General features: G+C 37.8%; 1 protein-coding gene across 1 annotated transcript; it reads left to right on the top strand.

Annotated features, from left to right (window-relative positions):
* Nucleotides 1-7387: 7387 nt before the first annotated feature.
* On the top strand, nt 7388-21197 carry LOC139723133 (leishmanolysin-like peptidase). The gene is made up of 12 exons (XM_071634398.1): nt 7388-7570; nt 9566-9700; nt 10416-10495; nt 13002-13107; nt 13882-14075; nt 14765-14873; nt 15651-15748; nt 16392-16506; nt 17022-17135; nt 18111-18298; nt 19594-19714; nt 21099-21197. Exons 1-12 carry the CDS (start codon nt 7388-7390, stop codon nt 21195-21197), a joined length of 1542 nt encoding a protein of 513 aa, XP_071490499.1.
* Nucleotides 21198-72089: the final 50892 nt, after the last annotated feature.

Consider the following 72089-nt stretch of genomic DNA (forward strand, 5'->3'; position numbering starts at 1 on the left):
GACACACCTAATCACACTATTCTACCAAAAATGTTCGAGATAAACTGCTAAAAAAACACACGTTCCTGCCCGTTTTATGATACCAGATTTTAGTATAATGTAAAAGAAGACCCGCTCTTTCAGAAAATAGGAAAAAGTCAAGTTCGGCTAGGTTGACCCATTTCAATTATTTTCAGTCCTCACGCAAAATCAGTGTGTGCGACTTTATGTTCGTTTTGAGGTGCACGGTCACATATGCCCTTGTGCACTTTCAAGCACTTGCACGCACATTCACCACCATCAGAGGTTATTTTCACCTGCTATCTTCGCAGCAGAATTTGTATTGTTACTTATCTAGCACGTCCCTACTTTTTCCTCGAGCCGGCCATCTTTTCAAGCAATGCTTACAATGGAAAAATCGCTTCTTAACTACAATTGTTATTGTAATCCCTGCTGCATAGACATGCATACTGTATTATATCATTGATTTCCTTTTATATCGTGGTTTATGCAAGTTAACCGACTCTGTATTAAATTTACTTTGTATGTTTCCCACATGTTCATGATTATGTAACTTATGTATATTGGTTTGCAGAAAATAAAGTATCTCTCAAACAAATATATGCAAATAAGGCATTGATCCACCAATCGAATTTTAGGGAATTTTTAATATGTTATTTTGATAGCTCTTCCAGATCAAAAGCAATTGGAATGGTTTCTGTTGGAATTTGTTTTGGGTTGACCTCCTTTTTTATGCTTTGACTGGACTATAAAATATAGCGGTATGCCAAATCAATGTCTTATCGTAAAATACGTAATATCAGTATGTAATATACAATAAAAGTTACCAGAAATTTTAAAGGATCCCATTATGTCCATTGTCTTCACTTGCAAACTCTTATACTGTTAGCTTTGGGTAAAAGGCTCACCAAAGGCAGAAACGCAAAACATGCAGTGGAAACAGTAAAGCATTAATGATTCTATAGTTAACGTTATTAGTGTTTTTTTTTTTCCGGGAGGGTGTTATCATGATTTCATTTGAGTAAAGAACAAAGACATAATAAGAATGATTACAAGCAAGATCAAGTGAAATGTTATAGAAGTATTGAGATAAGTACATCATTTGTGTTCTTGTGCGTGCGTTGTACTTTTGTTCTTGTTTATATCGGGGTTTTTTGTGTGTGTCTTTCTTTTGTACTCATCGATGCGAAAACGACAAAAAAAAAAAAAAATGGAGGGCAGTAATGAAGTAAAGAGGCGTACGAAGGCCATTCATAGAGGGATAGACTATACATGCAGGGAGGATTGCGATGAATCAAGAAACATTTACTTTCCGTAAGAAACGTGTAAGATGAACTGTATTGTCGAAACAAGATGTAAGGAAGATAATGTAAGTTGTGCGGATGTATATATTTTTTTGTATCTACTTGGTCGCAGAAGTTCTAGTATGGTCGCATAGTATGAACAGTGGTAGAGACGACCTCATCCTAACAATTCATATTTCAAGTGAGTTGTCCTTACATTCAGATAGCGTTAGATTATACAAATCAAAACTCTGATATCATTTAACTACCTGTTTTAAAAAACAAACAAACAGTGTTTTGCCGATTCTAAAGTCTCTTTACTGTCTCTTAGTAGACAAACACACACACACACACGCGCACACACACACACACACACACACACACACACACACACACAAATCTCCTTAAATATCGTTTTGCCGATTAATCATGTCTAATCTTCTTCTCCTGATAATGAATGTAAATCTTTAACATTGTACAAACAATCCGACATCTACAATGTCACGCAGGTTCACCGTATTTCATGCGCCAAAACTCAAACTCTTTTGGGTCTTCGAGTATTTTCAATCACAAGTCCAAAACTTAGCAACAATCAGAACAAGACTCTTTGCCATATTTTCGCAACAGGCTAATGTATATAAAAACTAATAACGCAGATAACTTTTAATTATTCATCTGTTCTTGTTGTTGGATTGCTCCTCAGTTCCTGTGTATCATGTCATTTGTAGTTTATTGCCTGCATCAAAGGGGCATGAGCGTCGAAAAGTCGACCTGTTCCCTATACTGTTAACCATCATTGTTATAGCTTGTCCCTTTTTATTTCCATCACATTTCCATTCGTAATTAAGAAAAGACGTTCAAGTTCAATCAATTTTTATCAACACTCTACATGGTTCATTTTCGATCTTTAAGTATTCAATTCATTTCATGTCAATGGGTTCATCATGTCTAAAGCTTGTTAATCGAAAACAAAATATGGCTTGCTTTCTGTACTTTCTTTTTGCAATTTCGGAGTATATACCAAACTTTTTCCACGTTTTCGGATAAACGTTTTATCGGAAAAACAAACCTTCACAAAAACGAAAATGTTACCATATTTACAAACCTTGAGAATAACGAATCTTATTTCATTTTCGATTAAATGAGCCTTAGAAATACAAATTGTAATCATCATTCCTAATGAACTCTATTTAATACAATTAAAAAAGAAATTCATTCAATTTAGCAACGAGAAGTTGTTATTCAGCTTCCCTAACAATATAGATATAACACTTAACACTAACGATGGAAAGTCATAACCCATAATTTTATCTCCACATATCCACGTCAATGTTTACATTTTGGGTCCCATAGCTAGCTTTTGAAAACTCCCTGTGTCAGATATAAACGTTGTCACAATCGACCCTACCATAGATCCATTTTTTTTTTCTTTTGTTTTTCTAAGAATGTCTTGTTAGTCACAAAGTGCCCCAGCCAACCTATGCCGGACGTAGTTGAGATACTTTCGTACTTTCTCTGAGCCGCCGTCAAAGCCTTGTATGACTGAATGTCTGTGTATTATTACTGTCATTATTATAATCATTAGTAGTAGTAGTAGTAGTAGTAGTAGTAGTAGTAGTAGTATCATTGTCATCATCATCATTCTCATCATCATTATTATGGCGTAGACAGGATCAACTGTATATAATTATGACTATCCATGCTATTTGACCATTGAAAACCACAGAATTACTTTGGGATGCAAATCATTTACATGCAGAACATGTCAAAGCAAATGTCGATTGTTGGTGACTATTAAGATACAATTATTATTTTTTTTTAATGAAACAATTATTTTGTTAGATATAAAAATAAAGTCAAATCAAGCCAACGCCCATTAGAGACCGGATCATTTTTGTATAGCTCTCTCGTTTACAGGCGCTGGTATCCTAAACATTTACCTTTGATGGTCGGATGCCAGTACATGAAATCAAAAATGCATTACCTATTAAGTAATATAGGCCTCTCAAAACTGTTTACGAATGAGGAAATAATTTAGATTTTTGGCCTCACCTGTGAAAGCGACATTATTGATGGGTCATCCTTAACGTGTTGCATTAATAACTTTGTTATACAGATAGAATTTTATAGCAAGTCATCTGACGTTTATGATTAATGTTTGAATGTCAATACTATATCATGCAAGATAAATACTATCAAATATGGTGATCGAGAAAGGAAATGCGAAATCTTCCTAAGAATAATAATGAAAGGTTATTTTTTTTTTACATCCTGTCCTCGCTTTTTGTATACTGTTTCTTATGTTAACCTTTACTTCAGCCATGACAGGTGGATTTCAGTATACTTAACAGTACATGATTTATTCACTTGCATAGCAATTTGAATCATTATTTTTTTTTAGAAGCCCCGCCCCTACACTTATGGACAACATTACTTAGAGTGCTTTATAACCGAAAAGGTTTATACTGAACTGCCAAGGGAAACTTTACCACAGTGTTAGCAGGTGTTAAGTGCATATGAACAAACCGAGGACCGATATAATTTCAAGAACTATCACTTCGTGTATCCGTATTATGTTGCTTATTTTTCTCTTCTTCCCCCTTTTTTTTTTTTTGGGGGGGGGGGGGTGGGGAATCATTTTTTCCATCTGATAAAATGGCTGGATAGTCCATATTCAGCTGCTCTGGATGGTCCTTCGTGGGTTTACCTGTGAGTGCTTGGGGTGGACCAGTTTAACGAGTTATGCACTCTGCTCTTTACAATAAATGAACGAAGCGGGATTTTTTTTAATGCATACTTTGTGATTATCGCACACACGGGACCTGTATTTATCAGAGATACTTGCTGTTTAACATCTTCTAGAGAGGACGGAATGGCAACACACAACATTGCTCGGTTAAACTGGGATTGGAATCCGAGCCCAAACTCGAGCCTTTCGATTCAAAGGCATGCAGAAACTCTACCTACTGGGCTCACACCCGTAAATACAAGGGAATGCCCCAGGCCCCTTCACAAATTCGTACCAAAGATACCAAAATAAATGAAGAAAAAAATTGATTAAAAATCAATGATGTAGTTTGGCAAAAAACTGAATAGCTGTAGATATTGAGTATGAATTCCTCTACAAATTGCATTTTGGTTGGAAGATGAAAGCTTTTCTGGTGGAATTTGAGGGGACTATATTTCATTGGGTACGTGTACGGAAAATGGGTGATTTTTTGAGTGATAAGAACTCGTAGTCTGGCTTTGCGGACCCCTGGACAGAATTTGAACTGAATTATCCACCCTGATCATTTGATGGATGAAAGGGTATATCTGACTTATCCAGGTTAGTGAAGCTGAAACACCTCATTTCTCCCAGCTGTTTTACAGAATTTTTTGAAATTTGATTTTTAACACACATCCCTATGGGGAAATATTTATGGGTGTGAGCCCTACTGAGCCTCCCCGCCGCCTGTGTGACGATAAGAGGTAGCGCCCTCTTCCGAAACTTCTCAACAAGTCTGCACATTTTTTATATGCATCTGTTGTATCTATTTCCCCAAGACGTAACGTATATTCGGTGGACCTAACTCAACATGTGTCAAAGAGAAACGATATTGGTCACGAGGCCCTTAATACAGAAATCCAACTTGAGAGCAGAGGAGCCACCAGTAAACTAAAGACCTTCCAACACTTTCAGATTCATCCTCTGCAAGTCACCGCTGACTGCATGATTGTCTTAAATTTACAACAACCATAACAACAACAATGGGGATGCGGTGCGAGTTTTCTTCGATTTGTCTCCCTCTACAGATGAATTTTGTAAGATCGCGGCTGCTTATCATAGTTGGGCCACTCACCGCAGTCTAACTGATCATAGACATAATTAGCAATTATATATCAATGCATTATGTGCGCGAGTGAGGCATCACTTTGGAACAGCACACGCAATGTGGTATAAGAAACATGAAATGCATTACTTGCTGAATCTCTATTTCTCAATAAAGCATTTTAAGCTAGTTTGCACTATCATGATAATATTGCATTAAAAAGAATGTTGAGTGTAAAATTCTAAAAAAAAAAAGACCGATGACGAGGTATAATGTTTATGGGTTTGGTGGTACGTGGCCCTGTCTTCCCATGTTTTTATGAAAATCGTGCGTTACCTTCGACTTGTTACCGGTATATTATGTTTAGGATAATTTGATTCCCCCCTACTTTCTAAAAGGAATGAGAAGAAAAAGTATTAATGGGCAGAGTTGAGGTACGGATGCCATGCAAGAAGCGAACAAAAAACAAAACAAAAAAAAACTGACACGAGCACACTTAAGAAACACGTTCATATTATTAACATTCGCACATGTGCTCATATTATGAGAACACAATTTTATGTATGACACTCTTCACAATCTTAAGTAATATAATGTGCAGTTTAAATTGTGAACGTATACTTGTATTATATTAAAATTATAAAAGGAAATATAGTAAACAAACGCATATTTGCAAAGACTGGCATCGTATGTTGTTTTGTGTAAGTGTTTAGTAGGGGATTACATCGCTCATATGAACGTGTTGAAAGCATAACATATACATTGTAGGTCAGCGCTAAAACTTCAAAGCATCTTTTTTTGTATGATTGGTATGTTTGTTTTTTGTTTTGATTTTTACTGGTGTGTAAATCGTTTTCAAGTCTAGATCATCTTAAAAGACACCCTATTAGTTCATTCTAGATTATACCAAATGCACCTCTCCATCTCTTTATAGTTTTGTTCTGTCTGCTGTACTCGTTTGTTTAATGCAGTAGCATATGTTTCATAGATTTCACTTGTTTGTGTATTCCATCTGTTACTTTCATTAGGTATTCTGGATTCGACTCTAAATCGATGTTTGTTTATATTGGACTCTACAAGGGGGATCATATCTGTCTCAAGCCTTTGCATTTCTCTGTGAACTTCCAGTCAGATTTTACACAGTACTTATTACTGCTGTTATGATTATCAATGAAATTGATTTTAATAAAATCTCTTTCTCGCTGTATCAAATTCAAAAAATTACTAATCTTTCTTCTTTCTTCGTTGTTCATGTATATGAAATTAAGTTGTTTGTGAGAGTTATTCCCTTACAGCCGATTTCGTTGTTTAAGAGTAGCTTGATTTTTTGACTCTTGAAAAGTCAGATTAGCAGTAACGTCTTCATGACACCCGATAATTCGTTATAATCAGTGTTTGTTAGAAGTTTGCCTTGTTTTGAATAGTAATGTAGTGTCTTAAAAAATGAATGTGTACACGAGTAACCTCCTTAGATGGGGTTGATATAAAGGAGGCATTCCTCATAGGCAACCACAAGTAATCATTTCCTACCATGCTGACATTCCTTAACCCGTTGAGGACGAGTCCCGAGTATACTCGGGCAAGCGTCTATGGGAAATGCGTGTTGTAGCAATATCAAACCGTCCTCAACGGGTTAATCAATGCTAATCTGTTTATGCGAATGATCTTTTCCCCCGTATTACTTTGGTGATTTTGGTACGACGGAAAAAGAAGACTCAAAAGGGGCCCTTGAGAGTGAGACCAATAAGGTCCAACAGACCGTGGAGAGTGTCAGGCAGGGCTGTCAATAGGGCGTCTTTAAAGGTGAATCCAACATAGGGATTTCATTGACCAAATCACTGAACTGAAGGATATCGAGCAATTGATCCGGAACGAACTACTAGGCATGGCTCACGCAACCATTTTGGGGTAGACTGTATAGAAACGCACTTAAATGAGTGCATCGGAATAATGAATGTACCACAACATTGAGTCGGCAGCTCCCTCTTGTCATGGGTCTATAGCCGGGGTGAAACTTGCAGTTGCTGTTATAATCGAAATAGGGGTAGATCTTGCGGCGTCCAGTGGCAATGACCCCAAGAAGTGAACAGTGGCGCCAACCACGGACAAGCTGATTCGAGAACCATTCGTACAGGACAGATGCTTCATTTACACGCTTTTCAATTGCGCTTTACAAACGTAGGACTGAAGTAATGGATGATCATTAGTAAATCGGGAGGCAAAGGAAAACTTTTGTAGATCACACTGATCCAGAAACGATTCTTCGACCAGCTGAGCGTGGATCTCGGTACAATGGGTACTACTACTGGGTACAAACACAAAAATCGCGGGCAGGTGGAAACGTCAGCGTACTCGTGTGACCTCGGGGACATGCGAGCTATTCTGTTGTTAACCCTCCTTCATCAATGCATGGGATTATCACATGAAGGCCTTCTCGAAGGGAAGTGTTTTACTCCGCCTGTAGATTATGACCAGGTGAGTGTATGGACTATAACCGTGGTCCTTGTGTGACAGTTTTCGACGTCATCTTCTAGCTTTATTTTCCCGTCATTTTTCAAGACTCAAGACTTATCAACTCTCCTTTGTTAGAATATCAAAGCAAATATTTAGCAATTTAGAGCCATGTTAATACAACAAAGTGATACTGCAATCGCTTTTATATAATATATATATATATATATATATATATATATATATATATATATATATATATATAGTCGAGACAATGTAGATGACAAAAGATGTCGCATGAAGCCGGCTGTTACGAAGCTTTCGACCTTGGTCTTCCTCAGCTTTATTATCTGTTTATGAAATGAAATATATGTTTTTGAGCATAGCAAATCTGGAGTCATGAACACAATATAATTATCAAATACAAGTTCGGCATGAGTTAATAGCTTCATAGCATACTTGGCAACATTTTAGGCAATTTGCAACACATTCAACAATGTATAACTGTAAATGAATATAAAATTATAGTGAGTATATGTGGCATACAAACATATCATACAATAAATATAAAACTTACATCATAAATAAACTAAGAAATATAATTACCTGCTAAGCAGACGTGTGAGTTACTTGGGTGTCTTGTGGCTGTCTTGTGGCGGGATGTGAGTGATTATGTGATATTGGGGGAAGGTTTGTGTGCGGTGTTGCATGTCAGGCAGGAGTGGGGTAGTATAAAGAATTAGGTTCAGTGTTACAAGTTTGTCAGTGCAGATGGAGGGTTGTTAACAATTACGATACAATGAGCATTCTCGTGGTCATTAACCCCTACAGCTGGTTTACAACAATCAAAAGAGCAGGCATGGAACCCGGGTACAGACAAAGAGTGGATGGTGTGTTGCTACTTGTCCCTAACATAACACAGAAATATACAATGTACACACATATGTTGTATATACCAAAATTATTACTGACAAAATTTTCATGCTCTTATCACACAGTATAACAAATATATATATATGTAAATATATATATACATATATATATACATATATAAACATATATATATATACATATATATAGGAAGTGATGATTATAGATAAATAGACAGATGGATAGAGATGGATAGAGATGTACCCAGGAAAAACAATCATACTGTGCGATACAGTTTTGTTATACTATATATATATATATATATATATATATATATATATATATATATATATATTCATATTACCATAATGATACCTTTGAATATATATGAATATTCAAAAAAATCTAAACAAAATAATTCATTCATCATTCTATCCATCTGTCAGGAGCTTATTACAAGTATTAGGAATATTGTTCAGTCATGAACTCCCTTCTAAAGTGTAAAAGGAACAATTTAGAATCCAATACATATAAGAGATACTCCATTTTTAAAGCCACAATTGACAATGATTGATGAAGATGCGGGTTGCTTTAGTAGTTTGTTTGTTTTGTTTTGCTTTGTCTTGTTGTTGTTGTTGTCGTCGTCGTTGTTGTTGTTGTTGTCGTCGTCGTCGTCGTCGTTGTTTTTGGGGTCTTCCTTTACTCGAGAGATACCACAGTGTATTGCAAATATGATGGCTTTGTCTGGCGCTTACTGCATGAACCCACGTGAGATGTCTTACTGACTGTGTTATGATTCGATGTTAATTGATCTCCTTCTATAGCCTGCAGTTTTTACAGCTCTATATTTACTTAGTTTCTCCGAGAACGATGTTTCCTCTTCAGAAATCGAAATTAGGTTTCTGTATAACTAAGCTACTCAAACAAGTTTTCCAGGCCAAATATAGTTAGTAGAATATGCTACGGTACCTGAAGAAATTACATTTTTATCCATATATACTACACATCTCTGAGATCATAATATGCGCACAAAATGTACACTGTACAGAATTGCCTGTATTCATACATCCCTTGGACCTAAACTGATAACATTGCGTAGTATATAACGAGTGTCTTTGACTTTGCCGTAATTTCGTTTCGCCTGCACAGCTCATCGACCACGCGCACACCCACCCCTCCGCCTCGCCTCGCGTGTCCCGTCGCAGCGTCGATGCTGAGAGGATGGCTATACACGTCGAGTACCACCAGAGTGTACTGGAAAGCACATACAATGAAACCATACAGGTAAAGTCAAAGGGCCATGTTGGACCAGATAAAAGTTGGTTTAAAAACGAAAGAGTAAAAAGACTAAAATATTTCAAAGAGGAAAGTGTAATAAAATTCAAAAAGAAAATTTGTAATAGAAAGTTATGACACTGGAAGTTTCCCCTAATTCGGTTAGACAGCTCTTTTATTTCTATATTTATATGAAAAACTGTTTTGAGAAAATTGGCAGTACTTCACAATATTGCAAATCTCCCAAATTGTATTGTTTTTCTTTTAATTTCGCTCTTTCTTTTCAGACTATTCCATTTAGCAAGCGATTCGCCAGTGCATGACACATAAATGTGTGGGTGTGTGTCTGCTCATACATGTTTTCTCAGGTGTGTATGAGTGTGAGTTTGTTATTTTGATGTGCCGTTTTAAAGGCCCACTTGCTTTGGGAAACAGATATTGACAGCAACCCCATTACACCAAAGTTGTACACGGGTTCGCAATTTGAGGAGGCCATAACATCACCTAATGGAAATCTTTTTGAACCTGAACCCTTATCTGGCAACGGGTATTTCTTACATCTTCTTAAAGTTCTTATGTAGGATTCCAATAAAGCATTCGACATTATTTGTAAGTGTCATTTTCAAACTGTTTACTGAAGGGGAATTGAACATGAGGTGTGATGGCATTAGACGTCCAGCTAACTACATATTAATTCTTGTTCTTGCTTTTGCATATTACACAGAGGATTACCACTGAAACACTAAATCGGATAGCCAACCTTCTTCAAGTAAAGGGAGAGAGAGCAGATATTGCTGTCGACTGGTATGTCACACTCTGAATAATAATTCTGGTATCAATATTCACATGATTCACATGAATAATCGACCTTGCCTCGCCAGCAATGGAACACTGTCATTCACTATCGAGCTTTGTCAAACGTGTTAGTTGGGTTTTTTTTTCAATTGCAACTCAAATTTTTACTGTCACAGTAGCTGAGCACAAATCAATTGCGTGAACTGACATTCGTTTCCGTCGAAGTTTTACTGAAATTGTCCTCGGATGAACAATGCTGGAACTATTTCCCTGATCGAATCGTTTACTCATCAAATCTACGGCCTTTAATCCTACGTAAAACATAGTTTCTGTTCACAAGACTCACTTTAGTATCATACCTACATGACCTATTCCCTTCGATGACACAGACAAAGTTTTTTTTATAAACTTGTTACACCACACATACATTACATGATGCAACGTGGTTAACCCTCGATATATAAAGGCCCATTAATGTATAACATTTGTGACCCTGCATCACAAAACGAACACAAAGTCGCCGGACATGAAATTTGAGTTAAGAGCATATTCTGCAAGAGCAGACTTTAAACTTTAAAATGATGTATAACTCAAATCAAATGGACTCTCCTAACCTAGCAGTGTATCTAAATATTAGAAGAAAGCACACACTCGGGAAAAGTGTGAAGCGAGAAACCATTCTACCAAAAACTGTTCGAGATAAACTGCTAAAAACACACTTTCCTGCAGGTTTTATGATCCCAAATGTTACCATAATGTAGAAGAAGACTTGCTCTTTCAGAAAATATGAAAAAGTCAAGATCGGCTAGGTTGACCCATTTCACCTATATTCAGTCCTCACACAAAATCAGTGTGTGCGATTTCTTGTTTGTTTTGTGATGCGCGGTCACATTTGATCAATTTGATCGACAGGAAAATGAATTTGTTTGACAATAAAATGATAAATTTTATCATGACATTCCGAACTCGTTAAACACGCTGTGCGAAAATGCAAAGATCTAGCTACTGTCCCGAAGCTACCTTCTCATTCATGACGTTATGCCAGAATTCCAAATGAGATATCTTTCCAGACATTGTTCAGTAAATTTATTTCGGGTTCTGCAGTCGACACACATATCGAACAATGTCAGAGAAATAGGACGGGGTAACGGTGCTGTTGTTGCTGCTTTCTTAATCTGAACGTAAGTTGAATTGAAGTGAATTTATTTCCACGTCACGGGGTAAAACATCCTGATCAGCAGAGCTATTTTTCAGAGGGGTCCACATATTAATGAGCGTAACGTGTGTAAACTTGTATTGACGAATGTGTTTACTTGTGCGCGCATTGTAATGCTTTCGAAACCTTGACTCTGTCGGATCATGGGGCTACGTAGCTCCATGGTCGGATGGAACTATAGTGACGTCTGGTATTAATGGAGAACACAAACGATATCAATCTTTTCTTTATGGTCTGCTTCATTCATTTATATAGCCTTGGATTCATATGAATAGCTTTTGAAATCAGATCAACACAAAAGAACAAGAGCGACACATCTCATGGGTGTTATCTTTGCAACTCCATAAGTTTTTCTTTTTCTTTTTCAGGGAATCGACCTCCCTGTAGCTCGTAAATCGCAAACCCTTTCTTGGTTTTCTTGACGAGAAACTCGATGACTTATTCTTGCAACAACAACAAAAAAAAAAACGCAACCAACAAACAAAATGATATGCACACACACTCACGTTATACAATAAATTCGTCGTGGTCGTAGGGCCCTAGGCACATAGCTGAAAGAAAAGTACGATTTCCTCTGTTAGGTAAGTAAGAACAAGATTGAATATTAGTTTTAAAATAAAGCGTCAAATTTTGTGAGCACAGCAGGGCAAACGTAATCTAAATCGGATAAGAATGAAGAAAGTTATAACCTGAATGTTTGTAGTTATTAAACATTAATTATGTTATGACCATACAAGAGGCAATGAGTGAATTCAGGTTTTCTGGTACTTAGTATGAAAGTACGGTATTACTCCCCGGCTGAATAATTTCGAAATAATGAGAAGTTAGATATAGATATTAGTATCTGAGGCTTAGGTACAATTGCGTTTTAGCAAATCAAAAATGGAAATTTTATGATTTCTTGTGGACATGATACAGAATGCAATACAAGTATGTCATTAGGTGCCTGTATGGGCAACTGCCTATTTCATTCTCGCCGGAATCGGTTCAGAAAGTTGTCATTCCTTACATAAATATTGGGTCCCGTTTTATACTTAAACTTGTTATCAGTACCAACTGCCACATTCCTATAACAAATTTCGTCTCAGCCAATCAGATGCAAGAATTCCAATAGGTTATAACAACTATCGTAACTTGTTGATGATAAAGAACTTTTATGAAACGGGGCCATGATCGTATCTTTATTCTGCTGCCGTTGATGGCGTTGTTGTTGGTGGTGTTGTTGTGTAGGGAAATGGGGATTTTTAACTCTACCCTCGTTAATTCTTAAACACAGCCTTGATGATTCCCACCATGCAGGGCTTGTCCCCAAGGCACTGCTAAGATCGAAAACGGAACTAGATACTGCATCCACGAATGCGCTCGTCCGTATTGTCTGATTGAACTGCCTGAAAGTCACCTTGAGGTGAGTTTGGTGACGCCGATCTCTCTTGAATTGTTTAGTTTGTTTAATTGTTAATTGTATCAAGAATTGTATTTGTGAAATTATCGAATGAGACAAATCAAAGAAAGAGGATCATTGTGAAATATTATTAATCGACAATGACGCATTGCTTGCATTTATAAAAGTTGACGTAGCACCTATGGAAGTTACTTCGATTCTGTACTAAAAAGAATCGTACAACTGTTTGTAGGTTCCGTCTATTAACATTTTAAAAACGAATGTGTTCAGCCTTACCTCAGCTATATGAATATATAACAATATGAATGTAAAATTATATCTATATATAATGTATAACATTATATATACATATATTTTTATATAATGTATAACATTATATACAGTAGATATTATAGCAATAACCATTAAAAAAATGCATATGACAGTTCAATAATCATTTACCAAAATTATAAATTTTGTCAGCCTTAATGAGCGATTTTATGAAGGGGCATCATAACTTCATGATACCCAATCCACTGGTATCATTGCTTCATGAAAACAGGTGAAAAAATACAATGTTTATAGTAACAATGAAGTATAACAATCACCATTCATTTGAAGATTGAGAGAGGTTTTCATTAATTACGCTCGAGGCCTATATACCCCGGAATTTACGGTAGTCAGTTATTCATTTAGTCTTGTAATTCTTTATCAACTTTGTCGTTTGTTACGCTGTGTATTCATTTTACTTGTTTTTCATCATTAATTTACACTACCCTTCTGTCCTGCCCTTCATAGAAATGTTACACTTGTGAAGTGGAGAATGGAACGGGGAGGTTGTACGACTGCCGAGGACCTCAGGCAAACGACACGACCAGCTACGGGGTCCAAGACGTTCACTATGTACTACACGTGGCTGCCTTGTCGGATTCCTGTGTCGGAGGCATCTTGGCCTTTGCTAGTCCGTGTTATTTGAGATCCGGTGATTACAGGTGTGTTGCAGTATTGTTGGCCACTTGAAGACTAGTCAAATAAAAGCAACGACCTACATCAACAATGTCTTATGAGTCAGATCGGTGCGGATATTGTCACTTTACCATGAATGGTTAACCCCTAACAATTACTTTACATGTCAAAATTTGAATACGATTTATTTTCTGTCAGCGAAATATCCAGAATTTGTTCTCGAATTTTCGCTACGTGTTATCCTATTCTACTGCAGCTTGTCGCTTTCTTCATGGAGGCCTGCATTTATTTTGTCATCAACAGTTTCCCCCCTCCCCCCCCCAAAAAAAAAAATTAAACAAATTCGTGTCAGCTGGTTAAGAAAAGTGATTGCTATTTGAATGAGAGAAGCACAATCCCTTAATTAATATAATCATATAATTATATATGTATTATCATATTATAATCATGTATATATTTATATATGTACATTATGTGTTTGTGTAAATACGAAATACATTGTGCATACATCAGGTTCAGCAGATTCATCACTTCTATAACATTTATTGACTTGTATACTACTATATCAATGTCCTATTTATAGTTTTTTAAGTTCATTAAATATGGCATGAGAAGAAAAATGAATATCTATCTATTCTTATTCCATTTCATTTCATTCTTCAATCTAGTTGTTTTCATTGCACCTGATTATCTGTTTTCATCATACAATCTCTAGACCATTGATTGGCTTCATCAATATGTGTCCTCGATGGATAGACATTTTTGCCCAGTTTGATGAGGAGATTTTCGACATCATCATTCAGCATGAAATATTTCATGCACTCGTAAGTACTCGCAAGTCATTTCCTCCCCCCCCCCCCTTATCTCACATGCCAGGTATTCAATAAACCGAAACTTGGGGAATTTTGTTGAGTTTTTATAGATTTTCTCCGGCATGTGGTCCATGACCATGACCTAATCACCTTATGTTAGCATACAAGAAGTCATGCTCGGGCAATCTGTCAATCATATTGAGAAAAAAGTAGACCTTCGTGATTATTATCACTTTCAAAAATCATCATGAGGCTAAATCTTACATCCGGGACATTAGTCGTCAGGCTAAGTTACATTGCACTCATTCCTTGTAGAGAAGTTACTACAATAGAGGGTTACTACAGGTGAAATGCATTTTACCAAAATCGTTTAACAACAATAGACAGTGGGCGCCTCAAGCAATTTAAAGAAACAACAGTCATGTGGTTCGGTTACTTTCTACACTCATGCAAAATGCCGAGATAAAAAAAAAAAAAAACACACACACACACACACACCAGCAAAATGGCTATTGATATGGCCCCAGATTTTAAAACTTCCTTTTCAAAAACCACGACAAGCTAGCCTGGGATCTAGTGACTCCAAGCAGTCTCTTGGTTTAACACCTTAACAGTGCCATAGAGCTGTATAATATGAGCACACTAGGTGGGCTCAGAGACATCATGCTATACAAAAACCTTAGCCGTTGACTAGTGTTCACACTTTCAGTCATTTTTATTTTGTTAGCTGTCAATACGCATAAATAATGGTACTGTATTTCATGCCATTGCCTATTTTCTCTCTTCCAGGGCTTCAGCCCCGCACTATATGCATTCTTTAGAGATGAAAACGGTGATCCGAGGACTCCCGTCAACGAAACAACAGGTCTACCCGAAATCAATTACGAGTAAGTTGTGTCCAGCATGTGGGCAGTCATTCCACTGTAAAAGGAGCATGGAATCATTGGAGAAAGTGATGCCTTAATTGACCCTCTTAAACTGGAAACCTTTCACGAATATCGTATAATAATTGAGAGTGTGTCTAATGAGCAATTCAGTAGGATTCAACGTGTGCTATAAAGATAACACGAGGTACAGTGAGTTGCAACTTCCACCTGAAGAAAGTCAGCTGTACTGGATGACATATCATAGTCAACGAAAGATCCTAAGCTTCACGTGGAAGATTAACTTAATTCATGAGTGTTCAGTCGGTTGTCCGCCAAGTTTGTTTTACGAAGTGCAGGTGAGAATGATTAGTCCACGACATATGCCTTAAGGAATAGACAATAGACATTATGGACTGCATGATTCAAGACATTTACTTTCTTTAGACGTCTACTTCTAGCATTAAGCAGATGATGGATTTTAGCAACGCTTCTTACCCTAAGAGTTGAAGAGTGCCAAAAGGTGTGAAAAAGGAGCTCGACAAGTGACAAATTTTCGGCACTTTGACGTGGTTATGGGGCTGGTTGGAGTATAAACAATATTTCTTATCTTCTGTGTCTTTTTTTTTTTTCATCATCAACATACTGCTTTCTACTATTATTCAAGGCTTGGTGTATACCAGTGGAGTGATACTGTGATTAAGGAGGTGACGCTGGACTGGGATGTCAGAGACGGCGTGTTCAATCGTACCGTCCGACTCTTTGTCACGCCCAATCTAGTGGTGGGTTAAATCAGAATAAACTACTTCTCCTTTATAGGATGATATCATTGTAGACCTATTGATATTCATCAATGATTCCATTGTAAAGTTCATTTGGACATGGGCTGCATACATATGTCATTATTCGGATGATTATTAATATCATTATTGTTGTTATTATATTCTACAACAGAATATCCAACTCCTATTATCGTTCCATAACTGCATATCTCTAAATAAGTTCAAACGTCAAAAGAGGAGAACCGAAACTCCCCCATTCTTTGATTATATCAAAGTCTACTCGGTTAGTGTCGGTTATCTTAAACTTGGCTCAGCTTGAAGAGTTCTGTTTGGAAAACGGAGGACGTTTGATTATCATAGTGCATTATTTCTCTCATGTGTATTTTGAGAGAGAAAGAGAGAGAGAGAGAGAGAGAGAGAGAGAGAGAGAGACTAAGAGTTTAATATTCGAAAGTGGAGTTGCATGTATACACAAAATCCTGATAGCCCTTTGCCATGTTTGCATCTTTTTACAGAGGGAGGCGCGGGAACATTTCGGCTGTCCGACACTCGAAGGAGTGGAGATAGAAGATAACATGGGACAAACAGGAGGAACCGGTCTCGCGCACTTCGAGCAACGAATCATGGGAGTAAGTTTACTATTCTCTCTTCTCACTATGTTTATTTTCTTTTCTCTTTCTCTCTTTCATGTCTTTCGTCGCGTATAGAAATAAAACGGTTGCCATGTTTTAACATTAAGGAGAAACCACGGCAGAAAAATGGCCTTTGATTTTTCGCCTCCACATTTTGCACTGTATAGAAGGTCAAAATTTGCTCTAGAAGTGTATATTTTTTTACTCTTCTCCGCATTATGAACTTTGGAGATGTCTCGTTTATATCTTTAATTCAATGTGTGGAAGTAATGAACATGAAATAAAACAAATTGACATGAACTATAGAATTATATGTATATAAAAATATATTATATATATATATATATATATATATATATATATATATGTATGTATAAGACACTAAGTTGACACCCATCTAGCTAAATAGATTGTTTAACGGTTAACGACAATTATATACATATATATATATAAATATTCTTGAGAAGACAATTTCTCTTTTATGTGTCTTCGAATGTATCACTCAATTTCAGACCTGCCAGCACTGCTGATAATCCTGGTTAATTACGTTTTCCTCGTCCATTCTACAATAATAAACCTGAATATCGCAAAATACTAAGATCTCCATCGGGCGTATGAACCTAAAATATTCGGTAACATACTTTTCATCGGTTGCAACTGATTGACAAATTGCCCTACATCGACGTAAATAAGCACTGAATTGATCAGTGTTTTAGTAGTAGCCATGATAAAAAAAAAATCATGGGCGTACATACTCGAGCAGGATTCGAACCTACGACCTCCTGATCACCGGACAGGCGTCATCTCCACTAGACCACCGAGCTTTCGCCCGAAAGCAAGTGTTGGTTCTAATCCTTATAGCATCAGTTGTTGGATCTTTTGTCAATGCTATCGTCCTCTTTCTTTCTCTCTCTCTCTCTCTCTCTCTCTCCCTCCCTCTCTCTCTCTCCCTCTCCCTCTGACTCACTGTAGGGAGAGAGTATGACGGGTTTTATCAGCTTCCTTCGGATTTTCTCTCGCTTCTCCCTCGCCTTCTTCGAAGACACGGGCTGGTACAGCGCCAACTACGACCAGGCTGATCCTTTCAATTACGGCAAGAATCTTGGCTGTGATTTCGTCACAAAGAGCTGCAAATGGTGGATGGACACTAAGAGATCTAGGTGAGTTTCTTCATGTTTAACCTTCGGATTTTAATACTGATATTATTGGAAAGTGTATATCCTTCATTAGTGCACCTGAAAATACTGTACTGTATGCTTAGACCAAGCTCACATTTTTCTTAAAGAAATCCTTTCGAACCAAGAAAAGTATAGCATTCGACCTTGTGATTAAAAAAATACATTATCAAGCCTACAAGCAGGCTTACGTAAATGATATGACGTATTCAAGTGCTGACGAAATGCATTATAAAAAGTATTAAACTGTATGATTTTTTTTGAAGGAAGGCGTTTGCATGGTGTAGTACATAAGATATACTCGGTTTGCGGTTCACCATGTGTAGTCCTTAGAAGGACTGTTGGAATGACAGGAGAAAAGAAAGAGAGAAAGTCCGATAAGAGAAAAGAATTGAGTGATAGTATTCGAATACTATCACTCAATAACTTACCTCTTATCCGACTTTCTCTCTTTCTTTTCTCATGTCATTCCAACAGTCCTTCTAAGGACTAAACATGGTTAACCGCAAACCGAGTATATCTTGTTACACTGTATCTGATAAATAGGAATGAAATTGATCCCTCTGCAGAGAAAAGAATGATTCCATTCGAATTGATCATTGCGTAATTATTGTTTTCCCTATTCTACAATTCCCCAATTTAGCTATCAAAAAATCTAAGACAGGTGGAAATGTTGATCATTTTACTTTTCAGATTAACTTTGAAGTCTGCGTCTTTAAATGCTTTTTAATTCTTTATGTGCCATGTTCGCAAGCCCAACTCGGTCGACGACGTGCCAAGTTTGCATAATTCTTCTCAAACGCAGAAACCCATCCAAATCGATCGATAAATCGCTAAATTTCACAGTAAATTAAAAGCGATTCTTGCGACTTCATTCTTGTCACATGTAGCTTGCATTTTATGTGGTGATTGAATATCAGGCGATGTTTCCTGTTGGATAAAGTTTCAGTCACTATTTTGTGTACAAAAGTCATGACTCTACACAGCTACCGGTCATTTGGAAGAAAAACAATCATAGATTGTCATATAATTTACATCAAAGCAAAGCTCGGCATTTTCTCTCCAACTTCGGTTGGTACATGTTCAAAATAACAACAACCTATAAAAGTTACACAGATTTGAAAAACAGAATGTTTTCTGAACGCATGACTACGTTGCTGTCTCAGAATTGCGTGGGACACAGGGAGTTTACACCATGGCACATAAAGAGTTAAACAGATGATGACACCATAAATGCATCCTCATCAAAATTGGTTTTCTTTTTCCTTTCCCGTGCAAAGGGGAGATTCTATAGAGCCCTTCTGTGACCAAATAAACGCTCCCCAGTGTGACGCAGAAAGAGGGTTCTCTGGCAGGTGTAACCTAATGCGATTTGATCAACCTCTTCCAAGTCTTTATCAGGTAAATCTGTAGTACTATCCAACCGTCTCCAGATTGCTCTCATAAAAATATTCCGTATCATCTACAGCATGCATATCAGTATAATGTGATTGAACCAAATTCATGGTAAAGTCCAGTAACCGTCAGCTAATGTCCATTTTCAATTCCGTTTCTGCAAAGTATCGGCCCCTTCTCCATTATCAATAAGAACTCTTTCATGAAAGGGATATAGACCCCATATCACCCAAATATTTTTCAAAGAGATTTGTGATTTGTTGTACTATTGAGTGCAGCTAGAGTTTGTAAATACATTTACATGTAAATAAGCGTAAATAAAGATCGAGGACCTTTCACTATTTTCTCAAAGTCGATTATGAAATAATTGCATTCAATTTTCAAAAATCTTCGAATCATTCTGAAATTCTTATCGCGAGTGCATCCTTGTCACCTTAAAGATAGCTTCCGAGACGGCATGCAAAAAAGGGGTAAAATCTCTTCTCTTCAAATGATAAAGGTAGCTATAGTAGAATGTTATACGTTTCTTCAGATTCTTCTGCATAAATATTCAGTCGATATCAATGTAGATAATTGCCGTATCATCTACAGATACGTTATTTTCAGCCACTTACAATTATCAATTCCCAGTAACTGAGGCGTCGTATTTGTACGGGAAATAAAAATTCGAAATGGAAAACAAAGTGAGAGTTTCCTTATCAAACGTAAGAAGCGGTCGAGAATCTTAGGGATATGACTGCGGAACCAATAACTTGTATGAAGCTACCATCAATGGGTATAGTGGAGAGGCATTTCACTTTTTCCGGCATTGTATTTGATGAGACGCAATGCACGGCTGTACGAGTAATACTTGAAGTGACCACGAATGATATAATTTATTCAGCATTTCTTGAGGCATACGACAATGTCAGAATGGATGAATCAATACAAAATTACGTCAAAGAGAAAAAGAAAAAAATCAGCCAAATCAGGTAATGAAAAGAAAAGTACTAGGCCTAGTAGGAAAAGAAAAACTGAAAAGAAGCAAAGCTTTGTGTACTTAGGAATGAAATGAGCCAGTCCAACTTAATTGAGGTAGGGTTTGTTTTCAATACCAACGAAACAGAGTTTACTTTACCCTATTCATATACATACCGTTTCGTGATAACCCCGTAAATTTTTTGCTTTGAGTATACTGACTGGCACAGAAAAGCATACAGTAATGCCTGTCCACAGACCCAGTACAGAAATAATGAATGGAGAAATGATGTGATATAGCCTACCTGTTTAATCCAAAATGAAAATATAGATACATACTGCTATAAGAAGTGAAACTATAACAAGGAACAATCTATTCTAAATCAAAAAGACATTTCTCCAAACATTCCTCCAAACACACTTTTTGTTGCAGTACTTTGACTCCTTAACGGACGTAAACGAAACGGAGATCGCCTACTATGGCGGGCAGTATGGAACGGCTGACCACTGTCCATATGTCACTGTAAGTTGAAGTAATATGAGTATGATAGCTTAAACCCGCATTTGCTTACTTCTGATTATCATTAATAATTAGTTTATTGATCGATACGAATTGTTTTACGATTAAGTTTCGAGTATATCTTCATTATGTTTTTCATTTTGAATGACCCTTTACATTTTGACTAAAATTCTGCATGTGCAATCACATACATTTCACAATCAAAAGTCGTCAAACAATTTCTTTGACATTACACTAATACCGATGAAGTTGTTTTTTTTTTGTAGTGAATACATAAAGGTATACCGCTATCCTTTATTTCTGAGTTCAGACGTGTCAGTGCGATATTATTCTTTCGTTGTAAGATTAGATCCCGTCAGAGCAGCTGCCATCAACAATACGTACCTTACCTCTAGGTGTTGAAAGAATTAATCTCATTGTTAATATGTCAATCATTATATCTTTCACCCATCTAAAAAGCTGGGACTTTTTAGCATCACTTTGCTGGTCTTCGCAGACTAAATTGAAACCATGGTATCAATTCCTTCGGTCCAAGAGTAACATGTTTATATCTAATACCAATAGGATTGTCAGACGGTTCTGTTAGGGCTAATGTGGCATATTGCAGCAGAGATTATCATCTTTCACTGTCCCTTGGTAGTGATTTTTTTTTCTGTCTTCAATAAGATTTTTCAATTTATTCTCCTTTGTTTTATACGCATATTTTATGTATATAACCTTTAAACAGGGGAGTTTATATGAGTTGGGAAACGACTACAGGAGGACAACGTTTTAAGCAGGTAAATATGCGTTAAATTATTCTTTTTATTTGAAACTTGTTTGTTGGCCTCCGATGAAAAAAAAAAAGAATAATAAGGAGCACGGCCGTCCTCCTTTGTGAAATGACGGTGGTCATATTGAGATGTGATAATTCTCGTATCACTGATTTGGAATCTAATAATGCGATTCTGTGTCTATTGGAACCTACTCATGTGTATTTTCTGCCACAATAAACAGTGCATATTTACTCGTATATGCTCGTATACAAGGGCGTACCGAGGGGGGGGGGGGGTGTTTTGGGTGTTCAAACACCCCCCCCCTTTGCCAAAAGGGGGGGGGGGTGTTTGAGGTGTTCAAACACCTCCCTTGGGCAAAAGGGAGGTGTTTGTGCTATTCAACACCCCTCTTCAGCAATGTTTAGATGTTGACAAATGAAACAAAAGCTGTCTTTACCGCTTTTATTTCCGTTTCGAATTCCGTCTTTCCTTTCTTTTGCGTTCATTTTCTCTCTCTCTCTCTCTTCCTTGTTTTATCTTAATGTTTGTGTGGATGATGATACATTATGGAGTTACATAATATTATACGCACTAAAGAATTCGTGTACAGTACGTGTTAATATACAATGATGCACAGGATAGAGTGCGTTAGTGGAGGCGTATAGTGCACTCGAGTGTATTTACAATTGTGAAACATGCACGAGGCGAAGCCGAGTGCATGTTGCACTACATTGTAAATACCCGAGAGTGAGCTATACGCCTCCACTAACGCCACGAAATAATCTTGTGCATCATTTGTTTTATAAAATGGGTCGAAAATTCGAAAACTAACAGCATTTTTCAGCGTTTTTCACGTACCTTTGTGGGTCAAGACGTCCGAACAAGATGTTCGTCCCAAACATTTACGCACGTCGCACTCGGAAATCCCGCACATACTGTATAAGTATGATGGGGGGTTGGGTTTCCGGACACTTAAGTTCCCGCATGAAAACTTACTTATTTTACATAGAATATGCACCCTTTACCTTAAAGACTTGATATAGACTCCTCATATAGGCCTACTAGCATGGGCGTAAATCCCGGGGGGGGGGGATGGGGGGATATATCCCCCCCTGAAATGGAGGAGGGGGGGGGGATGGCCTGTACAATCATCCCCCCCCCCCCCTGAAATTTGAGGGAAAAAATGGAGGAAGCAGAAATGTGATTGTATAAATTTTGGCATATTGCATGACGTTCGTACGCCCGCCTCCAGACAGGTAACAGAGCTGAACAGTCTTGTAGGATAATGTATACATAATTTCCTCAAGCGCTCGCTCGCTTCGCTCGCTAGCAAAGACAGTAATATCGACATAAGGTATGGCCCAGACGTTGACAACGTCAAATAGTATAGGCCTACATGTAAACATGTAAATCCAAAATTTCACCAAAAGTGTGCACCAGATCGCTTAATTTCAGGTCTGAAAATGCAAAATCTTCCTCGTCTGAGAGGGGGGTATCCCCCCTCCCACACCCTCCCCCCACTCGGTCGCTCCGCTCCCTCGCACAGATATTCCAACTCCAAGTCCCTCCCCACCATCATTAAAACAGAACGATGCCCCCGGGATGATTGCTTTATTGACTTAAATCAAGAAAATAGAAAAATACAATACCTACAGGAAGATGATACCGGTACGTTATTACATACAAAGATATGGAGATCCATATTACCATTTTATTGAATATATTTTGGCATTATTCAGGGCTATGCTACGTTTTAAAAAGGGGGGGGGTCAAAATCACCTGTCAGTCAAGAAGAAAGAAAATCAAAAGATAAGAGAAACAACAACAAAAATCTTCGTTCTTACAAGGTCTGATTTTTCGCCAAAAGTCGGCTGACAAGCAAAAGAAAAACAAAAAACAAACAAAAAACCCAACAAAAAAAAAGTCTTCATATTTTTGCTGCCACTTCCCTCATACTTTATATTTCATGCAAAAGAGTGGTACATTCGATCCCTGTTAAGTGTGTGGGGGGGGGAGGGGGGCGCCAAGCTTCCCTCTCCCCCCCCCCCCCCCCATCCGCTGGTAAAAAAAGAATAAAAAAATTACCAAAATGGTAATTCAAGGGTTAGTAAACTGCTTTTGAAATCGACATGAAAGGGGGATCAAGAAATAAGATATTTTTCTAAGATTTCTTTTAACCATAATAAAGAGGAATTATAGCGTGAAACATTGTTCAAAAAGCCCGGAGACGACAAAATATTGCGATTCAGCGTGATTCCTGGTTGGCATTCTGAATATGAGTAGGATGTGCGCAGTGTACTCAGAACATCCGAACGGCAAAAAGAGTCGCTGCAATGTTGCGCAATGTGATGTAGAATGTACACCTTTGTACCTTACGCTTCGTTATATCAAAGCTAGATCATTAATGATCTTGCAGTGTTGCTTTAAATACTAGTCTATATCAAAATGCCATGCATTGCCAATAATAAGACTTGACCTGGGCTATTTCCTAACTTTTTCATGTATATAAAACACACTCACACACACAAACACAAACAATAATATTAGAGGATGTTCTAAAGTGCAGATTTTGGATATCCTTCCCCCCTTTCCCCATGGCGGATCCCTACAATGCGAAAAAAATATAAATGTAGCAACAAACGACAGTTTTTTGACGGTAAAATGTCAAAATTTTCAAGCTCGCTCGCTTCGCTCGCTCGCATTTAACCGTTATATGCCATTCTCCTGATGTTACTACCAGTAATTGCCAGCAGTTGCGCCCGGTGCGCCCCCCCCCCCCCCGAATTTCCAAAGCGAAAAAATATAGCTACAAACGGCAGTTTTGGGACTGTAAAATGTCAAAATTTTCAAGCTCGCTCGCTTCGCTCGCCCGCATTTAATCGTTATGCAATTCTCCTGATGTTGCTGTCAGTAATTGCCAGCAGTTGCGCCCGGTGCGCCCCTCCCCTTAATTTCTAAAGCGAAAAAAAAAAAGCTACAATCGACAGTTTGGGGACTGTAAAATGTCAAAATGTTTAAGCTCGCTCGCATTTAATCGTTATGCAATTCCCCTGATGTTGCTGTCAGTAATTGCCAGCAGTAGCGCCCGGTGCGCCCCCTCCCCTTAATTTCTAAAGCGAAAAAATATAGCTACAAACGGCAGTTTTGGGACTGTAAAATGTCAAAATTTTCAAGCTCGCTCGCTTCGCTCGCTCGCATTTAATCGTTATGCAATTCTCCTGATGTTGCTGTCAGTAATTCCCAGCAGTTGCGCCCGGTGCGCCCCCTCCCCTTAATTTCTAAAGCGAAAACATATAGCTACAAACGGCAGTTTTGGGACTGTAAAATGTCAAAATTTTCAAGCTCGCTCGCATTTAATCGTTATGCCATTCTCCCATGTTACTGCCAGCAACTGCCAGCAGTTGCACCCGGTGCAACCCCTTTAATTTCCAAAGCAAATATATATATATATATATATATATATACACATATATTATTATATATAGCTACAAACGGCAGTTTGGGGACTGTAAAATGTCAAAATTTTCAAGCTCGCTCGCTCCGCTCGCTCACATTTAATTGTACAGTTATGCAATTCTGATGTTGTTTCCATGAGGTGCCCCCCCCCCCCATGTCTTGACCCACGGTACGCCACTGAACACCCCCCTCTAAAAAAATCCTGGGTACGCCTATGCTCGTATAGTACACATTTTGAGTTTGCTATGTCTAAATAAATTGCGGTTTTATTCAGACATATGCATACTTGCATGAAACCGTGTTGATACAGTACACGAGCAGGAGAGAAACTTTTTGATTGCTTTTTAGTGAAGATTATTCAAACGCAAACTTTACCAGACCTATGCACCTTTCATGAAATAGTTTCGAAAAAATTCCTTTGTATGTGTGTATGTTACAGATGTGAACGAATGCAGCAGTCCCCCCTGCCACAATGGAGGGACCTATCATGATCTCATAACCGGCTACTCGTGCAGCTGCTCTTCGGGATACACCGGGACTCATTGTGAATACGGTACAAAGACCGAGAATATAATGTTACGATCAAGTGTTTACGTAATTGCTGAAAACTTATGTATTTACTCCATCCTAATTGTTTGTTGTTGCTGTTATAATGTACATAATGCTGTGTTTAAATTTAATGTTTTTCCGTATTGATGCGCTTAGAAACATAAATATAAAGCGCTTTATAACTGTTACCATAATAATCATTATTATTAATAATATTAATATTAGTAGTAGTAGTAGTAGTAGTAGTAGTACTGTAAACACCACTTCCCAATATAAAGTCAGATCTTACTGATACACGGTATCCTATTTTCCGTCATGAGTAATTATTGTTATTACCAATCTCAGATAAAAGTACATCACATCCTGGATAACACGGTGATTTCAGCTTAGTTTATTTCCACAAGTTCAGTTTAAAATATGTATAGATAAACAATCAATCAAATCAAACATAATTTATACATATACAAACCAAAAATTATTTTGGGTAAATACATAATCATAGTTAAAAGTTAACTATGATTATTAGCGCTATATAAGTTAACAATTATCAACAACATCCTGGTCTTGTCATTGACCTCTGATTCTATTGACAAAATCAGTTTTGTGAAGTCGAATTTCAGCCACTAAAAGAAGGGAAGAATGTATTTTTTGTCAAAAGGCAAGCAGTGTATCTACAATTTTTGCTAGATTCTTGATTCGAGTTGGCATTTTTTTCACAGCCACAGAATAGACACTTTAACTGGCATTCTTTAATCGTCTGCATTTCATTTGCCCTTAGAGAAGGCCATCTGCGTCTCATCAGAGAATTGCAGCACCTATGAGCAATGTCTCGACGGTTATTGTGGGTGCGCCAACGGACGAGTTAGGATCAACGAAACGTGTCAAGGTAAAGTTACCTCGTGGAAGGAAAGCTAACTTACAACTAATTAATGGCTTCTACTTTATCAACGGGTCTAGATGATATTTTGTTGGACGACGAAAGTTGTTCTCAGAGCAAATAAAGTAATGTGAAAGCTAGGGAAGGGGCAACATAGTAGGCCTATCTGTTGATTTCCAATCCTCAAGGAAACGAAGGATATTTGTAAATAAATTCTAATTGATGTTAAGAGCTTTCGAAATCACTTCATCATTGCGCAATGTACTCCTAATGCAAAATTTCTGTGAAAGCTGCTACGTGCACACTAAAAAGTGTCAGTGAGCTGGCAGTTGAGAACTTGCCTGAACTGTGACAAATATCTTCAAAGTTAGCTTTACTGTCCCTGTTCATTTTCATCTGAATATCGTGTTGCAGAAGTACCTATTGTGTCAAGATGATCATCTGTATGATTAGAAATAATAGGCCTACTTTTATTGTGAATGTAGATATATTTGGTACTTTCTCCCCCCCCCCCCCCACCTCGTGCAGTACCGAGAAGATTCAACATGTGGCTGACTGTTACCCAGATCGATGGATCTCCTGCAGATATCTCGGAGCCATCAAGAAACGAGGACCTTGAAATCGCAGTACGTTCCAAATAAAATAAAATCTGAATGAGAGGAAGTTCTTTTGAGAAGGGTGCAAAGGGTTGGTGTAAGGACAGTGGGGCTGAAGACCCAGGGCACTGATATACACATATGTATGCATATGTATAGATGTGTATATAAAGAAAACTACAACAAAAGGGAGATAAGGTATCCATGAACTTATATTTCGAAAGGATTCCTAATTTCAAAAGGCATGTACTCTTCTAAGAGACTTGACCATGCATAATCATTGTGATCTTTCAAATTTTGTCATTTTTAAAGCAAACGAAAAGGAAATCAATATATATTATAAAAAAATAAAGGTTTGTATCTAATATAACTGGAATCGTATTCATATTATATATTTGGACTGTATTGTAGCTGTCTGTCAAATTGTGAAAGTTATACTATGTATAATGTAGAGTGACATTTATTTTGTACCTGAATGTTTATGTGAATGAAAGTTCTTATTGAAGACAAGACAAAAAAAAAATCATCATTGTGATTAGTGACGGCTGGATTGTGGCAAGGTTTTGACCTTTCATGACACCTAAATAGAGCTAAAGATTCCATGGTCTACAATTTTGCAGATTTCGGAATCGATGGCAGACAATTGTACTTGCTTAAACACATATTATTGTTTAACTCTATAGGTACTAAATCGATTGTCAAGAGTAGAGAAATTACTTACATCAGTGCTCGATGTCAGAATCGAGTCGGTCTCCAACGAAAACCACGTGGTGGAACTGGCGCTGACTCTTTCGCCATCCAGCACAGCTGATGACGTCACTATTTTAGGTCCAATGACCGACGACCAAATCTACCCTGCTGAGGACCTGTCCTACGATAACTACACTTTCATCATCACTGTATCTTTGGTAGAAGTACAAGGTAAGAATCCCTATCATACGTAAATTCATTCAGCTGCCTTATTGTTGAAAGGACTAGATTTTATTTCTTTCCAGCTGGATATTTGAATGGGCAAATAATGTGATATAGATAGCATCAAGAAGCAATAATTATAGTTTATAATGTTTACAGTAATGTTTATGTAGGCCTACTTGCCCATTTACCGTTGATACGTAGCATGGCAGATAATAAATATGCGTAATACATACATCAAATCATTTTTTTTCACATGACAATATAAGTTATTTGGGGGTATTTCTGTTTCCAATGCAGTTAAACTAATCAGCAAGTTTCTAGTTCGAATTCCTTTCTTTCATGTACCTTACACTTTCAGAGATACCTTGACTTTTATTGTTTCCACTCGATGACAGATCGAACATATTCCTCTTATTTTCAGTGTAGTTTTGTAAGGAGCTTGTGTATTGTTGGAAAAGAAAACTCCATTGGGGTCACTAACTTGTCATGAGTAATAGTCCGTATAAGCTCCATTAAGTGATTGATGATGAATCGATGGCTCATTCAAATGAAAACACACAGGAAGATTGTTCCAGGGAAAGACCTATTGAGTCATCGTCAAAGTCATCATGTTTTACCTAGTTAACACATTTTCCCCCATTTATCTCTTTTTCCTGTGTCCACCTTGCAGACGTCGACGAATGCAATGTAACTGGGTTGTCTGACTGTGCGTCTTCAGCAGTCTGCAATAACTCCATCGGTGGTTACGAGTGTTCTTGTCTCCATGGTTACAGTGACCAAGGAGACAGCCTCGACGAAGTTGGAAGGGTGTGCGTCGGTACGAATACATAGCTATCATAGAGTTTACAACCTTCTTAGCATAAAAGTCGTTAAAATGTATGGGTATTATTCTAATCCGTCGAAGCTCAGGGTCAAACGTCTTATTCATCTAATTATTTGAGAATTATTTTGTCTTAGGGTTTAATCAGCACGCTCAGAAATGAATTGTCAATGTATCGCATGATTCACTAAAACTCTAGTATTGTAAATCAATCAAAATCTACCTATTTTTGTGTTCATAGAATGTTGTAATACATCACGTGTTCATTCGTATGCTAATACACTCAATGGAAAAACACAGAATAACCGAATTTTACTTATGGTTGGTACAGACGATCAGACACTATACAGATAGTTGATACAATCAGATTTTTTTAATACTATTCACAAGACCCAGTGATATATCAGTGTTGTTAACAATAAATAATTTCTCACGGACATTTCAAAAGAACTCAATGTATTCAATTAATTCGTCAATTGCCAAAGATGACTTTGTCTTTCCATTCTATACGTTTTTTTAAATGGAAACAATTGTTAAAATATTTCATAATTAGTATGAACCAAGAAAGAGATCGTTATTCGCATTGTTATTTGCAGGGCTACTAGGATATTGAGAACGTACGCATATATGACCGATAGATGTGGCGTTCCTAAAAAGTCACTCACAGTTGGCAAGTAGTACGTGACATTTTATTGTATTTTGTTTAGATATCGATGAATGCGCGAGCGAAGATGGGAATGACTGCTCGCCTTTCGCTGAGTGTACTAACAGTATGGGCAGCTACCAGTGCGACTGCCTGTCTGGATATAATGACGTCAGCTCTTCAGTGGAACGATCAGGACGGACATGTGTCGGTGAGAATATCATACACGTCACATGTTTACGTTTTTCTTGTGTACCCTTTCTCCTCTTGGTTGATGTTACAAAGGTCATGAATTCATATAGTGCACTTTTGAGCTGTTGCACACAAAAAGCAAACAAAAGGTCCAAATGAATGTCAATTAATACATACAAGAATATCTAATCACATTTGAAGCCATAAGCCTTGCACGATGTTTTAGAATAGTAATATTTCAGCTTAATTTTTCTCATTATTGTGTATTACACAAACGTTTAAGATTTCACAAGCTCACGGAACTCCCTGTCCCTTGCTCTTGTATTGCGTGACGTTGAACATGTTTGTTGCAGTAAATTACAATGTACAAGGAAAATGCAGTGAGGCTCCCGTGACGCAGGTGTAGAATATGTTTATTTTCAAAACGAGGCGCTGGAGTAATAATCATTATTGATGATGACGAAGATAAACATAATATTGTCTCTTCGAAAGAAGTCGCTTACGCGTATTGGGTGACGGGTATTGAATTACAAAAGAAATCAATTTGCCTTCCTTACCATTGACATGAAATTTTCTTTCAACGAGTAATCAACGTTTCTCGAGTTAAGAGAGTAAGGTTCATTCCACAGCCTCGGATAAAGGGGAAGTTTAGTGCGTCCTTGTTTTTCACTTTGATCTCTTCATGAGTAGTATATTAACTTTAATGAAAGGTTTATTTCTCTTGCAAACGGCAAAAACAATGAATATTCGTATCTTCTCACACTCCAGTGTTTAACATTGATGCAGGTTAACATGTTAAGCAGCTGAAATAATGACTTGTTCTAAACCTTCCACACAGATATCGACGAATGCTCATCTTCACCGTGTCGTCATGGAGGATTATGTCGTCACTTCCGGGAGAGGTACACGTGTGAATGTCCCCGAGGTTACATCGGACCAAACTGTGAGACAGGTGTGTCGAGTCTTTTACAAACTCCATGATCAAACTTGAAATTAAATTTTGAACGGAGACAAACATTATGCCGTCAAACACAAATCATCTCGCAAGGATACTAGGGAAGCTATTGATTCTCTGTTTTATAACAACAACATGAAAGCAAACCTTGCGGAGTAAATACTTTCATATATGAATCGCATATCAATATTCATGTATTCATATCACAAGGTCATTGTATGTGACTGACAATGGTAACTACTTTATTGCAACCAATGTGAACTAGCAGTGATAAAACAACTCTTTAAGGAAGAATTTTAACCCATGTTAGTACTATGATAGCTTTAGCAGAAAGTGCCGGCCTCAGAACTCTGATGCAATATCTACATGATTATTGTTGTTGCTTTTTGTAGAGTTATGTGGAGGCTTGAGGGTTTAAACTCCCATTGACAATTCTGCATCAGGAAAATAAAACCAGTACTCTTTCGCAACCTATGTCCCCTTTCTCTAGGCTTGACGTCTTGCGTTTCCAACGCCTCGCTCTGTTCGGCGTCTAGGCACGAGATCTGTGGGTACCTGTTCACATGCGTGTGCCGGCCTGGCTATCTCTGGTTTAACGGAACATGTCAAGGTAACAGCGTTGATTCTCATGATAGGAAATGCAAAAATATAATGGTGCTAAAACAGGTTGATCACCACAAACACGATTATTTCTTTATCGAGGTGAAAACAAGTATGGAATGAGCATCCTTTCTATATGAATGAACTTTCGTAGTTCTAACCACATTTTTAGTTCAGTTCCTCGAAATATTCAAATTCATTCTGTTTTCCCAGATAGATATTGTGCAGTTATGTGCCTGCGTAATATTGATCGTACTTTTGTGCATTAAAGGTTTTGTTTACCATTGGGAGCAGTGATTAAAAAAAAAATGTTCGAGATATCACATTGATGCATATTATGTGTGCTTTAGTTGTATCACACACACACACACACAAAATATCCTACCTCTACAACTTTTGCAACAAAGCCTAAAATATGAGGAGATGTCACTATTTTTCTGACTATTAAAGCTATAAATGTAGACAGTTTAATATGGAAACAACTTTATCATAACTATTTCACATTTTGTATATTTCAGTACTTACATTGATTACGCTGATTAACTTTTACACTGGTTGTTTCTTTCCCTATATAACTAACTCCCATTTTAGAAGTATGTTGAAACACTAAAGCTGGGATTTTGTTTCATCTGCAAATGGTAAATAATGCCTTTAATCTGACTAACTGTGGTATTTAAACCTAAAAAGTCTCTCTCTCCCTCTCTCTCTCTCTCTCCAGAAATAGTCACATACTCCGCATCTGCAAACTTCACGTCTATTCGTGGTACACCTATTGAGTATGAAGACGGATTAGCATATCCTATGGGTCTCCAGTTCGGACAATTTGCCCAGTTTTTACGAGGAGCGGTAAGATTTGTTAGAAGCTTTCGATTTTTTTTTGAAAAATAATACACACGATCTAACGCGCATGTTAAATACAACTCTGTATTAGTATGTTTGTGTGTGTGGGCGTATGTCTCTGTATTTTCGTTTGTTTGCTTGTGTATTTTTTTTCATGCAATCATCAGTAAATAAATGAGAGAAGTACAGCCAACGTCTGTCTGTTGCAATCAATGGACGTGCGCCCGTTTAAGATAGATAATGTTGTTGTTGTTGTTGTTGTTGTTGTATGGTGTGTTTCTGCTGTGAAGGCTCGGAACGATCAGGGATGATTTTTGGAATTCGAAGATTATGACGAGAAATACTTTCCAATTCCAGCACCATTCCCAAAGATTCCATGCTACTGTTCATCCTTGACACTTCGTACTTTTTTGTCGAGCGCACCGGAGGTGCGGGGAGACTAAGGGATCGCCTGCGGCGTCTGTCCGTCCGTCGTCCGTCCATAACGCTACAAAACCTTGAATAACTCTCTACTGAGGACTTTACTTTAATTTCAATCAAACCTCGAGGGAAGAGTGGTTATACAAACTTACACAATTTACAGAAAATGAAGGTCACCTCAATTTCAAAGGTTACAGGCAGGGGTCAATGAACTTCAGGGCCCAATGTTAAGGTTGTACGGCGCGTTTTGATTATGGCTCATAACTTTTGATCCCTATATCCGTTTGTGACCAAACTTTGATGGTAGATGTCTTTTTGGGAGTATAAAGTCATCAAAAGGTCAAAGGTCTCAGACAGGGGTCAACAAACTTGTAGGGTCCAACATTAAGTTTTAGGTCTCAGACAGGGGTCAACAAACGTTTAGGGTCCAACATTAAGTTTTTACGGCACATTTCAATCATGGCACATAACTTTTGATCCCTATCCGTTTATGACCAAACTAGGCTGGTAAATGTCCCTTTGGAAGATGAAGTTCATCACAAGGTCAATGATCACCGATAGGGGCCAACGAACTTTTAGGGCCCAATGTTCAATTTCTACGGCGCGTTTTGATTATGGCTCATAACTTTTGATCTAAATGTCCGTATGTGACCAACTTGGCTGGTAAATGCCCTGTGGGGAGTTGAAGGTCACCACAAGGTCAAAGTTTATAGGTTGGTAATGAACTTTTGGGATTTAGAAAAACATTAATTTCTTCTATGCGAATGGACGAGACACATTTTGGCACTTGTCTTGTCTTTCTTTGTGTGCTTGGTGTTTTTTTTATGGCATCGACGAAATAAATGCAATGATGTCGATGTTACTAATTCTTTTTCATTAATCATGCAGCTGCTTACATCTTTACCTGAGACGATTTTGGACGTCAAGTTTACATCTTTCATGAGGGGTAGTGTCATCGGTAACTTCAATTTAATCGTCCCCATGGGCACCCCGATAGCTGCAGTCGAAGCTTCGGTGAGATCAAGTCTTGCTTCGGGCCAAATCGCTTCTGGTGAAACTATAATTGGAATTGATACAAGCGGCATTCTAATTTCTGGTAATGTAACTGATATATCAATTAGCTTTTTACATCTGAGGATCAGTGGTAAATGCAATTTGTGATATTTATCATTTGAAATCCTGCCTTTATTCCAGTTAGATATGCATAAGTCAAAATTGCTTATCCATTCATGTGTAAAAAAACAAACACACACACACACACACTTTGTATTGATGTAATGATATCAATCCGCACATATATACACATACAAACACACAATATTGCCAAGCAACAACACCAAAGTCATGCCTTGATTTCATTTAACCTGTCTCCGCACACACATTCTATTATTCTTCAAATGATTTGCCCTATCCCGGCAGCTACAGCTGGAAAGGTTTTATCATTTTGCGCTCGCGTGTTTTTAAGATGTGAATGGCATTGTTCATAATCGGCCTGATTTTAAGATGTCCAGTAGTAATTGTCAATTGAAGTACATTTTATTGATGTGGTTTGTGTAAACTGCGATAAAGTGCTCTTTTTGGTATAGTATTATAATCATTTATTTGATCATGAAACAATGCTGTATCAGTACAAATACAATATAACATTGTGACCAAAATCATACGAAAGTGCTACACTGTAAGTCATCATAGTATGGATGCATTAGACGTGTGAATAACTTCTTGCGTATATTTGCGGATTAGCTGACCTGTGGCATTCAACCAAATCTAAAGTAATGTAATCATTATTGTATCCATCAAATTTCCTAATGTCCCAGATTTTGACGAATGTTCGGACAGTAGCTTGAACGACTGTTCACCCAATGCACTGTGCACGAACGTAGAGGGCTCTTTCAATTGCTCTTGTCTTGACGGTTACAGTGATGCAGCTAGCTCTGGCAGCGAGCGAGGACGTACGTGCCAAAAAGGTGTGTGTTGGAGCTATTATATGGACGTGTTAGTGAGCATGGTGCTTTTTTCCCCATTTTCATTTTTGTTTTTACTGTTTACCTTTTGACATGCTACGCATGTTGAGTACTGCGTACAGCAATTAACAGACACAACTTTGACTCTAAAGAAAAGAGAAGTACCCATTCGTCGTATCCTGCAAGACCAACATTATTTGTTTATGACAATCTTCTCGAACAATGAGAGATCGGTTAGATTTGAATCATTTAACTTCGGCAGTGCAAGCGTTGAAAACCCTATATTTTCATTCATGGCATGGTATGATAATTTGCAAACGTATTATTTGCATTATATTCAGAGTGCATAACATTTAATATGAATAGATAATGACTGCATTATCATCTCCACTTTCAGACGCGGTTTCTGATTCCTCAGAGACCGTAATCATCCTCGGTGGCATTCTGGGTATCTTCGTTATCTCCGTCATCATCGTCCTTCTTGTCACAGCGGGCTATGCAAAATGGCGACAAAACCAGAACGTTGAACGCAAACCCGCGCCATTTTACCTCAATCGGGCAATCGGTAACAGTCGTTATGGTTACCCATACTATTATGAAGACGATTTCCCGGGCATCGAAAACACAGGCTTTCAGTACACGCCGAGACCATACGATAATGACAAGGCCTACGCTGTGGATCCTGCCTACCCGACAAGATACGCCTTGTGGCGAGATGTGCAGATCGGCACTGGGTCTAGACAAGTTGCCCAGGGAGAAGGCGGCAACCTTCGTCTTGAGGATACCCAGAGGGGCCAGTGGTACCTCCAAGAAGACATGGGAGTGGGATCCAATCTACCACCATATGTGAGTTTGAATAGAGATAAAGTCATTCACTCTCTGTGATAGTGACTCACGTATGTCATCACAGTCAGGTGATACAAAACTCAAAATAAAAGCGACAAGGTGTTGTTTTCAAGAAAGACTACCACACAGGAAAACCACAGGAAAAATTGATGCGTTGTATCATTATAGGCCTGAAAGGAAGAGAGCAATTTATCGTATGTCCATATCTTACAATTTGAGGGGAAACTGCTTCGTTATCAAAAACAAAAGTGGGTTTTTTGTTTCATTGCAAAAATGTCGCAACTGTTGAATTTAGCCCTTAAAAACATCACGCGACTACTGGGGAATAACTTGATGCGAACGATTATGAAATTGTTTTTTTTATTAAAGAGATTCTGTAATGGTATTCATATTAATTATTAATGTCCATAATTCAAACAAAAACTTGTTAGGGGAAGAGATTATCTTTCCGTCTGATTTGTTTATGTGAATGTCAATGATTATTCATTGTTTCATGACAACGATTACCTTTAGCGTATTATACTACTGAACATTATGTACATGGACGTGTTTCGTTACTGTCCAGACTCTGATGCGCACGCACATCTCTTTCCTCACTCCTACATTTACAATGTAGCTCCCGCGGTACAGGCAGCAATACGCCCAACAACTGGCGCAAAATAGCCGAGCGTTCCGCGCCCATCAACTCCCACAGTACTCTGGGGCTATTCCCCCATCAACCGCATGGGATTATGGGAGGAGGGATGACGTCATCGATGGAGGATTATTCTAGTATTTTTTGTCGGCTTTATCATTTTGTGATGTGTCATTATCTTGACAGTCACGTGACAGTGAAGATTTGAACAATGACCGGACACCGGTCTGGATGACCACTGACGCCAATCCCTTTGCAGTCGCAATGTCTGTAGGTCTTGTGGCAAAAGTGTGTAACTGTTAATGTGCAGTGGGTCTACGTCCAGCGGATCTCTACCGACTGACGACGTATTGTTTTTACTTCATGGATATGTAAAATCTTTGGATGTAAATCGTAGATGTCTTAAATATGTTTAAATTATTTAGATTATTTAAATTATTTGAATGGAATGAAACGGTTTCAGAGAAACTCGCTGAAAAGGTTCATCTGATTGGAAAATCAACTGGATGAGCGTTCGTTTTATCACAATCAATGGAAATTACCTTTACTTGATAAGACTTTCGCTACATTGGAGCTACATTGGAGAAACAGCTAAAAAATTGGGCACCAGAAAAAATGAACACAAACTAGAGGTAGACACAGTTAGTGCGTCCTACTACACAAGAGGGAAAAAGAAGGAATCCACCTCCCACATGCACAAGTCGGCCATCAGCGACCATGTGGCCAGTGAAAACCACCACATCAACTGGAAGAAGTGTTCCATCCTAGCCAGAGACTCTGGAAAAACCTCACGCTGGATAAGGGAAGCAATTCACATTCGGAAACAACAAGGGAGAATCTTCAACCGAGACCTCGGACAATACATGTATTCACTTTCCTCAATATACGATCCCATTCTCTCAGATTGGCGTGCGCCAGCTACGTCGGCTCGTGGGAAGTCCTTCTCACAACGCTCGACCTGAAGAAGCCTGCAGAGCCAGCAGGCGAAAGTCTTATCAAGTAAAGGTAATTGCCATTTTTTTTTCATTCATTCATTTATTTTTCATTTCCAACAAAAACATATAAATATATTACAAAAATTGAATACAGTGCATAAATTTCATCATACAAAGTAAAGGATAAATTTACAGAAAACTTGTAGGTATAGGAAAATGTTGGAAATGGGGAGGAATGCTAAAAAGCTGAGCTTGTAGGCTGCATTCCCCCCACACGTAATACAAGAAATTATATGATCGATAGACTGATAAGCATTGAAAATGGATGAAACAAAGAAACTAAGACAAAAAGACCTATAACCTAACTTATCCGAAACAAAAACCCTGAACAAATCCCTACACTAAGTCGCTGTCATGCCGGAAAAGAGAGGAGAGAAACAAAATAGTATGTGTGTGTGTGTGTGTGTGTGTGTGAGTGTGTGTGTGTGTGTATGAGAGAGAGGGGGGGGGGGGAGAAAGCAGCTTAATGCGTGGTGTGAAGATAAGAGACAAAAAAATAGAAGGACACGAGAGGTAGTGGATGGATGGAGCCGCTTAGCTGTAATTCCAATAGAATATAAGGTTGGATTTTACACTTCTTTGCAACCAATAAAGAATCAACAATTCTTATAACTGTTCAAAATATTTTTCTTCAGATTACTCTTAAAGGAACTTAAACTTGGAGATGTCCTCAAACTGTTAGAAAGGTTGTTCCAATATTTAGGTCCAGCAAATGTAAATATAGATTGTGTAAACATTGTTCTAGTTAAAGGCAGATGGAACTCATCTGAGTGACGAGTTGGATATTTATGGAACGAGCGGTTTCTCGCAAACATGCTTGTGAAGACAGACGGCAACAAATTATTAGAAAGTTTATACATAAATTGGCCAAGACAATAATAATAAATATCAGTTATCTTTAAAATTTTGTTTTCAGAAAATAAAACATCGGTGTGGGCTCTCCAAGAAACATGACAAATTATTCGAAGAGCTTTTTTCTGGAGACGGGACAGTCTGTCGAGATATGATGGATGTGTGTTCCCCCAAGCTATGATGCCATAATTCAAATAAGGTAAAATCAAAGCTGAATATAACATTAAAAGGGTGGAAATAGAAAAATAATATTTAACTCTATTAATAACACCAATATTTCGAGATATTGTGTGACAAATACTATCAATATGTGACTTCCATGAAAGTTTATTGTCAATAACCAAACCTAAAAACTTCATTGATGCAACTTCATCTATAACTATATCATCTATTTTTATATTATTAGGAAGATTATTCAAAGTATTACTAAATAATATACATTTAGTTTTAAGAAGATTTATAGACAACTTATTTGACCTTATCCAACATAACAATCTCTTTAATTCAGAATTTAACAAATCCACCAAAATATGAGGATCTGAATGAGAAAGAAAAACATTAGAGTCATCAGCAAAAAGTACAAAAGATAAAATATTAGAAGCATTTATTATATCATTTATATACAAAATGAATAAAAGAGGTCCCAGTAAACTACCCTGAGGTACACCACAGGTGACAGATTGGTTGCAGGAGTTTTGACCAGATAGAAAAACATACTGTTTACGATCAGAGAGGTAACTCCTGAACCACTCCAAGGCCTTGCCACGTATACCATAGTGACATAATTTATGAAGTAATATTTTATGATCAATGGTATCGAAGGCCTTGGAGAGGTCCAGGAAGACACCCACTGTGTGATGAGCCCTATCTACTGCTTTGGCTACTTTTTCAATAAAGGAGAGAATTGCTTGAGAAGTGCTATGTCCTTTGCGGAAACCAAATTGTGAATCAGAAATGATATCATAAAAATCAAGAAATTTAAGGAGTCTAGAATAAACAACTTTTTCTAACAGTTTTGAAAACGATGACAACAATGAAATTGGTCTATAATTACTAATATCTTCCTTATTACCTTTCTTATAAATTGGGATTACTTTAGCAATTTTCATTCGTAGCGGAACAACACCACTGCTTAATGACAAATTAAAAATGTAAGTTAAAGGTTCAACAATATTCTCAGCTATATTTTTCAAAATAACGTTATCAATACAATCAGGTCCCGAGCTTCTTTTACTTTCCAAACTCATAATGATATCTTTTACTTCATAACTAATAATCGGATCAAAAAAGAATGAATTTGAGTTGGGTAATTTAAGAAATTCATAGAAATCTTTTTGACAAGCAGGAGTTTTATTAGCAAGATCATGTCCAATCTGCGAAAAGTAAAGGTTAAATGCATCTGCAATCATCACAGGGTCTGTTATTTCCTTGTCACCAGAAACAACTCTTGTAACACAAAACTTATCATTTTCTTTATTTATAGCACTGTTTATTATTTTCCAAGTTTTACTCATGTCATGCTTACAAAAGGATATCTGATCCGCGTAATACTTCTTTTTTTCATAACGCAATATTCTTGTAAGAGTGTTTTTATACATAATATATTTACGATGAGATTGTTCAGTACGTTTGATTTTATCTGCATAATACAAATTGTTTTTCCGGTTTATGGATCGTAGAAGAGATTTTGTTATCCATGGTGATCTAGGATACTTTTTGTAATCACGTTTAACTTCTACCAAAGGAACATATTTCTCTAAATGAGAATTCAAAATATTCATAATAACATCAAATGATAAATCCGTATCATGAGTGCTATATACTTCTCTCCAAGTTTCTTCATTCAGACTATTCTTCAAATTCTGTAAGTTATCCGGTGTGACTTTTCTAAATACTTCTCTAGTGGGACTAATTGGTTTCGTGGTGACTGGGATGGATGTGAAAATTGGAAAGTGGTCTGATATATCTGCTAAAATGATATTCGATTTAGGAGTAGGCGTAATATTACAAAATATATTATCAATAAGTGAAGCTGTATTATCTGTCACTCGGGTGGGTTTAGTAATAAGTGGTAAAAAAGAAGCTGAAAACATACTATCAAGTAAATTCTGAGAGGCATTTACGGTGTGGCATTTCAATATATCTATATTGAAATCGCCCATAACAAAGCATTTTTTATTGACAAAAATTGGGTTATGGATGAGATCCTGTAAGGCTTCTAGAAATAATGCACTGCTGGAGTTTGGAGGTCTATATATCAATGTAATCAAAATATTCCTAGACTTTGGGATATTTATTTCAACAACCAAAGATTCTAAAATTTCATTCATGGAGTTAAGTTCGGTGTGTACAAAATAATCAAAATGTTGTTTAATATAAAATGCAACCCCTCCTCCTACCTTGTTAGTTCTATTATTCGTAATAAAATCATAACCAGAAAATGCAAAAGAATTAGGGGAATATTTAGTAAGCCACGTCTCAGTGAGCCCAATAACAGAAAATGAATTCTGGGTAGGATTTTCTAGTAAAGATTGTAAATGTTCGAAGTTGCTATTTAAACTTTGAACATTTAGATGCATCAATGAAAAACTATCATTCGATATCTCTAAAGACTGAAATTGATTAATCGTTAGATAATCAGAACCTTGATATAATATATTTTCCTCATTCACATTCAAATTATCAAAGATAGAATTAATGGTATCTGCTGCACGGTATTCATATCTGAATGGGTTATTTTCACTTTGTTGATCCTTTTGATTGATTCCAAAAAGGTTAATCAAATCTTCATTCCCTAGAGAATGAAAAGCAAAACTATCTATCTGCGCCATCATTAACAACCAAAATTAAGTATTAGATATGGAGCGTAAGCTCCTAATTGGAGAATAACAAACTTTACAGAAGCCGAGCGGGACCCAACCATGGATTGGAAATAGATTAACAGCTGAGTGTGAACACGAGAGATAGCATGACAAGCGACAACATAAACAAGTAAACATAAACAACAAAACATAAACAAAACAACAAAAGCACACATATTGCTCAGAACATAACTAAACCTGATAGACATCAAGCAAGGCGGAGCTCCCGGCGTGCTTGAAAACACACGAGTAAAAAAAAAAAAAAAAAAAAAAAAAAACCACTCATGAATGGTATAGATCTATGGCTTACGTATAAGATAGACCAACAACGCCATAGTAATCGCAGACAACTGCGGTTAAACCAGCTAATAATCAACATCAGTTTAGATCTCAGTTTTATGTATTATAAGAGACAATATTACAAAAAAAAATGGAATGCCGTGTGGAGAGAGCAGTGGATAATAACAATGAACAGGACATTGAAAGATGCTAAACTGTCACTGAATACATTCAAAATGTACAGTATAGCGTCATACTCGACGGACCCTGCACACATTTTCCAATACACATTAATTAAACCCATATATTACAACACTTTTGGTACTTCATGATAATAATATCACAAAAAATAATTCATGTCGGGTTACTTTTTTTTACAGTGATACACAGAAAAAGAAATAAGATGGTTAATACACTTTTCCTCTTCCTCTTGCTATCGTCCTTTTTGACACAAATTAGAGAGTATCAATTTTGACATATCGGTGCGTGACATTTCTATGATTATACAAAAGAGGGGGGAATTGATACTGCAGAAATAAATGCAAAAGAAAAAAAAAAGATTGTATTGACCTATTGGAAATAAATGAATGATTCGGCAACCATGGCAACGTCGATTGTTAGTGATGCTGCAAATGACGGGTATGTGAACGGATAAAAGTGAAAAATGGCTTAATACATCAAATAGCATCGTTCTATAATGTTGCCATAGTGTCATGACCAGTAGAGCGGTCTTATAAAATTGCATACCATAATTATCAAAAGTAAAGATGCAGCGAGGTAAATTTGATAAATCAGATTGAAGACCAGCTGCTGAAATACATTATTAACCAGGATTAGGTCACAGTGTCCATCGGTTTAACAGTTTGACTTGGTATTCAATTACATAAGAGAGGAACAAAGTGACGACAAGAAAAAAAAAAGAAGAAGAAAGAAAATAGCGAATTACAAAAGGTCCCATATCATTCCTGGAAAAGCTAACAAAAAACCAGGATCAAATTTCTACTCGTATAGTTACTCTAGCAACAATTAAGTTGCTTTGGGTCATACACCGCAGCCGTTCATCATGATAAGCAGATGACTCCGACAAGAACACAACAATAAGAAAAAACAAGCCCAGGTTCATCATTCAACCACGTTGCGGTTGACCCTCAGCCGCCAAGTTCATTCACAGAGAAAAAGACAAAAATCGGGTTACACAAAACTTGTTTGTGCACATAATTGGTATATGGTTATCTGGTACAAGGCATAACTTAGATATCGCGTGTACTGTGTGAGGGTAGAGAGGAACAAAAGGACCAAGGAATAAACATCTGAATTTGGGTTCACGTGACGCCTCAGCGTACATCTTCCATACATTTATGGTACACTTTCCACAAACCCTTGTCATTTACAACACTGTATCATTTGTACTCCCGAAACAAATAATACAAACTCTTTTCTTATTTGGGGAAAACAAGAGAATTCAACCGGCGGCTTATCATTAAGGAACTTGTAGTTACTCCAGCGGCAAATAATCAGCTTTCAGTAAGTTGCTTTAAGTAAAACGCCGCAGCCCCATCATGATAAGCTGATGACGCCACCAAAAAAAATAACATAATATAACAAACAGGGTTCATCATTCGTACATGCTGCGGTTGATCCTCAGCCCCCAAGTTCATTTACAGGAGGAAAAAAAAAAACGAAAATCGGGTTACATAATACTTGTTTGTGCACATCATTAACGAACTCATAGTTATTCCAGCGAGAAATAATCAGCTGTCAGTAAGTTACTTTGAGTTGAACACCGCAGCCCCATCATGATAAGCTGATGACGCCACCGCAAACAGAACAATAACATAAAAAACAGGCAATGACAGGTTTCATCATTCGTACATGCTGCGGTTGATCCTCAGCCGCCAAGTTCATTTACAGAGAAAAAAACCGAAAATCGGGTTACATAATACTTGTTTGTGCACATATTCGGGATGGTTGCCTGGTAACAGGCATAACTCAGATACCGCGTGCACTGTGTGACAGTAGAGAGGAACAAAAAAGAGTAAGGAGTACAAACATCTGAAACCGAGTTCATGTGACGCCTCAGTGTACGTCTTCCATTCATTTACGAAACTATTTCCACAAATCTTTATCATTTACAACACTGTATAATTTGTGCTCCCAAAACAAATAATGCAAACTCTTTTCTTATTTGGGGAAAACAAGAAAATTCAACCGACGGCTTATCATTAACGAACTCATAGTTACTCCAGCGACAAGTGATCAGCTTTCAGTAAGTTGCTTTGAGTAAAACGCCGCGGCCCCATCATGATGATAAGCTGATGACGCCACCAAAAACATAATAATATAAGAAACGGGGGTTCATCATTCGTACATGCTGCGGTTGACCCTCAGCCGCAAAGTTCTTTTACAGAGAAAAAAAAAGAGAAGAAAATCGGGTTACATAATACTTGTTTGTGCACATGTTCGGGATGGTTGCCTGGTAACAGGCATAACTCAGATACCGCGTGCACTGTGTGACAGTAGAGAGGAACAAAAAAGAGCAAGGAATAAACATCTGAAATCGAGTTCATGTGACGCCTCGGCGTACATCTTCCATACATTTATGATACACTTTCCACAAACCCTTGTCATTTACAACACTGTATAATTTGTACTAAAAAAAATGAATAAATAAACCAATGGCTTATTATTTGTAGTGCGCTTTCTTATACCTTATTCTGCTTTGCCCTTGACACATGCCAAAATGTGTCCAATTTCATCATTAGTACACCAAGCTCATTTACAGAAAAAGGGAGACCAAAAGAGGTTTCATAGTACTTGTTTGTGCACATAAATGAAATCATTACCAGGTATCAGGCATAACTTTAGAAGTGCCGCATAATGTGAATGTATTAAACTTTTAAAGGAGGAACAAAATGACCGTTGAATAAAAAATCTTGGGCTGAATTAGTGTAACGTCGCAGCGTATATCCTCCATACATTAGTATACACTTTCAGCAGACCTTGGCTTTATCATTTGCAACACATTGTAATCTGGGTGTACTCCCAAAGCGAATAATGTAAAGTAAATCCATATATGGGGAAATACAAAATAATTACCAGCAACTTATTATTATACTTATTATATAGAGACTCATTTTTACTGTTACGCCCCTGACACATACCAAAATTTCAGGACTATATTAAGACCCCACAAAAAAGGAAAAGTTAATACATCGGTATACAAACCGGTGTTTTGTTTTTGTTTTGGAAATATTTCACAATGACACCGTTATTGATACTACAGATTGCTGAATATTGAAAAAGAAAGTGCATGTAGAACATGTACTTGATAGCATTAAAATGCTAGTAGAACCTGTGGAACCTGTACTTGATAACATTAAAATGCTAATAAATTTAATATCTTTAGATCGACATTGACGGTCACAAGATAGGTTATGTTAATGAAGATAAAATAAAGTGGATTAAATATATTCAGACATGTTATATAAACCTATGTAACTTAAATTGTGGGGAATCTAATATTGACCAAGATTATAACATCATATCATTCACTCTGGTGACCGCTTTTGGACAAACAAGAACAAATAGAAAAGAAGTAGGAACTGCACTGTTCCGTCTGGAACGATTGATTTCAGCAAAACAAACGATCTCTGTTAATGAATAGGGGCTTTTATAGTATAATTAAAACAAAATCAAAATCAATGAAGCTTCAATCCGATAGCTTACTTGCAAAGAGATCATTGGGGCGTTTCCTGCCATGCAGTCCAAGCCGACGGCGGCCCGTTGGGACTAGTGACGGCTCTGGTCTGCAGAATGACCCTCGTACCATTGACTATTATCCTAGTTGCTATGTTGGCGCGCTCCTTCCTTAGGTTGTAGGCAATGGTAGCAAGCCTGCCACGTTCCCGCTTCATGGCTGGTGGTAAGTCGGTACGAATAGTGATGCCGGGGTCTGTTGTCGCTGTTGTGGAGGGTGGCTGACGCGGGCGTTGTTGAGAAGCGCGTAGAATCCTATCGCGATCCAGCATACGGCCAAAACGGACGATAATGGGGTCGGACTGTACATCAGACCCGGTGCTCCCTGCCGGGACCCTTCTAGGAAGCCTGTGGGCGTTGACCAGGGGAATAGTGTGCTTGGCCTCTTCCGTTGAAATTCTCAGTAAGATGGAGAAAATGGAGAAACATTCACCGTACACATCCTCGTTTGTAGTTTTAGGTCTCCCGTAGATTAGAAGATTCAACTTGCGCTCATGAATCTCGAAGAGAGTGAGCTTTTCATCCAGTTCACTTTTCACCTTCTCCATTTTCTTTATCAAATCAGGGATTTGGGTATTTTCAATATCGCCAATCCGGTCAGAAGCATCGGTAACAAAGTTCTCTAGCTCATTCATTGATTGTGATAAAACGAACGCTCATCCACCCGGTTTCAGAGAAAACTTAAAGTCCAATCTTACACCATGCTCTAGTTTAGGTTGGCACTAATGACTGGCATATAGTAACAGAAGAGCAGAACGATAGAAGTCTCAGTATAATCTAGCCTACTATGGAGTGATGGAATTTAAATGCTTCCCGTATTTTCAAGTGATACTAGGAGAAGCCACATAGGCCTGCGCAATTTTAAAGGGGAAATTAACCGAAACATACATAATCATTATATTATGTGAATACAGCAATGTCGGTGGAGCACATCAACAAAGTTTGAGGAAAAATCGTCTTTCTTGAAAAAAATTTTCAAGGTTTTGATTCAGCTGTCGCTGGATAACAAGAGCATGACGTCACGCATAGACAACGATAAAAGAAGATATTAAGAAAAATTAAATGAATGTCATTGTTTATGATTTAAAAAAATCACTCGATTTTTTACTGGCTTATTTTAAGTATGATATAATTTCCCTTCCCTTCTGAAAGAGGTCATTCTAGTGTTTTTTAATTGTTCCTGAAAAGTGAAAATACACAACGTTCTTCATAATTTGTGACGTCACAAACTGTAGTAGTCTTCTCATTAAGCAATGGCTGTACCAAAACTTAAAAAACAAAATAATCGTAAATTTGGAACGGATTCACCGAGTTTCCTCGAAATTTGTTGATATGTTCCTTGAAGAGGATGTGATGTTACGTCCTTACAAAACTCCATTCAACATGTACGTAAATCTCTATTCCTGTTCTTTGACATAAAATCAATGACAACAGGGTAAATAAAGACACGACAGAAACCTCGTAGGGAAAAAAAGACTCTAAAGAATGAATAATTTTGTTGATATTTGTTGTGTACTAACAATGGAGAGAGTTGCTGTGATTGCGACAAACTCATTATCATTTGGGGAAAGCACATAAAACTTTGAAATCATAAAATGTTCTTATTTTAGATAAAAACATCTGTCTCTGTGTTTGTCTGACTTCACTCTGTCAAAGGCAACTTCAATTTGATGTGAAATCGCACATTAAGATTCTTACTGATAGAAATGTAACCAGTAGGTTTAACCGAGAAAAAAAAAACATGCTCAGGTTATTACCATTTTCTATCTTTAGGGAAATAATTGCTTTTGTTTACGCATTAGGACGGCTTTTCTAAAAAGCAATATTGTTTGTTCTTTTAAGTAATCTGTGTACTCTTATACTTATGTATACCGCGAGTAGATCTAGAAATCATGTACGTCTTACCTGAATCAGTTTATTTTGTGTGCTAAACACACACAATTGGACAGTTGGGACTAACAGTTACTCACGCAAAAATGCTTCAGTTGCGAAAAGCGTGGCGCAGTGCGTTGATTTTGTCAAATATTTAGTTTGATGAGACTGTGTATCTATACATCACGCCTATCGGCAAAAGTATCTTCTTCTTCTATTAGGTGACTGTGATTACATAAACAAGGGTTTGCCAGTTAGTATTTCTAGGATTTATTGTTATACCGCGTAGGGAAATTTGTGTTTGTACTACTGCATAAGCTTTATTGATTGTGTCATAATCGTTGATTATGTGTTTTAGAATGACATTGCCTTTTAACCAAGAAAATTCATGTTTGTTTAGTCTGAAAGAGTGTCTTTCTCAGATCCGGTTCCTCCATGCTGTTTCAAGATTCAGAGCTACTCTTGTAAAGTGAAGGATGTAAGAAGACAAGACTAATCCTTCAAGGTATCTTTTGAAGAAGCTGACGATATCACATGAGGTTCATGAAAATTTCGGCACCTGTGAGGCTCAGCTCGTGGAATACAGGATGTCCAGTCATTGCTGCTAGTATTACAGGCTAGGTATATTTTGCGCCTATGAGCTGTAAAGTTTATCTGGAGGTCAACACACTTGTTTTCAGCGAGGGTACCTGGGTAGTACCAAAAAAAAAAAAAATCAAAGGAAAATAATCAAAAGACAACATATCCTCACAGGCTGGTACGTGTACAACTGGGCGTTTTGTGTTGGTAAACAATGCAGCTCACGCTCCAGGCGAAGTTACGTCACGAACCGGAGCTCCAATCAAATCTCTCCTCACACACACTGACCTCTACGCAGAAATTTACACAGGACTCAATGTCACACTTCTCCGAGGATAATGCATAAGGAACACCCTTTGCAAATACTAGTAACCTGATTAGAAGAGCATGTGCATTGCACCTTTCCCGTGTATTCCTATCACGTGAGATACAGTTGTGAATGCAATTGCATCACAAACGACACAACTGCCTATTCAGAGCCTAATGAAGAAAAAAAAAGCGTACATGCAGCTCACACATCTCACCGCAAGTGTAGACATACCAGCCTTGTTTCAAAGAAATTTTGGATAAACTTTGATGATGTAATACAAGACCCAAACCTGTGTCATGACTGGTAGAAAAAACAAAATAATGGCCTTTACCTTGTCATTGAAGTTAGTCATTAAATTTTACGTGTATTTCCTCTCTTTTTAAGAGCCACACATTGTCAATCGGCCAGATGTTTAATCAAGTCCCTCGATAAGTTTGATTTTCAGTACAAATTAATACTTTTTGACACTTGTTTATCATATTATGATAAGTAGAAATCGCAACTTTAATATTCTTTTTTTTCTTTTGTAGGAAGACCATTTTATAGATATTCAAGATGGATATTTTGATACAATTTATTCTATGTATCTTTTATTGTTTTTAAACATTGCAATGTACGCAAACTGGTTTTATGTCAAAGTGTCCGTAATTCAGCCGGCGGGCTGAATTTTAATAAAATACTTTTCAATTCAATTCTCTAGCATTTCTTTTTAATCTCAATCCTAAAAGTACCAGCTCTAAGTTTTCAAAAGGATTAATGTTTCGTTTTTGCAAATCACTCAAACTCCGTTCTCTTATCAGCGTTGTGTGTGTGTGCGTGTGTGTGTGTGCGCGCGCTCGTGCACGCACATATGGGAGAGGATACTAAAGTACAATAACTGACTGATTGGACAAATCCTTTTATTCATTCCTGTGGTCAGATCTTGGTAACTGTATACAGTATGTAAACGTGACCTCCGGAATATTAACGCTATTAGATTTGATGGAGGTGAAATAACGAAGACGGGATGGCAATCATGGCGTCTTTGTTGTTGACTTAACAGGAAGCTTTAGTTGTTGTTTTTGCGACGCGTATACGCTTGATATCTTTTATCAAAATTGGTCTCGCGTCGTCTGAGTTTTCAAGTCCAGTTGGGGACCACTTTTGCGTCCACTCAATTCACGACGCAGAGAGCTGTACTTGATGCACTGATTGACGAAGCTCGATTTTACTTTTTACAGGTCGCGTCTTCGCGTAATCTAAAGCTACTTTGCAACACGACTCATAGAGTTGGGAGAGCGGCCAACGCAATCGTCTACTAAAGTGTCTGCATCGCCAATCAAAAGCTCTCTATAATCGTATGCACTTATTATCTGAAGGAGCAGTATCATAATTGTTATTGTGATGATTACTGTTGAAATCACCATTGATTCGATCATCGGCAACCTGTTATAATCTCAATGTAGCTGTATCATCAGCATTGGCATTATTGTAATATCTATGCACCGGTCTTAGGTTCAAACGATTTACATTATACATGCCCCTCTTATCACAATTACGTCATATGACGGCAACACAGGATCCCAAAAATACTATTCACGTTCTTGTATATGTATGTACATATTATATATATATTTATTTATATATATACATATATATATAATGTATATATATATATATATATATATATATATGTATATATATATATGTATATATATATATATATATATATATAACGAAGATTCAAGAAATAAACTAGTAATGGATTTTCTTTTTTGCCAATAAGAATGAGTTTATTGTACTCAAATTTTCGGTGGCCTCCACCTTCTTCAGGAGTCTCGACGGGGAATGACGGTACTAAAACACAAATTAAAAATGAAGAGCGCGCACTCATATATAGACTTGGTTGCAATAGGATGCGCACTCTCATAGCAACCAAACTATACTATGAAACTATACTGTTCACAACCAGGAAACTTACCTATTTGGAAAAAACAACAACAAGTACACAATAATTATTCTACCGAAGAGGGTTCGAAGATTTTACCATTATGGTATTGTAAAGAAGATGTAATTTCGTTCACTCTGTCTGGAATGCAGGTTAGCATAATATGGATATGACGATGACATTTTACATTGGTTAGCAGTACACCGATGCAATTATTTACACCAACTAACACGCGTACACTTCACTTGTAATGTGAGCTCACACGAATAACGAGGTATCGATAATACATCGGCTATTAGTTTCCACCAAGACTTGGTCACCGCTCAGGCAGACTTATTAGTGACTGAATATGGTGGATCAAAATTAAGACTGTCTTGTAATTTATAGCAGCCCCTTAGATATTAAAAAAAGAAAAGAAAATTCCATTTGCAGAGAGTGATGAAACCGCATCAATAATCTGCTATCGCTGGCTTAGTAGTCAAGAACTATATAAGGCATATAATCTTGACTCTACGAAGAAGGAATGAAAGAAATCCTTAGTAGATCTTTCAACGGGTGCAGAAGATTAATTACAATGTCTCGGGAGAACGGACTGGAATGTGACGGGTAACGGTCACGATAGAATGCTATAACTACTGAACGTTTGACGAGGTAATCATAGTAAACTTCGCTGTATTTGCCTTCTTGGGAGAGGCGGGTGCTAACTAAAAAAGGCAGCAGTGTGGCTATCAAGACACTTAGGAACGGATGGACAGTTCAGTATCAGTCAAAGATAAGGCAAGACCATTGACATGGATTGTCAATGTCCTGCCGTACTACTGGTTAGTGAAAGATTAATAGACAGACAAGAAAACGTCAACATCGCGTGTTCTGTCAACAAAGTTCTGTCAACAAAGTTAACGTTTGAAATGTCGAGTTACAGGACTGAACTCTCTATGGCCCCGTTGAGGAATGTTGGTCAAGAGGTTCTGCTGTCCGCATTATGGTTATAAACGCCGATTGGATACACATTTTGACATTGGAGTGGCTCTATATAAAGAACTGAATTTACAAATTGTGATGCTGTAAGAACTGTGTGAGGATAGTCGCTCGATCAAATGGGGGAACCATGTAGTCTCATGCAGCTCAGATTTTCAAATCTGGAAACAAGATGAAATCATGCATTAAAAAAAATCAGGGTGCGGCCGATGATTCTATGCCATGCTGGAGAAAAAAAAAATCATATTGCAGATCTAGCGTGTTTTATTATTTCATTCACACTTTCTGATAATCAAAATTACTGACAAACAAAGTCTTGTTACATACATTTAGAGGTTGTATTGATGGATTGCAACAAGCATGTTTAGATGGCATGATGAGGGAATTATCGAGAATTATCTAGTTTATCTAAAAGATTCTGAGTGTTACACGTACAGCTGTGTCATATGAGCTCCTTCTTGTTAACAAGTTGCTCATTTGATAAAGGTCGTAGTATGTCGAAGTACATATAAATAGTAGATATATCGTTAATACATATAGCTATAAATACAGTCAGATAACAAACATGCATGCATTTTCGCCAATGATATACATATGATACATGGTCTGTGGGTTTGGTCTACTTATTTTTTTCTCAACCATAGCCGTATATAGAGTTTCCAGCGTCTGAAACATCATCATGAAAATCGGTAAAATGAGAACTCAAATCCAAGGGTTCTTGAGACAGATAGAAAACACGGAAGAATGCATGGTAGGCCTATTTAACCGTTTGGTCAAAATGGATAGGCTTTTGTTGCATTCTTATTCGAAAATGCAATCTACGCAGTCATACGGGCGGTGAGTTGGCTCAGTCGGTAGCGCGTCTGCCTCACGATCACGCGGCCCGGGTTCGAACCCGAGTCTGGACTGAGCAATGTTGTGTGTAAGCATACTGTCCCCTCTAACAAGAGGCAAAACACTCTGTCCTTCGGATAGGACATAAAATGGGGTCTCGTGTATGAGAAAGTCACAAATCATGCACGTAAAAGATCCCGCTTCATTCATTCATCGCAAAGAGCAGGGTGTTTAACCCGGTGAAGTGGTCCCACCTCACATCCAACTGGACCCCATGGAAGACCAGCTTAACGTAGCTGAATATGGGCTATCCAGCCATCTTCTCAGATGGAAATGAACAAACAAACAAAATGTCTCTCAATATTTATCTGAATTCAAATTAAGTCATTTACTCAGACTTACAGGCATTATACACTGAGAACTATCCCAATCCTAGGTTTTTTCTCAGTGTAGCAAAGTTTCTACGCTGAAGAAAATTGTGTACGTTATCGGTTCTGTTTTTTGAAAAAATGCAACAATTTACGAAAAATACGTTACAACAATATTTACTCAGCATTTTCACGACGCGTAGATTTTCCACAATTTCGAACTGTCACTTTAACCACCTGTGGTTGAAGAGGACAAACGAATAAGAGCTTATGTAGATGAATGTAAGCTTGAGTGAGGATTTAGAAAACTACCCTTATCTTGAACACAGTGTATTGCTATATGTAAAATGCATAATGTTCCTCATTACATGAGCTCTCCCATTGTAATTACACAACGAATTCTCGTTCGAATACTTGAAATTTATCGCCACTTGATGCAAATAGCTTTCCCGATGACGTGACGGTGAAGCGATAATTTTGGAGGTATGTCCGTCTCACCTCCCTATTTCTCAGTTTTGTTGGTATGGGGAGGGAGACAGTGCCTTCCCGGAGAACACCACTGCTCGAAAGTTGATTGATCACGCACACCTTGTATTCAGCATCCGAAGAAATGATGTACAGTTCGTCAGTGAACGGATGAACAGCACAATTGAGGACAATTCCACTATGTATTATCTCTTTGTGGATGCCCTCTCTGTTGACGATGAGAAGTTTGTTATCGGGCGGTGATTGCTGGGCCACGACACTACCGGAAGACAAAACACCGCGAAGGCGGATGTTATTGACGCATTTCATCGAACTTACAATCTTGAAATCGAATGGGTCAATGACGTAGATATTTGGCTGGCTGCTCTCGGCGGCCAAGATCATTCCGTCCTTGGCTACGTACACGTCGACGAGTGTGAACAGGGTTCGTGTGTTACGTGGGATGTTGATGTTCCTGACAAATTCCCATTGCTGGTTGTAGAGGCTGATACATCTGCGCAACGTGTCGCCACAGCTGCCATTAAGAGCCTTCCCGCAAATCATCATGCCGTCACTCAGCGTCGAACACGTCACTACATATGAAGCCTTGTCACCCTCAATAACCCTCTCCATCTTACCGCTGTCGAGGCTCAGGACGTGAGAGTCACTGGTTTTGAGATGACGGTCCGAGATAACGACCTTGGCCTCATCGATGCAACCAGCGAAGCTTGGCACTGACACGATGCTTGGGACTTCGATGGTATCTGCGAGTCGCCAGTGTCCGCCATGCCAGTCGATTCTGCTTTGTTGGATTTCGTCGACCAAGGGCACCAAGAGATGAACTTCTTCCACCTGACTAAGAAGATGTTCCATCACATGGTCGCTCACCTCCCTGTCAACCTCATCAGATATCGATCGGATGACATCATTAGTTTCTGTTAGGAGATTTTTATCTTGCTCCAGCAAAATGCCGATTCTTGCAGATGCCTCTGTTAGGTCTTTCACTTTTTTTCGCGCGTCGGACTCTAATTGTGCCACTTTCTCTTCTACTTTTTCTGTAATGTTCTCGAGACAGCTGCGTAAGCGGCACCGTTTTCTCTCAATGGGTTCACATTTGGATTCTGTGTTTTCATTTACTTTCCGCAATTCCTCATCTCTCTTTTGCGTTATGTTTCTGATCTCATCAACCGCTCTGAATGTGATTCGATCCACTTCTATCTGTGCTTCTGCATAAACCTTCGCAAGTTCTCCATCAATTAGCGAGTTGATGTCCTTCTTCACCGCATTCAGATGTTTCCTGGAGTCATCTTTGCGAGTTTTGATTACGTCACAATGCTCTTTCCACCTCTCAGTCTTCCTGGCGATGCGATCCTCTAGCGCACTAAGCTGGGTCCTCTTCTCCGCGAGGGCGTCCTCTAGATCCTCAAGTTGGCAACACTTGTGACGCACAATGACGCAATGAAGACAGGAGCCGCAGTTATGTGACTGGCAGTAGAAGATGATAGGCTCCTCATGCTTGTCGCAGTACCATTCTCCGTTCTTCTTGAGCGGTTTAATCCCCGAGGCCTTTGCGGCAGCACAGCTGTGACAAAGACTCTGCTTCTCCCTCACAAGGTAGGAAGCAGTAGACTCCTGGCTACAGTCCCTTCCCTGACAACGATCCTTTGCTCCGTGGAATTCTGATGCCATGGACGACAAAGATTTTTGCACCACTCCTAGGTTAAAGCCTGGTAAAAGAATAAGGAACATACAATAAGCCCTCCTGTTTCTTTCATGTTTTGCAGACTTTTATTTCCTATATTGGAGCAAGGAGATATTGAACAGATCTCTTCCCACCTCCACGGTAGGAGGTGGTCTGCATGGCAGCGTTGTGTACTTGTGTACAAACTAACAATAGGCATATCGTTGGAGTGCCCCGTTGCTTTTCTCCCATAAACAAATATTCCCACAATATAATTTTTACTCCACAGTGCTCCACTACATAAAGCGAAACATGATAGGATGAGACCCCCACAAAGTACCCCTTGCTTGTCCATTTATACGCATAAGTAGCTTTTGACAATAATTGTCAGAGGGGTAATAAAGCTGGGTTGACAAATCTCATGCATTCAGTCATTATTTTCTCACGCTCTCACGCTGAACCTGAAATAAACAAAAATACGCTCACCAGGAAAACAAATATACCAATACAACAATAAGCCTACCAAAACATGGTGTTGTCTTCGACAATAATTGTCAGAGGGGTAATAAAGCAGGATTGCCAAATTTCATGCATTCAGTCATTATTTTCTCACGCTTTCACGCTGAACCCAAAAAAAAAAAAATATATATATATATATATATTACGCTCGACAGGAAAACAAATACTTATACAACAATAAGCCTATAAATACCTGATGATGGTCTGTTTTGTATTTGTTTGGGTTTTGTGTTTACAACCAATTTGTAGAAATTATATATCATATCTCTTTTTCTTTACAGCCGAGAAAAAGAACACCAAGTGAATATATACATCAACATGCTCATCCAAATATTCACACTGACAAAAAATTGCAGGGATGATTAACAGTATCAAAATCCAAGAAATCAGCAGAAGGCTTCTAAATTTTTCGACGTTTTTACAAGCATATCCTGGTATCAAATAGGGAATGATACATGCTCGTTGACAAACTATCGTGTAATATATCGTAAAACCTAAGTTGTCACAATGAACGTGACAAGCGATTCGTTGACTTTAGATCAAACCTTAGATAATAAAGATAGAAAACGACGTCTACATTAAATCAGAGAACATACATCCATAGACGGGTACAAACAAACACACACGCATTCTATGTGTATGTTCTTTTGTGTATTTCTATGTGTGCTTACCGACATACTCGTATAACAAGTGTTGCTGTATTTTAAGCTGACAAATTAATTAATTCCATTCAAAAGCCCACAATCACTTTAATCCATTCCTGTTAAAGAGTGGTAATATATATCTCCTTATCAATGCCTATCGCTCTACACCCCACTTGATACCACAACAAAGATAGAAAGAAACAAGCGTGTTTGTGGTAGAGTAAGCTATACACTCCAATGGTCACTTATCAGTGTACGAGAGTCATACTTATATCATGAACTGTTTACCAGTAAACATACCAGCGAGATACTTACCTGGATATCTGTACACAAAACAGACTGCCTGTAGTAACGAGGTAAATTTTGTAAGACTGGACTGCTGATGATGAGGACGTGCAGTGTCTCATTGCCAATGGACAACCAGGTCTTCTAGTTCAGGAACTTTTATACCTCCTAATGCCTGCTACGTTCTCGGAGCTAAATGAGGGATTTACCCATTTCCACCGCATATCATTACATGCCTCTGTTGGGCGTATTTCACTTAAGCTGGTTCCAACCAGTTACAAAAACGCAGAAAAAGTATGTTGGGACTCTTTCGGAACGGGCAGCACTAATCTTTGGCAAATACACGCGCCGTACCCACTCCCCACTTACAAGATGTCATTGAGCTCCACGGTTGAATTCACTGAGGTTTATGTGTGTAAATGTTCGTGTGTGAAACACATTGCATCAGAATCTGATTGGTAAAACCTGAAACCCATACGAGCTCTTTGAAACGGCAACAAAACAAAAACACATCCATGACAACAAATGGTAAACTGACGGGTATCAAAGACGGATGTTTTGATAAGAGAATCTCAAACTAGATCAGTTACAAATCTAATATACTTTGGGGCATTTTAAAACTATAAGAACTTACCTGTTCGCATGCAGTTGGAGAGCTAACAGGATAATGTACAGGGAAGGGGGTGTGAACGTTTAAACTGTCTTTTGAAGTGATAGAATGTATAAAGCCTTGATAACAGTGTGTAATTTATATATCAAAAAGAGAGATTATTCCATGATAATTGAGATGGAAAATTCATCGACAAAGAGCGTAAGTTTTGGACCTGAAGATCACGTAAAGATACGTATCTGTTGAACAGAAGACATTGTTTCACAATATTTCGAATGAATAAAGCGATACTTAATTGAACATGATAAGTGCTTCATTTTGTTATCATAAGCCCTGCATATGATATATAAATAAGAATGTACCAGTATGTATAGTATGTAAACGTATATATCATCATGATCATAAGCGTATAAAGCCATAATTTTCCACCCATGTAAACCTGAGTATACACATCATAATGAAACCGATTAAATGTAGTACTTTTATCAAGCCGAATAGACTCCTGCAACAGCTTGTTGTATGGCCTTCCTTCTACCGACATGCAGATGCTGCAGAACATCGCAGCCAGGCTTGTCACATGGACTCCTCGTCAACAAAGTATAACCCATACCCTCAAAAAATTACACTGGCTACCTGTTGACAAACGTATAATGTTCAAACTCATATTGCTGACCTACAAGGCACAACATAGTTCTTCCCCAACATAAACTTATCTGGCAGATTTGCTCAAGCAGTATCACCTTCCTCGCAACCTTCGCTGAAGCACCCAAGCGCTTCTTCACACACCCAGAACCAACATGTCATATTACGGGGGCAGATCTTTTGCAGTTACTGGACCTAATCTTTGGAACAATCTCCCACAAAGCATTCGACATCCACCCAATTTTGCAAATTTCAAATCAAGTCTTAAAACTCACCTTTTTTTTGTCTTCCTTGATCAAGATAAACATTCATAACCCCTTTTGTTAATTATTGTATTCATATGTTGATTGTTATATTTGTTAGTCATTTGTTTGTAATATTGTACATTTGTCTTTATTTCACAGCGCATAGAGAAGCATGTATTTATTATGCGCTTTATAAATTTATTACTATTATTATTGTTATTACTATCATTATTATTATCTCTAATCTGAAGGCCGTGATTAGGAGAAATTGGGCCTTTCTAGTTTAATAGTGAAAGAAATTAGGCTTGAGGCGGACGTTGCTCTCGAGTGTAATTTATTTCACTACATGCTACCCACAATGAGGCACCGCGTACGTTTGGGAAAGGAACAATCTCTCGCACTATTATGCATATACATATATAATCCATATACCCATTGGAAGTTCTCAAATTAGATGATATTGCTGTTTTTCAAAATATGTTGCCTCAAAATGATTACTTTTTATGCAACAAAAACGTTCATTCATATCCACCACGTACATAATAGCATTCATCTAAATAACGTAAAAATTTTGGTTGCTCACAAATTCTCAAGAATCCATTGATTTGATGTATAGAATGCTCTCCTTGATCATCTGAAGCAATTCACACCTTGGTTTTTCTTTTAAATCTTTTCAAAGAAATTAAAGTTAAAGGGTTGGTATAGTATTAGTGGAGATGAGGATTGGGCTTTCAACTTTTTGCGAGATACCAAGAAACCACTTATGAAATAATACAGAGCCATTCTAGAGGAATTCAAAGTTTAGATGAAAATCGGTTTCGGAATGGCTGAGACATCTAAAAAAAAAGAGTAAAACAAAGCGATCCTAATAAAAGATGAATCCCACCTTATATTAGGATTGCTCTGTGTTGGCTACCTCAGCCATTTCAAAAACTAATTTTTATCAAATAAACGTTGAATCCGTCTTGAAATCACATGCTCTTTCATATATCATTAGAGGTTTCTCATCATGTTAGAAACCTGAAGTTTGGTCTCAACAAAAACCATACGATCCCTTTAATGATGATTGATAGATAATGTCCTTGAATGAATATGATATGAATTAACATATTATTAGGAAAACATATTGAACTATAGTGCAGCATTGATAATTACAACAGGTTTAAATGGTCATGTTCATTTTTATCAACCTAAGTGAAATCAAGCTGTTCATTCGTGACTCCCCCCCCCCCCCCTCCGCACTTGCTCCTTTTAACTGCAAAACTTTAAATGGCTGTCATCTCGTCAAACATCATTACGTATGTTTATCGTAACGGACCCTGCAACGTGGAAGAGATCGCAGAAGTGAAAATGCAATAGTTTATACTTATACTTTGCTTGTACATGAGTTATAAAATTTGCTTGAACACTGGATTTTCCTTGTAAATAGTAATTTAACCAAAATTGTTGTCATTGTATTTTCGTCTGTACATTATATTCTTTTTTAAAAAAAAGTCGTAGAAATATATTCACATAATATACATACACACATGCAGAGCTCAACATTAGCGGGCTACTTTCACGTATGTATCAGCAATGAAATAAAGACTCTAACCTTCTTCGTACCCATACTGAATTGGACTAAACCTATCTCCATCAAGTTCAGTATTATCCGTCTTGGATTTGTGCTGGTGAAGATGTCATCCACATTTTTCAGGTTGATCACTTCCTTTGCGCCTGATTGAAATCAAGCAATCAGTTGCAATGAAAACATCTTGACGGAAGAATTTCATGAATTTCAATGGTCACTTCTTGGTAGTGAAAGTGAAGGAGTGAAAGAGACTTCAGTCGACTTCAGGGCCGTACGCATAGAAATGTTTCGTGGGGATGCAAGGATAGGCTCAATATATTTGGGGAACATGGAAAAGGGGGAAGGGGTATCTCCATCTCAACACAAGGAAGCTTTCACATTTCTGGAATTCAAAACAAGCTGGTGCACACTTCAGGTGAAATATTCGGGGAATTTTCAATGAAGAGAGTAAGACGATGCATTGCTTATTAATATCCAAGTTACAAGAAATGGCTCGAAACCAAACAAATTTCTGAATTTGTACACATTTACAGATTTCTCTTTCTGGCTGTCGGTCCCATTTCTCAATTATTACATGGTACACTCATGCATGAAAGACGGACTGATACCAATGTGGCAGTGTATATGGGTTGTGTGTGTCGTGCCATTTATTGTTCAAAAGCACCACTGATTTTATACAAGGCCGTGTGTACTTTTGCGAACAATTTCCATAACAGACGATGTTTACTTAAGGCTTCACCCCCCCCCCCCCATCACCCGCTTGTATGAATTGGTAAATTCAATGTCAAAAAAAATCAGCTGCATGGATGAAGGGCATTATCATTGTTTTTGACTGAAGATTGAAACCGTACAATCTAGCCATCCAGTGTTGTGCCACAGTGTCCTAGTTTCTGATACACTTTACACGTTCGATCTTCGGTGACATAAAATACCAGCTGAGGCATTTGAAAGTTGACTTTGCCACTCTCTCCGAGCAAGAATGAGTATCTTCAAAAGTTTTTACGGATGCAGTGACATCTCTGTTGCAGGAAAGATAGTGGTGTTAAAAATATTATGCACAATCGGATTATCCCTTACCCACGTTTGCGCAGCTGGCAGCTATGACGCGCACGGGGCTGACTGCACTGCGCCCAGTGAACAAGAGGTGAGTGTTATAGTCCATGGGCCAGGCCAGATATTGGTACCATCTGAGGTGGCAAAACCTTTTTGGTGTCATTTTGTTTGTCGGGCATAGATATGCTTATCAAGCCATGATAGCATTTCCAAATGAGTAGCTTAGTCATAGTAAATGAATTTTTAACCAATGTGGTCTCGTTGTTATATCCCTATACTTCTGAATCGAAACTAACCGCTATACAAAGAAGAGCACTGTCTTCTGTATGTTCCATAGAGCTGTAAAATGCAGCTCTATGGTATGATCACAGGTGTTCTGTTGTAAACGAGGTGCGCTTAGTCTTTATTCAAGGCAGCGAAGAGAATATCCAAAGGTTATGATGTCCACAGCGCTTAGTCTTTATTCTAGACGGCGAAGGGAATATCCAAAGCGTATGATACAGTGTATATCCTTTTATCTAAAAACAACAACAACAACAAAAGCAATTCCTCGTGAATTTTACCGTATCTTTCAATTATTTATCATTTTCCAGCGAAAACGCTACGGTGAAAACGCTGATACCACGCCAATGTTGCTTTATTTCCCTCCAACAATATAAGATAATGCAAAAACAATGTACCGGTACACTACGATACATTATAATGAATGATATTGTAAATGAACAGAGTGATTTTTGTTTAAAACTGATGTATTTGTTGAAAGGGTAGTATAAAAACAGTATAGATAATCCCTTTTATGAGGAACTTTAAATATGATAACGGTACATTGGTCTAGATAAAGACTAAGCGCACCGCGTGACAGCTGTGGACATCATAACCCTTTGGATATTCCCTTCGCTGCCTTGAATAAAAACTAAGCGCACCGCGTTTACAACAGAACACCTGTGGACATACAGAAGGCAGTGCTCTTCTTTGTATAGCGGTTTAGTTTCGATTCAGAAGTATAGGGATATAAAAACTAGACCAAATTGGTTTAAAATTCATTTATTATGACTAAGCTACTCATTTGGAAATGCTATCATAGCTTGATAAGCATATCTATGCCCGACAAACAAACTGACACCAAAAAGGTTGTGCCACCTCAGATGGTACCAACAACCCATTTTTCGGGTCTTGGCCCATGGACTATTATGTTTGAGATGCGTTCCTCAAATGTTGTCTGCAATGTCCCTACGCACGTGTTCAAACACAAAATATACCAGTCGGGCTCTTCCTTGGCAAACTTTTCCCGACAAAGCAAGAATTAGTGGGAACTAAGGGAGGAATAAACTAGATCGTGGATTGTTGTTGTCGGTGTTGTTGTTGTTGTTGTTGTTGCTGTTGTTGTAGTTGTCGTCGTTGATTTCACTAGCAGTATTATAAGCCTTTCTCTAGGCACCTACACATGACAGTACCCTTGTAATTTATGAACGCACACAAACACACACACACACACACACGTACATACTCAAGTCATCTTCAATAATCTTCAGGACTACGATCTTATTAGCAGGTGACATCAAAGCGTATACGGCTTACATAAAACAAAAACAAAAACACGGGAATTTGCAGGTAAAACAAAATTTAGCCCGTGGAAAATCAATCTATATAGTGAAGACTCAGTGAAACTTTTCATATATCAATTGTTACATACCGATGTACTTAGTATGTCACATTTTTTTTTACTAACGTGTAAATTGTGTTTTCGACATGTTTGTTATCTTTCATTTTCATATCTCCTTTCCTTTCCTTTTGTGTTTTAAATAGCCCCCTTGCGCTCAGACAGGTTGTATCAATCGCGTTACAAATACAATGTATTGTTATTGTCATTATTATTATTATTATTATTACTATTACTATTATTATTATTATCACTATAATCATTACTGTTTTTATTGTTGTTGTTGTCAATATTATTATATCATTATTATTGTTGTTATTATTAAGATTATTATTGACTTACGTGCGACAAAATATGCGTCAATTTCAAGACAAGGGTATTCATTAGTTGTCATCCAGTAAATTTCTGCATTGATCTCTCTACAAACATAAGCTTGTGTCGCGTGCTGTAAGCCTGAGGGGACGCTCCCGTCCCAAAACCTGCACATTAATGTTGCTTTCTCGCTTCTTCTACTGGTCGGATATTTTAGTACAATGTAGTAGGACCTATGTTGTTGACCAATGAAACATATCATATACATGGGTTTTGTTTTTTTTTTGGGGGGGGGGATTTTATGATCATTTGGACGACAACATTGTTGGTGTTTCGTCATGGCTCAAATGCCGAATACTCGCAACTCGAAACAGCAAGCCGATAAACCAACCAACAATATACACAGCGATCTATATAATGTGCTGCAGAGCAACGACTTACTTAAAAAAATTGTAAGTGCATTTCAAAAGTCTCTCGTTGGTGAAACACACCCATCATGATACCAAAACAGATGATAAATGTCCGTAAATGTGTAAAGATTGAACAATCAAAAGAAAAGCACATTGCTTATTTTGAGACTAGAAAATCCAAACATTGTTCGCCAGCCCTAGCAAGACGAGTCCGAGCAGTACTGTCGAAGAAACTGTTTGATATTTCAGCGAAGCGAAGAAAAAAAGAGAGTAAACACGAATGATAATATAATAATTGCTTCCTTTGAAAAAAAAAAAATCGATTTAACGTGTGATTCAAAGGAACAAGGCATAGATTGCTTCCCAGAAAGAAGCGAGAAAAGCATGCACAAGAGTGATAGATATTTACCACCAACATCAAACACAGGTGGATAAATCTATATGTATCACACAGATCTGAGGAGCGTAGTGGGCATTGTATTTGATAATGAGAGCCTTTGCAACAACTCAGATCTGAGCTCTCGCTCGAGGTTAAAGGGTGTGTACAGTTCTGGTCGAGGTGAAGATTTAGCTTTTAACGTTTTGCGAGATATTCAGAAACCACTCTATGAGATGTCAAAGAGCATGCAGTTCTAATGGGTATCAAAAGTTTATTAGAAGAAAATCGGTTTTGAAATGGCTGATATATCCAAAAACAAGGTGAAACAAGGAGATCCTAATAAAGTTGTGGCATGTCGCCTTTTATTATTAGCACTTTTTTGGATATCTCAGCCATTTTGAATTTCTCCTTTACTTTTAATTTCATGAATTATTACAATATTTTCGATTTGACTTTTGATTCTGTTTTTGTAGACACGTCCATTATACAGATATGTAAATCGATTTTAAGCCTTGAATTTTACCCCGAGGCCTCGATCCATGTCAAGCTGCTGCTTATGATCGCGGTCTCCTGCTTTTCTGTTATTATAATAACCAAAATGTTTAATTTCTAATATCAATTTATTTAAATCCCCTCTGTTATATTCTTTCCTCTGAAATTCGTTTAATGAAACGACGTGATTATAGGCTCTGAATGAATAATTCATTATTATTTACATAATCTACAAGTGTTGATTTGATGATTCTCCTCCGAACTTTTCTTTTTTGTGAGTGATATGCTACATGTTTTATACATCGAATACTGTCATGTTCATAGTGTGTATATGTATATGTACCTTGAATCAATTTGTAAGACAGTATATGCTTGCTTAAATGTTGTGTAACGTTGATTTCCAAATATGTGTATTCTTTTGTTATGTGTGATTTGGAAAAAGGCAGAAATAAAATCAATCAATCAATCAATCAATCAATATTTTTGAAAACCAATTTTCATCAAATAAACGTTGAATCCTTCTTAAAATTACATGCTCTTTCATATCTCATAAGAGGCTTGTCATTATCTCACTTAGGAATGTTCAAAACATGAATCCCTACCTCAACCAGTACTGTACAGTCCCTTTAAAACCTGATTCAAAGATGCTTTAGGCATAGATGCATTGTAGACCCATATAAAGGCCAATCCTTTGAGTACACAATCTAACGGAATTAAAGGTTCGTCTAGATAACAAAGGAAAGTGACCTCGGCAAATGGAATAGAACATTATGCTCCCTCTGTCTGATTTATTTCTTAATCTCGGTTTTTCCTTCACATACCAGTGATTCCGTTCTTATAATGTTACTACAACTCTCCTTGAGCATTCTGAGTTGTGCTTTCTCGATTCAAAGAGCTGATTGAACGCTTTCGGTTTGTCCTGGTGCACATTTACACGCGTTGTCATTCTTTTCTTAGAACAAAAGTCTGAACGGCTTTTGACTGGTGACGAACTTTGACGAAGGACTTTTTGAATTGCATGTCCACGTAGTTGACTGAGACGTGACGCCGTGAGGCCCCTACGTAAAGATCCCGCCCGTTCGCTTTCATTGAGAACACTCTCAATCTTACACCACACCGCTCACGCCAGTTCATTGGTGGGCCAAAGTGACGTCATGCATGTTGTGCATACAGAGTGCGGATCATTTCGTTCAGCAGTTGTAGCGGCCATTATGGCTAATCCCCACAGATTGTGAGAAGAAATCACCATCGTATACATTGTATTTCAGACAATTATGATTCCGTGTTGCTCTATGACGCCAATAGACCTACATTACATCATACATTATTCAATTGCACGGAGTATCAGCCATTCAGGTAACAAAATTGCGACGATGATTGCAATTAAGCAGTCAAGTTAGAACACATTTCATTTTTTTTTTCAAGTAAGAACACATGTTACTTCGGTAGCGTAAAAATTCCTTCGTTGTATCGCCACCTGAGCTACATTGGTCATTGGCGCAGGACCCAGGCACAGCCTACCGGCCATAAGAACACGAACTTACTGCCGAACTAAGCCGACCGACATTTGGCACGCACTCCCACCCCAAGGGAAAAAACACTTGAGATAAACGAGTTCTGAATTTGTAGGGAGAACTTGTGGACAATCGTTGCGCATGTATTGTCTTAAACCTTAAAATGACGTCGACTATGTGGACCTGCAAATCGAACGCTACCTCTCTTATGGTGTATAATGAAGAAATGTCATATTTCACTGATTTCAAACCCGCGCAATCTATAGAAATGTTTTGAAAATCCTGTCACTAACCTTTGTTACAAGCTAAAAATTGAAAATTATTTTTTCTAGCTTTATATATTGGTAGGCTCTACGTTATCAATACAGACTGTCAGAAAGCTTTTCATCTCATTTTATTCCCTCTCCTTTCAAAGATTAAGCTCGTTTCACCTTTCACCCCATCATCGCGTGAGCGGAGATCCCTGGCGGAAGTTCCCCAGCCCTTTAGGTTCCAGATTGAATACCATACCAGCATAACGGATGCTCCTGACTTCGACATCAAGCAGGTAATAATCTTTCCCTCCCTCTTCGAACAATGTAAGTCGGCCCTGTCTCAAAAAAAAAAAAAAATCACACGTTATTTCATGTATTTTTGAACAACTGATTTTTTTACGTTTCGTAGTTGTTGTGGGCCTTCTATTCAATTAAAATGGCAACATAGAGGGTAACTGCGATTCAATTCATATGAGGTATAGATAAAACAATATGCATCTAATTGCAAAATGAATCTAAAGTAATATATCCATAGCATTTGGTTTCAATTGTTGAATCAAAACATACATCCAAAGTCACAGAGACACTAAATTCTTTTTCTTTCTTTTTCTCTTCCTTCTTCATATTATTTTTCGTTGTCTTCTCTTTAAGATGTTTTGACTTTATTTTGTCTCCTCTCCAGAGAGTCCTTTTGGATCGACTTGAATTCGTCTCAAGACAGCTGCGTGTAAAGCAGGAAACAGTCCAGATCCAGGTCACGTGGTAATGTATCTAATATGGAAAGCCATTGCCGCCATTAATGCGGACTAGATGACGTAAATGTTCAAGCAATCTTACGTGAATTAATTCTTAACCTCACTTCAACTTATATAGGCCATTCAATGCGTTCGGGCTTAGGCGTCAAGCGCGTACTGACGCTATCACTACAATTTCAACATGATATATTACATACATTGTCAACATACAGTGTTTAGTTATAGTAAATGTATCGTCTATATAGCATTCTTGTGTAGCTAAAGTTATCTACCAATTACCGGGGTATGTGTGCGAAGTTTTTAGTTTACTCAAGGGTATCATCAAACCATACGAATTGGAACGATGGGGTCCTTCTAATTCCTATAATTGCGTGCGCTGTCACGAGTTAACGAACGCGAATTCCATACATGCGCATGCGTAACACTCTAAATGTCATTGGCCTCGTGCGAAACCGAGTGCACTGATTGGTCAATTCGTTCACGCAAGGTTGCTCGAGCATACGTCATGTATAGTTTGTGTTAATGGTAGGAACTGCCTTCCTTAATTCAAATTCGATCCATCACGTGACAGCTGAAGTTAATTTAGTCAAAACTCCCATCATAAAAATGAAGTCTCAACTGTTGCAGTATTATGAATTCCGTGACCTATCTGTAGTCCTAAAATGGCATGAAGAGAATCTGCATGACTGAAATTGTTACATTCTGTGGGACGGCAACAGTCGTAGTCTCATATATCCACAGAGAAGACTGGAAGGCCTAGATTGCTTTATCGTTGAGTGAAACTAAAAGGAAGCTGGTCAATCAGTCTTTGTACCTATTTAGTTCTTGAATGTTAAATACATTAAAATGTACGATTGTTTGGTTTGGGTTTTTTTTTTTTGTAAGATGTATACCTTTACTCATTTCATGCGCAGCAGTAAAAAAAAAAACATTCATGTACTTGGTTTGTGAGCAAATTGATTTTTGTGAAGAAAATTGACAGCCAGATATTTATCAAACTGGGACATTATTTCACTGTCAGCTCATTAGGGTCAATTTGATAGCCTGTTCCGAGTTTTTCGTCATAATGGACTACACAAGCCATAGGGCATTATAAAACCAAGAATATACATTTTTGGCATCTGGCCAGGGGGTGTTTCATAAAGCTGTTCGTAAAGTAACGGACGACTTGTGATCAATATATTCTTGTGCTGAATTATTGAAATTCTGATAAGTATAGGACAACAGAACTGATCACCAGTCGTTCGTAAGTCGTTCGTAACTTTACGAACAGCTCCATGAAACAGTTCCCAGGGCGGTTCCGTGTCAATGCCTTTTCATGAAATGAGAGAAGTAGCCCTATTTGACTCGGAGGGGGGGGGGGGGGCATTTCATGAAGCATTTTGTCCGACAGAGTTGTCGGACAAATTTGCTCTCAGCCAGTCAGATGAAAGGATTTCAGTAACTTGTAACAGTTTGTCAGAAAAATATTTGACCAAAACGCTTCATGAAATACCCCTTGTGTTCTCGGGCAGGAGTTGTCCACACGGTGTCGCGAAAGTGGAGGATGGGAAGACCTACTGTCTGCGGGAATGCGCCCGGCCCATGTGCGGACCAAATGTCATTTCCACACAATACCTCAAGGTAATGAAAATTAAGGTGCAGATAACGATGAGTTTTAACTAACTTTAGTTTTGTAAGATGCGATTACGTACATACATGACTAATACATATGTGCATACATTGAGTAATATGTCTCTTTACTGCTCATAAAACAATCGAGAAATATATATATATATATATATATATGCACAGAAAATGTATTTTTCACATACTCCACGCTCGGTAGTCCGAAAAAATACATGATAGTTACTACCTATTTACAGGTACTGCCCTATAAAATATGCATGTATTTTTCCCACTATCGAGACTAGGCTTGATACATGTAAAAAAAAATGTATATACAACAATGATTAATGGATTTGCATTGTATGTTAAACGATCATGCGCGTATGCTGTTTGCTGCCTACAAAGCAGGACATTTCAATACGTCTCAACTGGACAGCTGTGGAAGAGAGTGCAAGGCACACCATAATATCAACATTGATAATATAAATCCTAACAAGCGTTTGACCGTCAAATTGATAATCACGTTAATTTTTTTTTCTTCTGAAGTGGACGGTGGTACATGTTAGCAACTAAAATGTAAGGCCTAATTATGAATATCATTCATGAGTTGGGAAAGAAATATAGTCTGTTATGTAGGCCTAATGATTTTTTTTTTTGGGGGGGGGGGAGCAGGTACCATTCTGCACTTAAAACATTACAGATGCCTGCGTAATTTCTGCTTAAGTAAATTCTGCTGCATACTTTACTCCTAGGGAAATAAAACTGCTTTTTAAATAAACATATATATGCCTCCTATATTGCTCATTTAATCATGTTCTGTTCATATGATATGTGTTGTCGTCCCTGTTCATGCGTGCGTCAAACCTGTGCAGCCATGCTATACGTGCGAGGCGGACACGAACGGCACGTTGTATGACTGCGGAGCTCAGACGAGTAGTAACGAAACGGCAATAAGTGACGCGCACTTTCTCCTGTACGTGAATGGCGTCGAGTGCATGGGCGTTGTTGCAGCGTACGCACAGATTTGCTACGTTGAAAACACATTTAACAGGTAGGTCTATGGATGATATACAAATGATGCACAGGACAGAGTGCGTTAGTGGAGGCGTAGCGCACTCGAGGGTATTTACAATTGTGAAACATGCACGAGGCGAAGCCGAGTGCATGTTGCACTACATTGTAAATACCCGAGAGTGAGCTGCGTCTCCACTAACGCCACGAAATAATCCTGTGCATCATTTGTTTCATAAAATGGGTCGAAAACTAACATTTTTCACGTACCTTTGTGGATCAAGATGTCCGAAGATGTTCGTCCCAAACACGTCGCACTCGGAAAGTACTGTACGTATAAGAGTATACGTACGCCGGGCCACACATGTTATGCACACAAGAAAGGCCGGCCGGCAGCCCGAACTAGAAATTATTGTTTACAGGATTGACAGCGCGTATAGTAGCGCGCGACGCACTTGTAACAACTGATTGAGTGCGCACTGCTAGTGCAAACATTGTGACGTCGGCCATGGATGTTAGTGAGAAATTAATACAAGCACATGTGACTCATTTCAGCGCTTCCAATTGGCTACATTCTTGAACCCATTTTATAACTACCATTATTCAAACACAACCTTTGCTCATCAAAATTACTCCCCACAAGTGTCATTTTGGTCATTCTTTGATACCGTCTTTGCCGCTTACAAGAATAGTTCTATCTTAATCAGTGCTACAAATCAAACTTTCGACAAGCAAGGTCGAACATGGTATTTAAGACCACTAGATAAATTGAAAAAAAAAATCTTTCTGAGGAGAAAAGCGGAAGAAATAAATCTCATAATCAAGATAACGTATAAGTGTAGATTCAGATAAAAGCTCTTTTCACTTCATTTTAGAATTTGTCTATAGTATATTTCCTCTTATCATACCTCCTTCAATCTCAAAAATAATACAATGTACAAGTGCACTTTTGTATGTATTTATGACGTACACTGTACTCCGTAATTCTGACTGAGGTGTATTTATTCACTTCTTGTATGAAATTTTATTGAAAGAATTGACCTTTTCGACAATTATTTCTTGTCTAGACCATTCATTGGACTTATAAACCTCTGTCCTGATGCCGTCGAAAAAGTAGGAATCGATCATCTTCCGTCCCTGACCCAACATGAGATTTATCACCTTTTGGTAAGTTCCTTTTGGATTGTTAGAACAGACATAAAGCAAGGTCCTATTTATTTCATTCGTACGTTGTTCATCGCCTAAGCATAATATTATGGCATATCTCTTGTGCAGTTGACTTGCAAGACAGCGAAATCTTTTCACTTTCGTGACAAACTAAATGGCCCTCGTGTCCACCTATTAAAGTGGAACCGCAATCCTGTCCATGCTATCGTTGTCGCAACTGCCCAAATGTATCATGCGAAGTCAAATTGGTATAGACAGGTGTAATCATGTTACGTTAATAATGATTTTGTGGAATTAATCTTATTCATTGTCAATACAATTTATGTTAGCTTGTAGCAAATGGCCCATATTGATATCGATATAACTACGTGTCATTCACCCATTTAGCCCCTTATTGGGTAAGTTATCTTATACTTCATAATTTGTACTGTTCATTATTAGTATTTCTTGAAAAAAAATAAAGCCAATCTTCTGCCTCACGAAGCGAGGTAAAAGCGGAAAGTGATTACGACGTTTCGGCCGCGAAATCTGCTATAGCCTTCGTCTGGCAAAGTAGGCCCTGCGCTGTAATTGCCAGACGAAGGCTAGCAGATTTCGCGGTCGAAACGTCGAAATATTTTTTTCGTTTTTACCTCACTTCGTGAGACAGAAGATTAGCTTTATTTCTTTCAGTTCCTACCACGATGACGAACATCTTCCGTATCATTATTATTTCTAACTGTAGAAAAACAGCTACCTTTGTGAGCCCTTTATTTTGTTCACTAAATAATCGTGTCCTTTGCAGAATGTGTAAAGGTTTCTTATTGCAAAATTTGTAGCCAATCAAGCTATTGGCAACAAATCTTAATCTTAATGTTTATGGATGAAAATTCCATTCCTCTTTATTTGGTTAATGTTTGAATTTTTTTCTTTTTTTCAGAAAAGAAAAAGAAGAATCTAACCAGTTAAGCTACGATATTCAATGAAATTCAGAAATACCAGATGGATACTAAAAAGATGGCAACCTTTGCAGCATTATAATTTCCGCATGTCTTCACACATTAGACAGCGTCTTTAGGGAACAACTGCGTATTTTTTAAATATCTATTTCATATGTGCATGAAGTGTCAAAATGGGTCCATTGCTTATGCATTGTTATGAGCGTGGAATTTACTCCTTATCCCATATTTTCCATAGCCTACCCAGACTTAGGGACATCTGACAGTAATATTTGCTCATGCGCAAACCGCGATGTCATAAAGTCAAAACACATCCTAATGATTTTCTCTTTATTTGCCTAGGCCTTTAATTCAGGAGTGTATGCCCTTTTCCGTGACGAGTATGGGGAACCTCTTACTCCCTTGAGCAATGAAACGGGTCTACCTCTGACACACCCTGAGTAAGTTCAACAAATAATATCATAACTGGATAAAAGTTTCCCAAATTAAAGGGACTATGCAATGCAATTACATGTTGACTTGTGTTGATTCATAATACCTTGATTATCACTAATGTGACCAAAATAATAACTAAATACATGCCACATAATCTTTATTATACACTTTTTTCTAATATATTTCTTCAGATTACTTGGATACGCCCACACACACACACACACACACACACACAAATGGATAAAAGTTAGTGCCTTTTAAAGATACCAGTGATTAACAGATTATGTTAGGGGCAGAATCTTGGTTTGGAAGTTTTTGTGTGCTTATCCAAGTAATCTGAAGAAGAATAGTATGAAAATTATCGTAAAATGTATGATACATATTTCAGATATCCTTCTGGCCACATTGATGATCAGGATATTTTGAATAATAAGGACCTACACGTCAACATGCATTGTTTTCCATAGTCCCTTAAGGGACGTTAGTTTTGACGTTTTCATTTCTATTTCATTTGCTTTCCATATCCAAAATGTAATACCAACTTATTACAACGGTACAGAAACGACCTGTGGTATCGATTCATTAAAATTTAGCCCTTCCAGGACAAGTTACAGCCGTTGCTAGGTCGGGCAAGGCTTAGAACAATACGCTTAGGTCGTGTTATCGATCTTAGTATACAGGTTAAGTTTTTTTTTTTTTTAGTGGAATAAGACTCCAGAAATTAATTTCATTTATTCTAAAACCTAGTCATGAACGACAGGTTATCATACACGTTTTTAAAGAGTTTATTGTCCCAAATCGTTCGGCATAATTTTTGTGTTGTGTGTGTTCACGCTTAGATGAGCAGGAGGCATTGTGCTTGCGAGAGTGCGAAAATCGACTTGCGCAAAAGTTTAAAAGTGAGAGAACGAATTTAATGTATAAAATAAAATGCATTGCATATGCTTTCTTTTCAGATGCAAAGTCCTGTCCTATCAAGCCCTGGGACCTAGGAAAATGTTCCTGCAGAAATCGGGTTTTTTGTATCTTAAAAAACAATGTCAACTGTGGCTGTTACTGCATATTCTATTTCGGGGAGAGATTTGATGGAACTAAGGGTAGACTCATTAGATCTGTATAAAATGAAGGGAAATTCACATACAAATGTCAAAAGACAAAAGTGATCAAACCTTCTGACATGCATTGTCAGTGTAAAAATCCCTTATTAATTTAGTGATTTAGATGATTTTGATAACTTGGCAACCGAAATGCGCAGTAAGTATGCGGCCACACTATAATGAAGGGCTCAAATACGAGGCTATTCTTTAACCTTATATAAAACTGGAATTGAATGCCACCCTTTCATAATAACAACAAACCATAGATGTGTCCCTTTGACTTGATAGACCTACGTTAATGCCGTAGCCGTGCCAGTACTCACAACATTAAGAGGGACTGTCATCATGTCCAAATTAATTGGAATTCGATCTGATTACGAATTTGATTCATCTATTCTAATGGTTTTCGTGGTTTAACGATATTGTTGTTGCAATGAAGGACTGGGCTGTTTCAGTGGAGCGAGAGAGTAATTCGGAGCATACCT

The sequence above is a fragment of the Diadema antillarum genome, unplaced genomic scaffold, assembly GCF_040938485.1.
Source record: "Diadema antillarum isolate AM-2024a unplaced genomic scaffold, OU_Dant_1.0 scf00000181, whole genome shotgun sequence".
Classification (NCBI taxonomy): domain Eukaryota; kingdom Metazoa; phylum Echinodermata; class Echinoidea; order Diadematoida; family Diadematidae; genus Diadema; species Diadema antillarum.

Bases quoted from the DNA above. Each gene is read 5' to 3' on its own strand.
- LOC139723133 (XM_071634398.1), top strand. From the start codon at position 7,388: ATGGGTACTACTACTGGGTACAAACACAAAAATCGCGGGCAGGTGGAA. The intron at 15,749-16,391 runs GTAAGTTGTGTC...CTATTATTCAAG, and splicing joins CTACCCGAAATCAATTACGA to GCTTGGTGTATACCAGTGGA. The intron at 16,507-17,021 runs GTGGGTTAAATC...ATCTTTTTACAG, and splicing joins TTGTCACGCCCAATCTAGTG to AGGGAGGCGCGGGAACATTT.